Source organism: Trachypithecus francoisi, unplaced genomic scaffold (assembly GCF_009764315.1).
Source record: "Trachypithecus francoisi isolate TF-2019V2 unplaced genomic scaffold, Tfra_2.0 Contig00110, whole genome shotgun sequence".
NCBI classification, from domain to species: domain Eukaryota; kingdom Metazoa; phylum Chordata; class Mammalia; order Primates; family Cercopithecidae; genus Trachypithecus; species Trachypithecus francoisi.
Genome location: NW_022680476.1, coordinates 294,366 through 346,504, shown reverse-complemented (window position 1 = coordinate 346,504; position 52,139 = coordinate 294,366). Strand labels below are relative to the sequence as shown.

General features: G+C 46.5%; 2 protein-coding genes across 4 annotated transcripts; one reads left to right on the top strand and one right to left on the bottom strand.

The window, feature by feature from the left end:
* The first annotated feature begins 12,910 nt into the window (after positions 1-12,910).
* Positions 12,911-30,336, top strand: WDR61 (WD repeat domain 61). 3 transcript variants are annotated; one of them, XM_033238252.1, is made up of 11 exons: positions 12,911-13,138; positions 17,891-17,941; positions 18,653-18,680; positions 20,326-20,431; positions 20,808-20,980; positions 23,505-23,653; positions 23,892-23,985; positions 25,186-25,279; positions 27,423-27,515; positions 28,220-28,298; positions 30,052-30,334. In XM_033238252.1, exons 2-11 carry the CDS (start codon positions 17,930-17,932, stop codon positions 30,139-30,141), a joined length of 918 nt encoding a protein of 305 aa, XP_033094143.1. In that variant the 5' UTR covers positions 12,911-13,138; positions 17,891-17,929; the 3' UTR covers positions 30,142-30,334. The 3 variants fall into 3 exon arrangements, with proteins under 3 accessions (XP_033094143.1, XP_033094055.1, XP_033094231.1); XM_033238164.1 differs by having other exon boundaries at positions 13,045-13,138; positions 20,307-20,431; positions 30,052-30,336; XM_033238340.1 differs by having other exon boundaries at positions 13,096-13,244; positions 30,052-30,336.
* Positions 30,337-31,358: 1,022 nt separating this feature from the next.
* Positions 31,359-49,997, bottom strand: DNAJA4 (DnaJ heat shock protein family (Hsp40) member A4). Its single transcript, XM_033238036.1, has 8 exons — positions 49,701-49,997; positions 49,202-49,340; positions 43,153-43,333; positions 40,563-40,667; positions 39,437-39,664; positions 37,810-38,040; positions 33,407-33,507; positions 31,359-33,314 (listed from the first exon to the last, which is right to left on the bottom strand). Exons 1-8 carry the CDS (start codon positions 49,778-49,780, stop codon positions 33,099-33,101), a joined length of 1,281 nt encoding a protein of 426 aa, XP_033093927.1. The 5' UTR covers positions 49,781-49,997; the 3' UTR covers positions 31,359-33,098.
* Between the last annotated feature and the right edge of the window lie 2,142 nt (positions 49,998-52,139).

Here is a 52,139-nt window from a genome sequence, read left to right as displayed (position 1 = left end):
GTCTGGCTGTTAATGGTAGAGTCAAGACCAGCCCTTCCCTGAGTGTCAGGTCCAATGGACACTGTATTAGTGCATTTTGCATTGCTCTACAGGAATACCTGAGACTGGCTTATTTATTTATTTTTGAGATGAAGTCTAGCTCTGTCGCCCAGGCTGGAGTACAGTGGCATGATCTCAGGACACTGCAACCTCCACCTCCTGGGTTCAGGCTACTCTCCTGCCTCAGCCTCCTGAGTAGCTGGAATTATAGCCATGCACCACCATGCCCGGCTAACTTTTTGTATCTTTAGTAGAGACAGGGTTTTGAGATGAAGTTTCGCTCTTGTGGCCCGGGCTAGAGTGCAATGGTGTGACCTCAGCTTATTGCAGCCTCTGCCTCCCAGTTCAAGCAATGTTCATGCCTCAGCCTCCCAAGTAGCTTGGATTACAGGCATGCACCACCATGCCCACCTAATTTTGTATTTTTAGTAGACAGGGTTTCACCAGGTTGGCCAGGCTGGTCTTGAACTCCTGACCTCAAGTGATTCACCCACCTTGGCCTCCCAAAATGCTGGGATTACAGGCGTGAGCCACCACTCCTGGCCCTGAGACTGGGTAATTTATAAAAGAGGTTTATTTGCCTCACAGTTCTGCATGCTGTACAAGCATCTGCTAGGCTTCTGGTGAAGCCTCAGGAAGCTTTTACTCCTGGCGGGAGGCAAAGAGGGAGCAGGCATGTTGCATGGTGAGAGGGGAAGCAAGAGAGAGGAGGCATCAGGCTCTTTTAAACAACCAGCTCTCCTGTGAACTGATAGAAAACTCACTCACTGAATCACTTGAACCTGGGAGATGGAGGTTGCAGTGAGCTGAGATCGCACCACTGCACTCCAGCCTGGGCTGTGAGTGAACACTGTCTCAAAAAAAAAAGAAAAAAAAAAGAAAAACAAAAGAAGAAAACGCACTCATTACCATGGGGAGGGCACTAAGCCATTCAAGAGGGGTCCCCCACCATGACCCAAACACCTCACACTATAGGCCCCACCTCCAGCATTGGGGATCACATTTCAACATGAGATGTGGATGGGACAAGTATCCAAACTATGTCAGAGGCCTCCCCCTCCCTCTCATCAGAGTCTTCTGTCCTCAGTTCAGGTGCATGCTGTCCTCCATGCCTGGCTTCCTAGGAAGTCATCTTGGCCCCAAGGGGTCGGGCAGGGCCACTAGGCTGAGGGTTGGAGCCCTACCTCTCCTAGTCCCAGCCTGGGTCTCCATCACTGGCTAGCCCACTCTGCTTGCTGCATTCTCTCCACACCTGTTTTCCCTGCAGCTCAGGGGTCAGTCTGGGTGCAGGCCTGGGTAGAGTCCAGAAGCAGATTCTGCATCCCCCGAGCTCATACCTCCTGTGCACCATGGCAGCCAAAATGCACCAGCATGGCCAGGAGCGCTGGCTTGTCCCTGTAGTATCAGTGTTTTGGGAGGCTGAGGTGGAAAGCTCTTGAGACCAGCCTGGGCAACATAGCCAGACCCTGTCTCTACAAAAAATAAAATTAGGCATGGTGGCATACGCCTGTGGTCCCAGCTACTCAGGAGGCTGAGGTGGGAAGATCACATGAACCCAGGAGGTCAAGGCTGCAGTGAGCTATGATTGCACCACCGCACTCCAGCCTGGGCAACGGAGCAAGACCCTGTCTCTAAAACAAGAAACAAAGTGCACCAGTGTGTGGATACCAGCTTCTCCTGGTGTGTGGACCTGACCGCACTTGGCCCCATTGGTGAGTGGGAGGCTGCCTGCTGTCTTCCAGAACATTCCCAACTCTACACCTGTGACCCTCCTGCATGCTCTGGCAGGCTTTGTGAGGGGACCTGTCACCTACCTCTCTGACTGCCCTAAGGCCCAGCTCAAACCTTACCTGCACCTGAGAACCTTGTTCTGAAGAGTTTTTCCCCACCCATAGGTCCCCTCATTTCAGAGCTTTCGGTGGGGTGAGTACAAGGATCGACTCTCTGCTACCAGCCTGGGAGGAATCGTCCCCAGGGTTGGGTCTCTGGATGGCATATGAGGGTCTAGACCAGGACCCAGATGCCTGTAACCTGAAGGGCAGGACTTTGGCTGCCCCAGCTTCACAGAGCCCCTCGTCCAACCTGACCTTCCGGGACAGGCCCAATCCCTGCATCCTTTGGTCTTGGTCCCTACTGGGAACTCTGGTTACCCTGGCTTACCTACTTTGACTCCAGAGGTAATGCTGACATCCCCAGTGAGACACAGTAACAGACTGCAACTAATGTAGGGTTACCTGGCTCGGTGTCACCATGGCCAGGCAGAGCTCAGGTCCTAACCTTGTTCAACCTCTGCCTCCCAGGTTCAAGTGATTCTCCTGCCTCAGCCTCCCGAGTAGCTGGGACTACAGGTGCATGCCACCACGCCTGGCTAATTTTTTGTAGTTTTAGTAGAGGTGGGGTTTCACGGTGTTACTCAGGATGGTCTTGATCTCCTGACCTCATGATCTGCCCACCTCAGCCTTTCAAAGTGCTGAAATTACAGGTGTGAGCCACCGCGCCCAGCCTCGCCAATGCCCTTCTAGCTCTGGTGCCCTGCAGGGTCTGCCTTGGAGCACCTGGAGCCCAAGAAGCTGCCCCTCACCTTTGTGATCCCAGGGACCCCCTCCCTGATCATGAAGAATGCAGACCCAAACCCGCTGAGGTGCCTGAAGGAGCAGGGTCAGCCTCTGCCTCCCACGGCCTCTCTGATGGGGAGGATGTTATCCCCGCAGCGAGAGCTGGGGGCAGAATCGGGAGGATGGGGGTTTTTTCTCTGGGTAGCTCTGGGCTCCAGGGTGGAGCCCTCTTAACGTGGCCCTTCCCCTGTGACTCTCCTTAGCCCCAGCCAAAGAAAGCAGCTTGCCTGAGGTCACCTGTCAGATAGGGACAGAGTGGGACCTGTGTTCTTTCTCACCCAGCTGCAGCTCCCCCACCCCCGGCCCCTTCCCCCAGGTGATGGAGAACCTGGCATGCTGTGCCCCGTAGAAGAGTTCCCTTTCCTTCTGGTGAGGGATGGGAACTGGCTTGGGGCAGGGGGGATGAGGGGTCTGGGGGCTCTCCCATCCCTGCCTCGCATTTGAAGGTTGCCAAGGACTGAAGGTAACCACCAACTGCTGGTCAGCAGCTGGTGAATAGAATTGAAACCCCACCCTGAACAGTTGCTGGGTGCAAAGAACTGAGTCCCCCAGGCTATGCTCCCAGGCTGCAGCCCCTCAGTCAGGTATGTACAGAGGATGGGAGGCCTCAGCTGCCCCTGGGCAGGACGCTCTCTCCCCGGCTTCTTCCTTCTGCTGCAACTCCCTTGGGGATCTCACTTCCAGAACCTGTAAGTGTGGTCTGGGAACCACACTTTTGAAAACCACTAGAGATTAAGGCCATGGTGTTAGGAATTTTGCTTTCAAGGTGAGGAAGGTGAGGTCTAAGTTGCCTTTGCTAGGGGTCCCATAATGATTCAAGAGGAGGAGTTCACTGCCTCCGGAGTCCAGAGGAGCCCGGGAGGGCAGGTGCTTGCTCTCCATCAGCAGGTGCCAGCCAAGTGGCCATGCGTAGGCAGTGACTGCCACCCTCTGGCCAGCCGTGGTAAAGCCCCTGGCTAGTGGCTCCACTGCGGTGGTCTGTGTTCCCGACTGGGGACTGCCAAGGGACCCTGATTGCAGGGTAGGAAGCCAGTTCCAGGAGGTTCCCTGATTCAGTATAGGTAGACCAACTGAAGAAAGTAGTGATGTGTCCCTGTGGGTTCGGATTTGAATCCAGACTCCCACTTCTGGCCCCATGATTGTCCTGCCCTTACCTTCTCCATACCCCTTTCCTTCCTCTGAGCTCCTATTTCCCTGCTTTCCCTCCCCAGTACTGTGGAATTAGGAACAAAAAATCAGCTACACCCAGTTCAGCTTGGGTTTCCATCCTTACTCTGCCTTGTTGGCTGAATGACCCTGGAGAAGCCACTTCGCCTTTCTCAGGGTCAGTTTCCTTCTCTGTGTGAAATAGCGATATTTATTTCTCACGGTGTGGCCCAGTCCATACATCCACCATTGCAGCCCTCCCAGTGTTTGAAACTAAACTGAAACTAAAATATGAAGACAGTAGTGTCTCCAAAGTGGAATGTGTATGCCCCAGACGGTGAGCAAGACCGTATGGAGTATGGGAAGAAAATATTAGATCTTCTGATATTTATTTTTATCTTGTCCCTCTTCTATTTTTATATTTGTTTTATAATGTACATAAATATTATAGTATAAATACATACATATTTATAAATAATGTACACATAGAATGCATGGTGATAATTTTTTATTTTTATTTTATTTTATTTTATTTTGTGAGACAGGGTCTCGCTCTATCACCCAGGTTGGAGTGCAGTGGCACAATCTCAGCTCACTGCAGCTTCTGCCTCCGGGCTTAATAGATTCTCCTACCTTAGCCTCCTGAGTGGCTGGGACCAGGGGCATGTGCCACCACACCTAGCTAATCTTTTTGTACTTTTTTGTAGATAGGGGTTTCATCATGTTGCCCAGGCTGGTCTCAGACTCATCAGCTCAAGTGATCTACCTGCTTCCGCCTCCCAAAGTGCTGGCATTACAGACATGAGCCACTATGCCCAGCCAGTAACAAATTTTTTTTTTTTTTTTTTTTTTTTTTTTTTTTTTTCTGAGACGGAGTCTCGCTCTGTCGCCCAGGCTGGAGTGCAGTGGCGGATCTCAGCTCACTGCAAGCTCTGCCTCCCGGGTTTACGCCATTCTCCTGCCTCAGCCTCCCGAGTAGCTGGGACTACAGGCGCCCGCCACCTCGCCCGGCTAGTTTTTTGTATTTTTTTTTAGTAGAGACGGGGTTTCACCATGTTAGCCAGGATGGTCTCGATCTCCTGACCTCGTGACCCGCCCGTCTCGGCCTCCCAAAGTGCTGGGATTACAGGCTTGAGCCACCGCGCCCGGCCACAAATTTTTAATAATAGGTACATGGGGTCACTGCTTTAGAGAAGGGGAGGCATAACTTTCTAGAAGTTTCCTTGTGAAGAAATGCTCAGGGTGGCTGATTGCTGGGTGAAGTCTGGAAGTTGCCCTGGCTATAAGCTTCAGAGAGGTAAATACCCTTAGCCATCTGGCAAGCTAGTGAGGAAAAGAGACCTGGGGCCTTTCAGGGCCTTCCCTAACAGTGGACTGTATATTTGAGAAGTCCCAGAATGGCAATTGTAAGAGTAATCCTAGGTGGCATTTATTGAGTGTTTTCCTTGTGCCAGGCACTGTTTTAAGCATTTTACATATTTTAACTCTATTAATCCTCATATCAGCCCTAAAAGGAAAGTTCCAGTATTATCCCCATTTTAGAGATATCCCAGTGGGGTTACATAATTTACCAGAGCCTTAGATGGAGCAGCCAAGATTGAACCCAAGCATTCTGACTCTAGAGGCCAAGTTGTTTAACCTCTTTGTGCCAAAACTGGAAACAAAAGGGGTCTGGGGCCTGTCTGGTGGGGCATGGAGGAGAAGGAGGTGCTACTTGATGAAAGCAGGGAAGCTTGTGGGGCAGAGTGAGGGTGGCATCCGTAGAAGAAGAGGGACACCACATGAGACACTGTGGCCTGCAGGAGAGGAAAGAAGAGGGAGACCAGGAAAAAGGAGAGTCAGGTGTCAGCTGTGGGAACCAGAGAGGAAACCTGGGTTAAACATCAGAAAGTGTGGGTGGGGTCCCTGACATCAGACTTTGCCAGCTGGGGTTCTGAGGAGAACCGTCAGAACTCTACCCAGGGCAGATGTGGCCCTGGGCCTCCCTCTCCTTCTCCCTGTGCTGAGCAGAGAGCAGGACTTTTGCCTGCACCCCACTCCAGACCTGCTGATTCATGTCTTTCCCGGGAAGTCAAATAAGGCTTCCCGGAACTGAGGCAGAGGGAGCTGTACCTCCCAAGGAGGTAGTGAGCTCCCTGTCCCTGGAGGTATTCAAACAGAGGCTGGATGATCCCATGGTGGGGTTGTATAGAGGGAGAGAGGTATGCGATAGACCTGTGAGGTTCTTCTTCCTTCAGAAATGCTTGGACCTGGGACTCTGAGTGGAGAGAAGTACAGGGGTGAGTCCTGGGACACGGTGGCCTGGTATCATTCTGCCTGCTTCAGCCTCTCTCTGTGTCTGCCTTATGCAGGGCTACTTGAAAAGACAGTGAATGATTCTCAGGAACAACTATGTCCCTGTGGGGCTGCAGCCTTAGAGGGAGCCTCCCAACCTTAGCATCCTTATGAATTGTAGATCTTTTCAGGACAGGCCTTACATCTTGGAGCTACTTCACCATTAGCCTGGATGTTTACCTATCTTATTCTAAAATCTTTTCATTTCCTCCTGACCTGCAAGACCACAACTCTTATTATAGATGTTTAAATGGCATATACAGTGGCAAGTCTCTCCAGATTTTCTTTACAATGGGCATTCCGCAGATCTGTGAACTTTGATGGGAAAATAATTATATCTTTATTTCCCTTAACCTCTAACTGGAATTTAATAATCTTCTTTAATGATAAATGTATGCAATAAATCCAGGAGTATTAGTAGTACCTGTGACTTTGTCACCAATACAAATCACAAATATTTTCCTATCACATTGCAGCTGTTGCAAGTAATTCTAAATATTGTTTATGCTCATTGCTACTTTAAAATTACAGAACAGGCTGGGAGCCATGGTTCATGCCTGTAATCCCAGCACTTTGGGAGGCTGAAGTGGGCAGATCACTTGAGCCCAGGAATTTAAGACTAGCCTGGGCAACATGGCAAAACCTTTTCTCTACAAAAAAAAAAAAAAAATTACAAAAATTAGCCGGGCATGGTGGCACATGCCTGTAGTTCCAGCTACTTGGGAGGCTGAAGTGGGAGGACCACTTGAGCCTGGAAGACTGGGCTGCAGTGAGCAGTGATTGTGCCACTGCACTCCAGCCTGAGTGACAGAGCGAGACCCTCTCTCAAAAATAAAATAACAGAAGATATTAGACATGCTGCAGTAATAAAGCACATATACTACTGTTTCACAAATATTTTGGTAACTACTTTGATATAATTGGTTTCCTTTGTAATCCTATGTAGTTTTTTCTTATGTACTTAAAAACATTATTCTGCCCCACCTGGCTGTTCTGTGATCTCATGACCTTTCAGTGGGAAGTCAGACTCAGGAGGGCTGCAACCAGCACTGGCCCAAATGACTTCGGTGGTTTCTACAGCACGCTGGAGAGAATCTGAGAAGATTCCCAGCAGGAATTTGGGGATTCTCTGGGTGATGCATCAGTTATTACAACTTTATTTTTACCAGTTTTGCTAAGCAGCAGCAATAGCAGAGATGATTAAGAAAAATGAAAGAAAAAAATACAAAAAGAGAATAGGCATAGATGGTGGTAGCTGCTTTCTTAATGTTGATACTGAGGGCCAAGCTTTCCACTAACCTTTTGTAGTTGCAGAAAACCTCAGATGTAATGGTAGTGTTACAGGATCTTTGGAGGGGTATGGGGGCTATTGATTTTCTTCCTGGGAGCTCCTTTGCCTGAGTTCTTGTCCTGTGTCCAGGAATAATGAGGTACTCAAAGAACTTATTGAGTTTAGCTGTTAAGCAGCTCAGAGAAGACCCACAGTGGGTAGCTCCTCTGAGCAAGTCATCCCATGGAGTGTTCAGCTCTCAGCAGACAGGAGGCCTGGAGAGGGTAGCTCCCCTCTGCCCAATGGTCATCGCGTCGCCTGCTGCTCTCAGCGGAAAGAAGACCCAACCCTGAGGAGGGGAGCTGCTCTTAGCAGAAAAAAGACCTGCTCCTGGAGAAGGAGGCTGTTCTGGGGGATCCTCTCCTCAGGTCATTTGGAAGTCTCTACAGGAGGAAGCAGGCCTCCTCTCCGCAGGTCCTTTGAAAGTCTCCGCAGGTCTCTGCAGCTCTGGCAGACAGTAGCTCCTCTCTACAGCTGCTCTTCCTGCTGTCTCTCTGTCCTCTCCTGCAGTTTGGCTGAGCCCAGGGCTTTTATGGACCTCAGAAAGGAGGAAGTGTGTGCTGATTGGCCCATTGGCAGCCATGGGTGGGCCTGGAGGAGGCACTACAAGCTCCCACTCAGGTCTGTGGGACTGGCAGCCTGGTCCCCAGTCTTCAGTCCCTCCCTGACCTGAAGATGGGGCCTTACTGGAGACCTACCCACTTCTGCCCAGGAAACAATCTGCCTCCCACTGCCATTCATGGCCTCTGGGGCTTGGCCCCAAGCCCTGTTCCAAGATCAGAGCAGGGGTGGCAGCCGAGAGAGGCCAGGCAGCAGGAACAGACATCCCCAAGCGACGGCGGGGGCGGGGGGGTGGTGCAGTGGGGTCCTTTCTGGGGTCCACGAGGGTGCAGGCTGCAGAAACTCTCTGGGTCCTGCACCTAGGAGGGCAGATCTTGCCTGCTGCCAGCCCTCTCCAAGAGCACAGGGAGGCTCGGATCCACAGCCGCAGATTGGGCGGTTGTAGCCCCGCCCAGGAGGGTGGGGATCCTGCCTGCTCCCTAAAGCAGGAGGCCTGAGTCTGCAGCTGCGGTTTGGGCGGCCGGAGCAGCACCCGGGGAGCTCTCCCCAACTCAGAAGGGGCGAGACATCCACCGGCATGCAGCCCCAGCTGTGCCTCCCCGCCACAGCCCTGTGATGGCAGCAGCTACTGCATCAATAGTGTAAACGTTGGCCGGACACGGTGGCTCACGCCTGTAATCCCAACACTTTGGGAGGCCAAGGCGGGTGGATCATGAGGTCAGGAGATCGAGACCATCCTGGCTAACATGGTGAAACCCCGTCTCTACTAAAAGAAATACAAAAAATATTAGCCAGGCGTGGTGGCAGGCGCCTGTAGTCCGAGCTACTTGGGAAGCAGGAGAATGGCGTGAACCCGGTAGGCGGAGCTTGCAGTGAGCCGAGATTGCGCCACTGCACTCCAGCCTGGGAGACAGAGCGAGACTCCATCTACAAAAAAAAAAAAAAAAAAGTGTGAACATTTTGAACTGCATGTATTATTATATCAAGGAGTGGCATATCTTACATGAATGATCTCTTTTGTGTTTAGGTATTCTAAACACTCTTAATGTGAAAATGAAGTGCATGTAGCAAAAACCTTTTACTATATGAAACTTCACAACACTTGTAAAAAAATTAAATTTGGTTTGTGCACAGTGTAACGTTTCTCCTTATATTGTCCAAAATTACACCCACAAACACAAACCGTTCACCCTAATTAGGTGTTGGCCTCAACCTACGCATCTGGGACTGTTCTATTAAACTGCTGCCAGAATCTTATATCCAGTTACCTCCACTTTCTAGAAGGTATTCTGTAATAATGCTATCAAAACCAATTTCTACTCCATATGGATTTTATTTTGCAATAGCAATTAAAATTTTTTCTTCCAAAAAAAACCCCCATTGTTCTGAGACAGGATTCATAGACTTCATCAGATGCCTGAGACATCCACAGTGTAAAAAAGGCCAATTATTCTAGCTTTATAGTCCCAGTGCTAAGGTCATGCCAGCGACCTCATATGTCTGGCCCTCTGGGGGGGATGGGGTGAAAGTAGGTACTTATTACATCCTTTTTGAATGAATGGTTTGGAGTTCTTGTCGTAATTATAGAATTATAAAGCTAGAAAGTCTTTAGTACGATGATTTTCAAAGTGTTTGGCCATGACTCATAGCAAGAAATGTATTTTCATTTGTGACCCAGTAACCTCATGGGTGAAACAGTTTTTATAAAACATGATGTAACTTTACTATGTATGATGCACTCTTATATCTTCTATTCTACTTTTTTCTTAATGTATTCCATTTCTCTTTTTTGAGATGATTAATTGAATTTTTATCCAAAACAACTTGCTTCAATTGAAAATTAATAGTAGCAGATTTGGGAGCAAATAAACAGAAATGGAAAGTCTTAGTATTTGGCTTAATTATTCTACAAGCATGCTGATCACATTTATGCTTTTTTAATTTTAAATTTTAATTAAATTTTAAGTTAAAAGGCATAAATGTGATCAATGTGCTTTTAGAATAATTTGAAGGTGTGGTATTTATAGTTAATGTGTAGAAAAGAAAAAAACCTCACATAACCCCAGATCACACAAATTAAAATTCACTTAGTCATACAGTTGTGAGCACTTTTGATAGCCAAAATTTCACCATTCTTTTTTTTTTTTTTTTTTTTTTTTTTGAGACGGAGTCTCGCTCTGTCACCCAGGCTGGAGTGCAGTGGCCGGATCTCAGCTCACTGCAAGCTCCGCCTCCAGGTTTACGCCATTCTCTCGCCTCAGCCTCCCGAGTAGCTGGGACTACAGGCGCCCGCCATCTCGCCCGGCTAATTTTTTGTATTTTTTTAGTAGAGACGGGGTTTCACAGTGTTAGCCAGGATGGTCTCGATCTCCTGACCTCGTGATCCGCCCGTCTCGGCCTCCCAAAGTGCTGGGATTACAGGCTTGAGCCACCGCGCCCGGCCAATTTCACCATTCTTAAAGTGGGAGTCTTTCAAAAATACTTCTTCATATTCAAAAGCTAAAAGTTAGAGTGAAGATGGCCCAATTATCTTGGTGTGAGAGAGGTAACATAATAATCTATTTCCAAAACTCACAAAAACCCGTAAATGTCACCAACAAAAAACAAAGCAGCGGATTGGCCAAAACCAAGGCAACTGGTTATACTGGAAGGTGGCAGACCACTCATTTAACTGCTAAAAGCCATTGCTTTGTAGTACTAATGTTAATTCCTTCCCACACTTCGAGAACCCACGTCACAGCCAATGCAGGGTCAGTTTCTGTGTATTTAGCTCTGTGGAATGTGCCAGAACACCAGTCAGCACTTAAGTCAATCTAAAGGGAATTCTCTACGGTTTGAAAATCATCTCACTGGCTTTATGATATAATTTGTACATTCTTCCTTAGCTTCAGGGGCACATGCCTGCCCCCTGGTCCAATAGATCCAGAACGGTTACAAGGATATCTTGACTTATAGGAGATGCCACATAAGAATTTTGACAATTCAGTCTTGAAGTCTGCTCACTTTGACCCAAACTTTCTAAGCCAGTGACATGCAGAGGGTCCACCTGGAGCAGATGAAATTTCTGTGGATAGAGATGTCACAGAGCTGGGAAGGAGAGAAATAGCTCTCCAGTCAATATGAGTGAGAAAAATTAGTCATATCACTTTGAAACATGTGAACTTGAGGGTTAAGGATGCTGGCATGCAGGGAAGTCACCTGCGCAGCAGAAGAGTTGCAGGATGTCTTCTCTTTTGTGTTAATGTGAGATTACTGAGGACAAGAGAATAGGTCCTGGGAGATGTGGTGTGTTAGCCAATTTCTGGTCACACACAGCCTCCTCAAAAAGCCCCTAAAGATGGCCAGGCGCAGTGGCTTACGCCTGTAATCCCAGCAACTTGGGAGGCCGAGGGAGTGGAGCACCTGAGGTCAGGACTTTGAGACCAGCCTAGCCAACATGGTGAAACCCTGTCTGTACTACAAACACAAAAAATTAGCTGGGCATGGTGGTGCCTGCCTGTAATCCCAGCTACTGGGGAGGCTGAGGCAAGAGAATCACTTGAACCCAGGAGGCAGGGCTTGCAGTGAGCCAAGATCGTGCCACTGCACTCCAGCCTGGGCAACACAGCGAGACTCTGTCTTAAAAGAAAAAAAAGCCCCCAAAGATGAACTTCACCTACTTGTAAGTGGTCTAATAGTCCTTCATCTCTCTTTATATTTATATTTTTGAACTTTAAAACTAGTTTTTTTGAAAAATATTTTTTAGAACCAGGGTCTCACTCTGTTACCCAGGCTAGAGTGCAGTGGCCCAATCATAGCTCACTGCAGTCTCAAACTCCTGGGCTCAAGTGATCCTTACCCCTGCCTCCCGAGTAGCTAGGTCTACAAGTGCACACCACTGCGTCTGCAATTTTAAAATTTTTTGTAGAGATTGGGTCTCACCATGTTGCCCATACTGGTCTTGAAATCATGGCCAGAAGCAATTCTCCCACCTTGGTCTCCCAAAGTGCTGGGATTACAGGAGTGAGCCACCACATCTGAGCCACAGGGCGGCCTCCAAAATGGGGCATGAGACTCTTCCCATCTCTTTTTTTGTTGTTGCTGTTCAAGACAGAGTCTCACTCTTTTGCCCAGGCTGGAGTGCAGTCGTGTGATCTAGGCTCACTGCAACTTCCGCCTCAGGGGTTCAAGCGATTCTCCTGCCTCAGCCTCCCAAGTAGCTGGGACTACAGGCATGTGCCACCACACCCGGCTAATTTTGTTTTTGTTTCTATTTTTTCACTTGAGATGGGGTTTCACCACGTTGGCCAGGTTGGTTTCAAACTCCTGACCTCAAGTAATCCACCCACCTCCGACTCCCAAAATCCTGGGATCACAGGCATGAACCACCACACCCAGCCCCATCTCTGTTTTTTTTTTTTTCTGTTTTTGAGACGGGGTCTAGCTCTGCCCCCCAGGCTGGAGTGCAGTGGTGTGATCACGGCTCAATGTAGACTCAACCTCTAGGGCTTAAGCGATCCTCCTGCCTCAGCCTCCCAAGTAACTGGAACTACAGGCGTGTGCTAATTTTTTTGAATTTTAGTGGACACGAGGTCTCTCGCTATGTTGCCCAAGCTGGTCTGGAAATCAGGAGCTCAAGCGATCCTCTCACCTCGGCTCCCAAAGTGCTGGGATTACAGGCGTGAGCCACTCTGCCTGGCCCTCCAAAAAAAAAAAAAATTGCCAGTGACAACCTATTAAACTGATATCTGTCACGCTAATGGGTCATGACTAGCAGTTTGAAAGACAAACCTCGATTTCACTGAATTTATTTTAGCAACAAATTTATTTTGCAATGAAATTGCAACACAAGCCCCTAAACCTGCAGTTGCCGGAAGCTAAACGTCTGCGCTTCCAGGAACAAATTTCCAGCTACCACGGCTCTGGAAGCAGGGCGTGGCTTCCTCCCTCCTCTCTCCGCCCACCCCTCTCGGCATCTGCCCGGCACACGGCGTAGCGGCGGCAGGGGGCGCTGCGGCGTGCTCCGCGCCGTGAGGGCGGGGCCGGCGCGATGCCCCGCCCCCTCGTTAGCTCATCTTTGCGCGTCGCAGTCGCGCTGACCCCGGCTTCCGACGTGCGGCCTGGCAGTGCAGTGGTGAGTTGGAGTGCAGGGCCGTTGGGGATGGCGGTCATTAGGGCAGTTGACGGTGCAGGCCAGAGGGCGGGTGAGCGAGGTTGGGCCCGAGGCTGCCTGTAAGCAGGTCCGTTCAGGGATGCTGTAGGCCCTGGGACCTGAGGGTGGCTTCCGTGACTCCATTTGCCTTGGCTGTCCCTCGGTGTACGGGGCCTGAAGGGAGAGAGGGAGGCCCGTAGGTGGCCTCCTTTTGCGTCCTGAGAATGTTCTGGGCAGCAGCGAGATTAGGGCTGGTTTCTCTGCGGAGGAGATCAGTTATCCGTAGGGGGGAGAACGGTATTAACCGAAGTTTTCCAGTAGTGGACCACGCTTGTCTTCTTAGGTAGCGTGCTGGACAGATACAGACATCACTGGACGAGTACAGAGGCTGGGTGCGCTTTACGCCAAGTACCGTGCAATACTGTGAGCTGTTGACTTGTCTGAGTAGTTTCATCGAGGCATCTGTAGTGTTCCTTGGAAACACTGAGCCAGTGATGAATTCTGCCTGGGAAAATTAGGGAAAAGTTTCCCAAAGAGAGAAGATGGCAAGAGAGGGCTAAGGTCTAAAGTCTCTTAGCTCTGACCTTCATAAGACCCTGAAGTAAGAGGTAGTGTATCTTGGTAGCATATACTGTAGATTGTATCCACCTTATAGTGTCCCTTGGGGGCTTCCTTAACCGCTTCTAAGCCTCCATTTTCTTATTAGAAAAGTGGAACTGATAATAAGAAAATAGTGCGAGGTGTACGTTCCAGTGGATGTTTGAAATCTTGGATAGTGAAGGACCCTGACTGACTGACCGTGGACCCTGACCACTTACCGTGGTTTACCTATGTAAAATTTTTCAACTTTACATAGGTTTATTGGGAAGTAGCCCCATTGTAAGTTGAGAAGCATCTATACTGTGTTTTTTCTCATACAGGTTACACATGCATACCTGTGATTACTTAGTTTAATTCGTAAATTAGGCACAGTAAGAGATTGACAACAACAATAAAATAGAATTATAACAGTGTAATAAAATGTATGTGAATGTGATCTCTCTCAAAATCTTACTGCACACTACTCACCTATTTTTGGACTATGGTTGACCTCTGGAACTGTGGAAATCAAAACCTCAGCTAAAAAACTACTGTACCTAGTAAATGGGGTTATGAGGTTTCAGTGAGCTAATCTTTGTGTGTTACTTAAAATAGGACCGGATTCATTGTACATCCTCAAATGTGCACTCATTGATAGAATCACACCCTTGTCTTTTGGAACCCGGGTTTTTGGAGGTTGACTTACCGCAAGCCTTACTTCTTTTTTTGTTTCTATCCATTGCCAAATGTGAGGCCCAGAATGACAGGGAAGAGGACAAGCCTGTGCTTCAGCAGGCAGAAGGCTGTGCTCAAGCAGAGGTTGAATACCATTCCCTTTAGCCAAACTGGCTCTAGCGCTTTCCTGTCTTTCCTACCCTGGGCAGAAAGAACCCTGTTCATGGGTCACAAATGAATAAAACACTACCAACCTGTCTGTAATCCCAGCACTTTGGAAGGCCGGGACAAGAGGATCGCTTGAGGCCAGGAGTTTAATACCAGCCTGGGCAACATAATAAGACCTTGTCTTTACAAAACCAAAACAAAACACTACCAATTTGAGATCTTCATAGGCAAGGATTAGTTATAAATTGTTTGTTTGATTTTCTGTTATTGGAAAACCTTCGGCAGCTTTTTGGGCTGGCAGATTTAAAGAAAGTAACCTGAACCTGGATGCCTTAACTGTACGGTCCCTTAAATTGACAGTGGGTAGAACTGCGAGGGCCGTGAACTTGGATGAGAGGAAAAATTGCATCTTTGTTTCCTAACCTCCAACTGAAATTTAGCATTTTCTTCCACTATGAATGTAGGCAATAAATCACATTAGCAGTGTGACTTTGTTACGAATATAAATTACAGATATTTTCATATCACGGTATTGTGTAAGCTCATTTACAACTTTGAAATTATGGTAGTTATTAAATTTGCTTCTAGATTGCATATATAATGAGCCAATAAAGAAGCACATATGTTTTTGTATTTTAATAAAATTTTAGCATATAGTCTATCCTCATTATTTGTGGATTCTGTATTTATGAATTCACCTACTCACTAAAATTTATCTGTAGCCCCCAAATTAATACTTAAAATGCTTTTGTGGTCTTTGGAAGACATGACTTTTTTTCACATAAAAATTTTAGTCGCTTGATGCACATGTTCTCAGCTGAAGTCAAACAAGGTGACACTGCCTTCTTGTCAGCTCTCATATTGTAAACAAATGTCATTTTTGCAGTCTTTGGTGCTACGTTTTTCTCTGTGCTTTTTGTCGGTGATTCCACTGTTTGAGATAGCCCCCAAGCATAGTGCTGAAGTGTTTCTAAATGCAAGAAGTCTGTGATTTGTCTTACGGAGAAAATATGTGTGTTAGATAAGCTTTGTTTAGGTATGAGTTCAATATTAATGAATTACTGATGTATATTCAGTAAGTGCCTCTAAACATAAACACACATAAAACATGATTATGTATTGATTGGTTGACAAGAATGTGCCCAGAGGCTCTCAGGAACCGGTTTCCCAAGGAACAGTGGTTCTCTATTGGATAATTTAGTGTCTGTAGCGACTTCTTAGAACATAATTGTTGCCGGGCGCGGTGGCTCAAGCCTGTAATCCCAGCACTTTGGGAGGCCGAGACGGGCGGATCACGAGGTCAGGAGATCCAGACCATCCTGGCTAACACGGTGAAACCCCGTCTCTACTAAAAAATACGGAAAACTAGCCGGGCGAGGTGGCGGGCGCCTGTAGTCCCAGCTACTCGGGAGGCTGAGGCAGGAGAATGGCGTAAACCCGGGAGGCGGAGCTTGCAGTGAGCTGAGATCCGGCCACTGCACTCCAGCCTGGGCGACAGAGCGAAACTCCGTCTCAAAAAAAAAAAAAAAAAAAAAAAAAAAAAAAAAAAAGAACATAATTGTTGTGAATAATGAGAACCTACTGTAATTGGTTTCATTTCTAAACCTGTGTATTTTCTGTAAAGACATCCTGAGCCAGAGTCTGGTGGCTCACTCCTGTAATCCCAGCACTTTGGGAGGCCAAGACAGGAGGATTGCTTGAGCCCAGGAGTTCAAGACCAGCCTAGACAACATAGGGAGACCCCCATCTCTATAAAAAATTAAAATATCCAGGCATGGCACACACCTGTAGTCCCAGCCACTCAGGGGGCTGAGGTGAGAGAAGACTTGGCCTGGGAGGTTGAAGCTGCAATGAGCCATGATTGCACCACTGCACTCCAGTCTGGGTGATGGAGCGAGACCCTATCTTGGGAAAAAAAAAAAAAAAGGCCACTAAAGGGGGTCTGTGGCACACACAAAGAAATAAGAACCATTAGCCCTTAATGTAGCCTGAGAAATTAGATCTATTCTTTTTTTTTTTTTTTTTGAGACAGAGTCTTGCTCTGTCGCCCAGGCTGGAGTGCAGTGGCACGATCTCGGCTCACTGCAAGCTCCGCCTCCTGGGTTCACACCATTCTCCTGCCTCAGCCTCCCGAGTAGCTGGGACTATAGGCGCCACTACCACGCCTGGCTAATTTTTTTTTTTTTTTCTGTATTTTTAGTAGAGATGGGGTTTCATTGTGTTAGCCAGGATGGTCTTGATCTCCTGACCTCGTGATCCGCCCACCTCGGCCTCCCAAAGTGCTGGGATTACAAATGTGAGCCACCATGCCCGGCTTTTTTTTTTTTGAGACGGAGTCTCGCTCTGTCACCCAGGCTGGAGTGCAGTGGCACGATCTCGGCTCACTGCAAGCTCCGCCTCCTGGGTTCACACCATTCTCCTGCCTCAGCCTCCCGAGTAGCTGGGACTATAGGCGCCCACTACCACGCCTGGCTAATTTTTTTTTTTTTTTTCTGTATTTTTAGTAGAGATGGGGTTTCACTGTGTTAGCCAGGATGGTCTTGATCTCCTGACCTCGTGATCCGCCCACCTCGGCCTCCTAAAGTGCTGGGATTACAAACGTGAGCCACCATGCCCGGCTTTTTTTTTTTTTTGAGACGGAGTCTCGCTCTGTCACCCAGGCTGGAAAGTGCAGTGGCACGATCTTGGCTCACTGCAACCTCCGCCTCCTAGGTTCAAGTGATTCTCCTGCCTCAGCCTCCCAAGTAGCTGGGACTACAGGTGCGCGCCACTACGCCCAGCTAATTTTTGTATTTTTAGTAGAGTCATGGTTTCACCATGTCAGCCAGGATGGTCTCAATCTCTTGACACCGTGTCTCCCTCCAGCCTCTGCCCTTATTTACCTGACTATTGGCTCTTAAAGGCATTTTTGGTTGAGACCTTTGCGTGTAACATAAGAACTTTACCATCTTTGGATTTCCCCTTGTTTGTTTGTTTTTAATAAATAATATTTCGTATTAAAAGGAGAAGTGGTTTTCTTCTCTCTAAAAAGCAGCAAAGGACAGAGACTGGTTACTCTCTGTAGTCACACTTGAGGTGAAGAAACCGTGGGATGGGATTAGCTGTTAGTTGAGTCCCTAGGTTCAGAGGAAGAAAAAAGACCATACCACCTGGTAGGGAGTGTGAAGGGGGTTCCAGGGACTGATCCATAGAAGGGCATCAGAACAACTTCATAATAAGGAGTTGCCTTATTTTCTTGGTCAAGGGGAACTTCCTGTGTGCCCTTCTATCCTAATAACACCCCTCACTGAAATCCTGGTGTTGTTTCCACAGAACTGTCTGGCCTTTTGCCCTTGATCCTTGGTTAAGGAAATGACCAACCAGGTAAGGCCCATGTTGAAGGGAAGAATATCAGTTGGTCTCTTTGCCAAGTTCAAGTCCAGTAGGTTTTCTGGATGTGTAGTCAAGAAAGTAGCATCTCATTCTTGCCGTGCTCCTAAAAAGCTGGATGACCCTGGGTACCTAGTCGCCTAGTTACCACAGTGTTAGGTGGGACTAGTAAAATGCAAATACTAAGAGGAGGACTGGTTCCCTCTAAGTCTTTACCACAGTTTAGTGAGTAATAGAAGAAGCTTAAAAGATGTTGTACAAAAGAAAAAGCAGCAAGATCAGGATAGAAGATAGAACGGGAGAAACAGATCTTTGTAATAAGATTAGGGACGAAGTTAATAGACTATTATGCATGCTGTGTGCTCTTATGCAGCTGCAAAATTTAACCTGCAAACTGGACTCTGAGCTTCCTTGGTGATCAGAACAGAAAAAGAAAACATAATTTATTGGTCTCTTCTTGGGTGAGTGTGGGTAGTAGGAAGGGGGAGAGAGTGTCAGTTTCTTTAAGAATTTTTTTTCTGATAGGACTGTACAAATCTTGCATGAGTGGGAATCAAGGAGCTTGTAGGATGGCCAGGTTGACAGCAGAGGAAGTAACTAACACGGTAGTGACTCTATCTACTTGGGGAGGAATGCTTTCTGGAGGCAATGTGAGACATCTGAAATCTGACCATGGGTTTAATGTGGCTTCTGTTCTTTTTTTAGTATGGTATTCTCTTCAAACAAGAGCAAGGTAAGTAGCCTGCCTGTTTAAGCAATTCATCTGTGAAAAAAACTGTTGTCCCTGGTTTCTTTAAGACTTGTCATGCTGACCAGATATGCAGTTTTCAAGTATACTCACTTTGCAGAAGAATTGGCAGCTGAAAACAAATACTCTTAAAAAACAAACAACAGCAACAACAACCACAAAAACCTGAACAACCAACTAAAAAAAAAAAGCAGTCATCATGATAGGTTGGAGGCTTCCAGGCTGAGGAAAATTTTCCCACCTGAGGAAGACATGACCGAGCTTCCCAGCTGGCGAGGTGGAAGAAGGAAATGCTTTGAGCCTCAAAACTCTGTTAACGCCGGCTCATCCGGGGAGGTGAACGTGAGCCTTTTTGTGAACTCAGAACTTGCTTTGGCCCTTAATGAAAGTGATGCCTATAATAGTGAGATGAATTTCTTTTGAGGCCACTGAGTGCATGGGGAGGGCTGGGAGCTGTGCAACAGTGGCAGTGGCAGGGATGGGAGAGCAGGCCGCAGGTCAGAGTGGGCTGGGATTGTAGCTGACCAGTGGTCCAGAGCTTTGTATCCAAAAAGGAGTCATGTCTGTGCATGGGCTGCTCACCCATCTCATTTCTTCACTATAGCCTCCATGAGTTTGGGAAAGCCTAAGGAATTTGTGGAATGCCTAATCAAAGCTCTTCCTCTCTAAGTAGTGACATGTAGGTAGTTTGACATTTAAGCCAAAAGCATCATCCAGGTTAGCTAGTGTAAGTAACTAATAGGCTAATTGGGCATGCCAGTCAACTACCTTATATGTAGCTATTGTCATCCAGGTGGCAAGTTAGCAGGCTTGAGTTAGATGGGGTTTGAAATGGAAGCCACAACTCTGTCTGTAATGCATAGCTGTTTAAGTTTAATGCCTTTATATTCATATTTTGGGAAGGTATCGCTGGAGAATTGTTGCCAGGCAGGGGTAAAGCCTCCATGTGCACTTGTCACATTTTTACATCCACACCGGGTCTGCACATACAACGGTGTGGCCTACAGCTTACAGACTTAGATTTAAGGTAGACTTTAATTAATAGAGATTGGATTTGAATGCTAGCACCTCTCATTCCTTGTCTATACAATGAGGATATTAATAGTACCCACTTCATAGGATTGTTGTAATAATTGGCCCATTAACCATAATAAAGATACTTGTGGGGAAAGGCAACTTATTATATGGAGGCTATATTAGGTATTTTCTTTTAGATCTATACTGTTTAGAATTGAACTGCCTACTCGTTTCCAAAGATCTTTACGGAGTATCTGTTACCTGGTTTAGGTCTTTTCTTGGTAGAAGGGGGTCTTCCCCACTGGTTTTACTTGTTTTAGCCAAGTGATAGCCATTGTAGACTCCTATATACCAGATAGCATGCTAAAAGAAAGGGCACTGGATTTAGAGTCCAAAGTACTACCATCCCATCCGATAAGCATGAGATTTAGGGCAAGTAGCTTCTTCAGAACCTCCAATTTTCATATGTGGCCCCAAAATTTCAGTAAAAGCTGTATAGGAAAGCACTTTGTAAAATAGTAAAGCAAATACGAATAAACGTTACCTTACAATTGTTGAACAGTATTTCAGCTTCATTAAGTCATATGCAAGAAGACTTTACTTTCCATTCTAGCCCATGATGATGCCATTTGGTCAGTTGCTTGGGGGACAAACAAGAAGGAAAACTCTGAGACAGTGGTCACAGGCTCCCTGGATGACCTGGTGAAGGTCTGGAAATGGTGAGTACCTCTCCCCTAACATACAGCTTTGGAAAATTGGGGGCTGAGGTTTTGCTTCTGAACTCTCCAGTTGCAGTCTGGGAAATACTTTTTTCTAGGCAAGAAATCTATAGCAATATGGTGGTATAAAACAGCAGCTTCTTTTTCCAACTTGTTTTCCTGTTACTCTGTATTAAAGCCCTAAAGTTTAAAAAAAAATCTTAAAGTCCTACATTGAAAACCTGGCAGCATTTGGTGTTCTGTAGCTCATTAACTCTTCTCTGATTCTGTATTTCATAGACCATTGGTATTGCATAGTCACAGGGACCCAGAATTTCAGATGCCAGGTAAAGTGTGTTCTGTGTGAAGAAATCCATTTCTCTGTCCCCTGTTGAAGGCGTGATGAGAGGCTGGACCTACAGTGGAGTCTGGAGGGACATCAGCTGGGAGTGGTGTCTGTGGACATCAGCCACACCCTGCCCATTGCTGCATCCAGCTCTCTTGATGCTCATATTCGTCTTTGGGACTTGGAAAATGGCAAACAGATAAAGTCCATAGATGCAGGACCTGGTAAGAGTTTTACTTGTAGGGGAGATAATGGAGGCTCATGATTTCTTTTCCAAAATCTTTAGGGATAGATGTGTTTTACAGCTCAGAATTTTTTGGATTTGAGAGGGATGATAATGGATGCATGAACTGTATTTCACATAATATCTTCAGTGGGGCTGGAAACAGCACTCTAATGAAACACTCTGCAACTAAACGTGAGTATTTACACTAAGTGAGATAAATAAAAGCTATAAATAGCCCTGTGTCAATTCAGCTTAGATTTTGCTGCCAAATGAATTTTGGTAGTAAACCTGTGGAAAAAGCTAGTAGTTTCCAGAGCTTTTTGGATTTCAGAACTGCTGGTCTGGGGTTTTTGACCTGTATTTTGTGTTTTCGAGAGTTTCTCTATTTACCATGTTCTGAACTGCTTCATTCACTGCCTTATGGAAGCCTAGAATGTAAAGCGTGGGGTCCTTATATATGTGTATCATGGTCAGCCCTACTCATTTTGATTAAAGGGTGTGATTCCTGGTATGTGATACATTTGAAACTTTTAAGAAACATCGATTTTTTTGTTTTAAGTACTGTAGAACAGCATAATCTTGTCCATCAGCCTTGGTAAACATCATCTGAGATGACGGAAGTTAATGATGTCATAGGCTGACTGATGTGGAGCACAGAGGACATTTCAGGATTCTTTTGAGCTTCACATTTACTTATAAATGGCTGCACAACTTTCCCCAGCAGAACCTGCTCTGCCAGAACGGGTGGTAACCGCTAGAGGGTGCGAATAGCCTGGCATTCTGTGGCACACCCCTTTGTGGGCTGATGATAGAAGAGCTGCTTAGGTGTTCCATGAACACAGTTTCCTGATTGATGCCCTGGATGGATTCACCTCCCACGAGTTATGCTCAGTAGCCACTCTAGGCTGTTCCTGTATTAGAAATAATGATGGTTCCAGAGTTTTTAAAGAGGCTGGGTTGTCTGGAAACTGAGTGTATTTTCCCTCAGAAGCAATATTTCTTGTCTGTAATTCTTACCACTGGAGCTCTTTTAAGAATATGCATACCCAGTCCATATTTTGGATCCACTGAATCATAGTGTTCGGAGTACGTGGGGTGGGATATATATTTGGAAAAAGCTACCCAGATGCACCCTGACTCCCCAGATGGTTGTCTTTACATGTGCCCTTACTCTGCTTACGTTACTTACAGAGGACTTGGGTCCCCAAACTATCCTGCAAAGTCCATTAAAACTCTAATATATAAGTATGGTCTTAAGAAAAGAGGAAGAGGCAGAACTGTTTCTACCTTTTCATCTTGGGCACCTAAGCTTTCCTAGGGGTCATAATGCTGGTGTCATTGCATGCTGGTTGCAGCCCTGGGCACGAGGCAGCTGAAGAAATCATTGCTGGATTGGTTCCAAGTAAAAGGATGGCGTATGTATCCAGCTCACTTTCCCTGATAAAACAGTACCTTTTACTGGGTGTTGTCCAAGTGTGGCAAGGTTTTAAAGGTTACTGTTATGAATGAAAAAGACAGAAGAGGCCAGGCGTGGTGGTGGTGGCTCATGCCTGTAATCTCAACACTTTGGGGAGCTGTGGCGGGTGGATCACTTGAGATCAGCAATTCAAGATCAGCCTGGCCAACATGGTGAAACCCCATTTCTACTAAAACATACAAAAAATTAGCTGGACATCTGGATGTGGTCGTGTGCGCCTGTAGTCCCAGCTACTCGGGAAGCTGAGGCAGGAGAATAGCTTGAACGCAAGATTATACCACTGCATTCTGGCCTGGGTGACAGAGCGAGACTCAATCTCAAAAAAAAAAAAAGATAGAAGAATGGAGTCTGAAAGTTGGGTTTATATTCTTTTTGGATAGGAGTCTGCATAAAACTAGATAAGGCCATTAAACAGCCAACAGTTATTTGGTCCAGTAACAAAAGCAAGCATTGCTATTGACAGCTAAAGAGCAGCTAAATTCATCTGAAGGTAAAACTCCTCAGATGAGTTTGGGTCTGATAAATGTAGGGAAAATGAACACTTAGTTTCTACCTATCTTGAAAATATGCATGGAGAATCTGAACCACCACAAAGGAAGATAAAAAAAGAAGAGAGACAATCCCCAGTCATGGAGAAGTGAGGAAGTAGGAGGAAGCGAAGACCACGAGTGTACCAGTCTTTGTGTGGACATATGTTTTCATTAGGAGTAGAATTACTGGGTATTGTGGTGTTTGTTTTCACTTAAACTGTCAAACTGGTTTTCAAAGTGGCTGTGCCATTTTACATTCCCACCAGTGTATGAAGGTTCTGGTTTCTCCACATCCTTGCTAACACTTGATGTTGTCCTATTTTTATTAAAAATTTAAGAAACCCTTAAACTAAATTTAAACTTGATAAAGAATTAGCGTCTTTACAACATAATTTTCTGAATCAGGACACTGCTACTCCAATTTAAAAAGATGTGTCTTTTGGTAAAACTTTAGTTTTTAAAATTAAGGCCAAGTCTTTTCACACTGTATTTTTGTCCTTCTTTTTTCTGTTCAGTGGATGCCTGGACTTTGGCCTTTTCTCCTGATTCCCAGTATCTGGCCACAGGAACTCATGTTGGGAAAGTGAACATTTTTGGTGTGGAAAGTGGGAAAAAGGAGTATTCTTTGGACACGAGAGGAAAATTCATTCTTAGTATTGCATATGTAAGGAAACATTGCTCTCTTTTCTCCTTCTGATTCTTTCAGTTTGCCCTTCCAGCCTGTTGCAGTCCTTGGCACAGATTCTGCCTTGGTCTGGTCAGGCAGCTGCTATCTCACTGGTGTGGTTTGCCAGGTTGCTGGTTAGACCTGTAGACAGCAGGAGGTTTGCTTGAGTTTGGTAGGGATAGCTTAACAACATGGGGTCTGAAAGTGCTAATTTTTCCATATGTTCTCTGAACAGAGTCCTGATGGGAAATACCTAGCCAGTGGAGCCATAGATGGAATCATCAATATTTTTGATATTGCAACTGGAAAACTTCTGCATACGCTGGAAGGTATATATCATCATCTTATTTTTATAAACTTGGTTATCAAATCACAAAGGAAGAATTATTCTTTCATTAAAATGCCATTAAATGGCAAACGGGCATTAGATTGACAAGATATCAATCTCAGTTGGAAAACTGAAATGCCTCCAGGTTTTAATCTTGTCACTATAGGTTTTTTTTTTTTTTCTTTTAGAGACAGGGTCTTGCTACCAGACCGGAGTGCATGGGTGTGATCATAGCTCACTGTAGCCTTGAACTCCTGGGCTCAAGGGATCGTCCCACCTCAGCCTCCTGGGTAGCTGGGACTACAGGTGCACACCATGATGTCTGGCTAGTTTTTAAATTTTTTGAGGAGATGGGGTCTTGTTATGTTTCCCAGACTGGTCTCCAACTCCTGGCTTCAAGAGATCATCCCGCTTTGGCCTCCCAAAATGCTGGGATTACAGACATGAGCCACCATACCTGGCCTGTCACTGTAGTTTTAACCTAGACATACTAGTTCTTGTAACAGTGTTAAATGCTTGTTTGGGTGAACAGACTTACTTTTTATTGATTATATCATCTATCACATTATATATATGTGTGTGCTAATATTTATTTTGCCTATTTCTGTCATTTTGGATTCTGACGAACTTTGTGATTGAAAACAACTTTTTGTTGATAATTTGAAGGTGGATGAAAGTATTGTGCCCACTGTCCACACTGGTGGCCTCTGGAAAGGAGGACTGGGTAGCTAAAGAACAGGGGTAGATTGGAGGGAGACCTTATTACACATACTTTCGTGCGGTTTTGAATTCTAATCAAGTGACTTTATTACCTCCTCACATTGCTATAGTTTATCCTTTACACTGTAATAAAGGATTTGGTAGGGAAATAACATCTTAATTTGTTCAACCTTACAAATCAGGAGCAATGTATATTTCCTTGTGTGGCCATATTTGTAGTAGAGAAGTTCTTTAAAACAATGCATGCTGAGGGCAGGGAAGGGAACTAAAGAGAAATGGCTCCAGGAGGAGAGACTGGGGTTATGTGGATGTTTCGAGAACATTAAGAGGAAAGGCCCAGTCAGAACTCTTGCTTTTCTGCCTGAAGCACCTGAGTATTTCAACTCAGTGGCTTGTAATCATTAAAAGGGGCATTGTCAGTGGGAAGCTGAGTGAGGAGGCAGTGGTTCACCAGATTAACAAGGGCCTTTATGAATTTCAGGCCATGCCATGCCCATTCGCTCTTTGACCTTTTCCCCGGATTCCCAGCTCCTTGTCACTGCTTCAGATGATGGCTACATCAAGATCTATGATGTGTAAGTTACCTGTCGAGATTCAAGGTGTCTCCCTTACTACTGATGTCCATCTTGTCCCCTTATTGTTACAAGGAGCCCTAGGGAGCAGCCCTAGTAAAGACCTGTGCTCAAGTCACATCAGACACCTTGACTCCCCAGGCGGTCCTCCCCCATTCAGCGCCCATTTTTAGTGTGTGTCCTCAAGGGCTGCTTGGAGGAGGATGTGCATGGGTTCCCTGGTAGGATCAGATACTTGCTACTTTTTCTTAGGCAGCCTGATTTTTGTGAGCTTACTGATTTCAAATTCTTTCGGATAGGTAAGTAATATACAGATGAGGAAATGGAGCCGTGGGCTGTAGCTGGCCCCTGGGGACAGGAAAAAATTAGAGCATCCATTTTCAAGGGTAGGGCTCTTCTGGCAGACATGCCTCTGCCCTAGTTAGGGAGCAGTCAGTTTATAAGCCGCCCTGCTACAGGTCTAGATGGGAGTGTTTTTGGTTTTGGCCTTTGTGAGTATAGAAGCAAGTTAATCATCCTCTTTCATTCACAGCCATCATTGTAAACCTGTGCAGACCCCCTTGTCTTCTTGTTTTCCCCCATCAGTTTTAGCCCTGACTCCTATTCCCTACTGAGGTACCCCCTGTAATGTGCTGGATCTGTGTTCTTCATACTGTGACTCAGTGCTATGGTCAGCTCTCCCTGCCAGGCGTGCCTCTGGCTCATTGCTCCTGAACATGGCATTCTAATCCACTGCAGGGTGCCAAGACCTCCTCCACCTGCACGTACTGCAACCCTGACCATCCGTGTGTGTTCTTTCAGGGGCCTGTGATAATTGCTTTCGAGTTTAAACCTCACAGTAGGAACACTGCTCCCTCTAGCCCACTTCTGGTTAAAATGCAGTTTTTTATGGCAAAAGATTATCAGCTAGACGTAGAATTCTAACTGCAGTTTTTGGAATTAGAACTGAATGAGGGTGCTACAGCCGAGAGGAGAAGATGTCTCTGTAGAGTTGTACTTGCCTGATAGTGGCAGAGGCAGTATAAATGCAGCAGGTCCTTACATTTGTGACTTTATGATTTCCATTGCCACTGTTTTATTGATCCTCCCAGCAACCAATGAGGTAGCAGCACAGATTAGTGTCCCCATTTTGCACATGAGAAACCCAAGCTGAGGTGGTGATTTGCCCAAGGAGGTGGTACTGAATGAAGACCCAAGACTGTTTTTTTTCACCCAATATTGATGCATTATTATTTATTAAAGTCCATATTTTACATTAGGGTTTACTCTTTGTGTTGTACATTCCATGAGTTTTAACAAATATATAATGACGTGTAGCCACCACTAACTACAGTATCATGCAGAATAGTTTCACTGCCCTGAAAATCCCATGCTCTACCAGATCATCCCTTCCTCCCACCTTGAGCCCCTAGCAACTACTGATCTTTTTACTAAGGCCCAGGACTTTTTACCCTCCCATGGTCCCACTGTATCCCACTGAGACTGCCTCCTGGCCCCTAACTGAGGTCTGCTCCACTCTGTTGGGTTCTGTGTTCAGGGGTAAAATTGCTGACCTCAGTTAGGCCTTATGGTGGTTCTCCTGCCAGAGGTGATTGGGTTTCATTTTTATTAAAAAAGTGAAAATAGCTGTTGTAATTAGACCTGTCTTGTTCTTGATTAGGTTTAAAATAGTCTCTCCAAGCTGCATCTGTCATAATGAATACATCTTGATGCTTTCCTTGGACTAGGAGCACTGGCTCCATATGGAAAGGCTGCCGGTGCAGGCCAGAGTCTGAACCTGCCCTTCTCCTGAGATGGCTTCCTTGCCCCGTTGGTTCTCAATTTCCTCATCTTAGGGGTTGGCTTGCGAAGCCTCTATAGTGTAGTTCTTTGTTCATTTTGAGCTTCAGCTCTTTGCTTGTTAAGGATTTTATTCTTGGCTCTTGGTGGCATCAACACATTATGGGTTAATGCTGCTATTAAAATTTGTCTCTAATGCATGATGCTACTTCATTGAAAGGGGAATTTGTGATACAGTATTCATGGTCATTATAAGGATAGCAGATTTGGTCCAGTTTATGGGCAGAGTTAATAATAAACTTTCCACTTCGGTGATTATACTCTAGAAATTAACATCTCAATTTTGTTTGAACCTTTCCCATTTCAGACAACATGCCAATTTAGCTGGTACGCTGAGTGGCCATGCCTCCTGGGTGTTGAACGTTGCGTTCTGTCCTGATGACACTCACTTTGTTTCCAGGTACTTAATGATTCTTAGCAGTTTCTAAAATGCTGGGGAGATGAGGGCAGTCTTCCTGTATAGATTGCCTTAACATTTAAAGATGTTTGACTCTTTTTTATTCAGTTAGCCTTTGTTTTCTGCAGTTCTTAAAATTTTTATTTAGTGAAGTTAGTTGACCTTAGCTGGAACAAAAGTCAACAAGGAATCCTTTTAAACAGTTAAACTCTTAGTTTTTTCATTATAAATTGAGGCTTCTACCAAAGTGACTCTAAGGTAGACTTGTGTTCCAATGGTAACTTCAAATATGTAAATGTTTGTAAAATGTTGTTTATAGATCTCAGTGTTGGTCAGCCCTGGGATGGTCAAGACAGTTGGAAAGCAGGAGATGGACAACTTGAAGGCATTGCACAGTGCTTTAGAGGCCTCCTGCGAGCCTTGGTTTTGAAGTTTTAACAGGCCTCCCTCCCATCTGGAAATAGGTAGCTGTGTCTGAGACTCCTGGAGAACAATTAAAATGAGGGCCAGGCAGATCAGAATTTCAGGAAAACGGCTACCCTGTGAGGAGGGAAAGCCACCCAGTGATGATGCAATACCTGTCCATTTCCTGTACTGAGGCATGGGGGTTGGGGGTTCTGAAGTTAGAAGAATGTAAGTCATCAAAGGATTTTTGGTCGAAGGCCTTCCAACTTCAAACCGATACTAATGTTCACTTTTTAAAATAGTTCGTCTGACAAAAGTGTAAAAGTTTGGGATGTTGGAACGAGGACGTGTGTTCACACCTTCTTTGATCACCAGGATCAGGTATGGCATTACTATTTCATCTTTAGATAGCTGGGGTTGTTTGACCATTGTACCAAAGAGGTTCTTTTCCTAACCTTGTTGCTTGAGCTGTAGATGCCAGTAGATGCCTGGGCCTGAGCTGTTGTGTCTGCTCAGTCATCCATGTAGCCAGAGTTCCTGTGCACAGTCTGGGGTGCAGAGGCTGGGATGTGCTGTCAGCCTAGCAACTCACGAGGCATATCCCCACACAGGCCGGAAGACATCGTGTTAGCCCCTCAGCCTTTAAATGCCGTCTTTGGAAATTGCTGCAGCTGGTGTCTGGGGCCCTCTCCTGGGGGCTGCTGGGCCATGGCAGGCTGCTGGGCCATGGCAGGCTCACCAACGACCTTCCTCTTCAGGAGATTCCATTGCTTATCACTTGTCATTTTTGGAACTGTCCAAAGAAGAGATGTGATTTTTTTTTTTTTTTAATATAGTAGAAGCTGGAAATTCTTACAAGTTTTTTGGCTTTAGTGGTATTGATAACTTTTGTTTCAGTCTTTAAAAGGAAACTGTTCTCACAAGCCTCTTTGTCTTTGCCACGGTGACTATGTGAAATAGTAAAGGTGTTCTAGTGCAATACTGCTCAGTCTTGCATGTGTGCTTGTATCCCCTGGGAACCTAGTCAAAATGCAGATGCTGCTTCACTAGGTCTGGCATAGGGCCTGGGATTCTGCATTTCTAACAGGCTCCCAGGTGAGGCCAAGGCTGCTGGTCCTAACCACACTGTAAGGTCTTGGGGAACTAAGCATAGAAAATAAAACGTCCATGGCAGTATAAAATTGGCTTTTAATACATTTTAAATATTTTTAGATGGTCCTATAGATTTCTTCTCTTTGAAATGAAACTTAAAGTTAACTAATATTGTTCATGCTTTTTACTTTTCACCTTAAATTGTTTCCAACAAAATTGAGGGGGTTGAATCTTGATATTCCACTCCTGGATTTAAACATCTTACTCAAGGAGTAAGTCCTGGCTAGCTGTGTTGCCTTGTATGCATGGATCATTGCAGTGCTGTTTCAGAGGCTGGAGTGAAAGGCCATCATGCAGCCCAATCCCAACACTAAAATCAGAATAGGGTGACAGGCTTACCACCCAAAATCACCTCCTAATAATCAGGAAGTTATTCCTGACTAGAGAAACTCCAACCACATCAATTCTGTCTGGGAAGGAGGTGTGAATCAGTTAATTCAACACATAGCAAATAAAAATCTATGGTCCACAGTATCATGTTGTCTAGCTCCTGGGGACAAGCAGGCTCCATAGGCCACTCATAACAGAGTGAGAATTATTGACCGTGGGGGGTGGACAAAAGGGGCCAGCTGAGGAGCAGTTTGTGATTTTCCCTATAGGCAGTGATCTCGGGGTAGTTGTCGGGCCTCTTTCTTCCTGGAAGCATAAATGTTGGTATCTTACGACTTCCATCTTTCTGGCATTAGGTTACCTCAGGATTCTGACTCTTTGAAAGGGTTATAGATAATCTTGATTAGTACTGTATTTAAAAATGATTTTTTTTTTTTTTTTTTTTTTTTTGGAGTATGGGAAGGGACAGGAATGCTAATTAAATAGCAATACTGGAAGGTGCTTGGTTAAAGCCTCCATGCTCACTGATTTAGAAAGTACAATATCCTCATCTCAGTTTTTGTAGATTCAGAATAATGAGAAAATAAGGCTGTTCATTTCATAAATATTATAAATAAAGGCATTTGTAGAACTTTTTTTTTTTAATTTACAGGTCTGGGGAGTAAAATACAATGGAAATGGTTCAAAAATTGTGTCTGTTGGAGATGACCAGGAAATTCACATCTATGATTGTCCAATTTAAACATCAAAGTCTCCAGGCTTATGCTGCAAAGAGAATGTACGGATTGATCATGACATTCCTTACCTTTTTAGGCTTAAAAGAAATATAGCATTTATTGTAGCAAAGACTTGAATTTTGTAGATACAATATAAACCTTTTCATGTTTTATTGGGAATGCTGTTCATACTTTAACATAAAGCTTTCTTAATGCAAACACCAGTGTCCTTGAACATGCTTCTTTTTTCAGTTACCCTATTACCAGTGAAACAGTGAGAGGGATTGGCATTAAGAGCAAATCTCTGCCTTAGCCATCAAGACATCCAGGCACTTCTTTAACTTTCCGGCTTAGAAATACAGGCTTTTCCAGGGAATTGACTCATGCAGTGAGATACAGCAGCGAGCTCCCCAGAGCTGTGATAAAGAAGCTAATCTATTTTAGAATGGAGTCCTGAAGGAAAGAGTATATTTGACTGCATAGGAACATTATGTACTCCTGTCTTTCTGGGCGTCCTTCTACTTGATGTGTTAAAGATGTCCCCTGCCAAGCCCTCCTTCCCCTTATTAATTTCAGAGAGGTCTCTAACTCACTAGGTAGGTATTGGAAGGCAGGCTGCTAATTCTTGCTGCCTTAATAATGCCTAGGCTCAAGCCTGTGCCTCTAAGGTAGAACAGTAGCTCTGCCTTAGTTATTTCAGAGTATCTGTACCTCACAGTTTCCTCCTCATCGGCCCCCTTGAGACTCACGTTAATGAGAAAGATGCAAGTAGCTAAACACTTGGAAGAGTGTTGCTTTTTATTGATCATAACTTAATATGCTTATGAGTCAGATCATGTGCTTTTCCCCAAACGACTCACTGCCCTCAGAATAAAGCTCACCCTTTTTATCATAGCCCCCTGCTTCTTCCTCCTGCTTGCCTTGCTCACCCTCCTGTAACCACATCATCCTTGCCATTCCTCTGCCTGGAATGTTTTCCCTCCAGACCTTCGGACATCTGCTCCCCAACTGCATCCAGGATTCTGCCTAGATGCCAGCTCCTGGTAGAGGCCTTCTTCCCTTTCCCTTCTACTTACTCCCATTCCTCTTATTCTTCATACAGTTACCACTTTTTGTTTGCATTCACCCCCATCCCCAAAATAAAGCTCCATGAGGGTGGAAACTTCATTCCATTATATCAACCAATGAGAGGCAAGCTGGCACTTAACACTGAGCTCTCAAAAAAATGAAAAAGCAAAGCCACTTGTCTCTCATACCAGCTCAGTTTTAATTTTAAAGTGACAAATGTACAGGTGGAATAAAATTTTAAGCAACACCCTCCAAATTCCTCTTACATGACAAGAAGGAGCTGAATGTAGTTTTACTCCATCACCAACGAAACAGTAGTTCTTTAGCAATAATTAGGAAGTCACAGCACAGAAACAACACCCCGGAGTTGTGGTCCATTTACAAATAGATTTTTCACTTAGGCTTCGTTGGAAGAAGTGATTTTATATCTATCCTGACCCATGGTCAAAGTGGGCATAGGTGGGCTGTTTCTATACTTTGAGCAAATTATGCCTCACTAGCTAACAATGTTCTGCGGGAACCTGGTCCGTGCAGCTGGTTCACCCTACTTCTGCATGGTCTGATCTGCTTTTTGCCCCTCCTAAGGAAGATCCCTGGTCTGAGTGAAACTCTAAGGTGCCATGTAACCAAATAAGGGTAGGGCAGATCTGACAGGTGGCCTCTGCTTTAACCCAGCAGCTTACAAGTTTTTTGTGACTTGGGGGCAAGAAATAAGCAGTAATGGCTAAAGACTGAGGTAACCCTAAGTTCGAATTGTAGTCTACCTGTCAGGAATAAAATAATGACTGATATCCCTCCAAACAAACTATAATTTACAGTAGTAGTCCACACAAACTGTAATCCACAGTGCAACTCAGAGCAGTTCTTACCAAAACATCACTTGAGCAGGAAGCCCTTTGTAATATGACTGTGCAATGAGAGGAACAATCCTTTGGAAGGGAGCTGAATCTGGGAGAATGAGGTGGAAAACACTGGGGAGTTCTATGTCTTTGCAGACCCTCAAGTCACCCCAGATTACTGGTCAGAGAAGCTGGCTGTGCCATGGGCCAAACCAGCAACATTCTCCCTCAGCTTCCGTTGCTGCACTGAGGCTGCCGAGGACACAGAAGGATTTAGTTTTCTTTACAAGTAAGCACTTTGGTGGGAAAGCATTGCAAAAGTTGTCAACAGAAAATCATTAAAACCATGAAGAACAAGGTGTGAGGGTCACAGGCAAACAGTTATCAGCATATGATTCAAAACACTGGTTTGTCCTCACCACAGAGCTTGGAAGGTTCAGAAAACTTCCAAGAGAGATGATCAGACACACTCACATTCCATCCACTGAAGGGCACAGAACAGTAGGAACTAAGTTGGCCCTGTTAAGCAGGCACAGGCAGCCATGTCCGATCCATGGATGTGCTTTTGTTCTTTAAGAGGATCATCTCGAATCCTCAGAAATGTTATCTTAGCAGCCCTGAGATCATGCCCTCAATAACTCTGCCAAGGGAGGGGGGAGAAACCACAGACCTAGAGATGGGCCAGGATGCCCACTTTGTGCCTTGGGGTTTGCTAGGGGGCTGAGCTGCTAACTGGGCTGTGCTTTATTGGTGACATTGAATTAAGGCAAAGCCACTAGAAGCACAAAGTGTTGGTGCAATTACTGACATCTCAAAAAGTATATCCTGAAAATAGAAATGAACAGATTCCATAAACAGACTAGAGGTGATTAACACTTAAAACATTTAAATATAAATTAAGCTATAACTTAAGTTACAACCAAAATAAAAACCAAAAAGACACTCAGCAATTAAGAATGCTGAACACGTACACAGGACATCCCAAACATGAGGCCATTGAAGCGATCCATTTTCATTGTGCCAACTTTACATTCATCATGTGCTAGTCCTGCAGGGCCACGCAGCCCCGCACCACGTCATGCTGTCTGGCACTGCACTCCAGCCCGGGGCCCGTCTTCGTCCTCCTCGTAGGCCTCCCTGTGCTGACGCCAGTTCTGCTCATTGGGACAAAACTCCTTCAGCTCCACTTGATCCATGTCATCTGTAATCCTCACTTTCTGTCGAGGAGGCAGTAAAGCTTCCAGCTGAGGAAGCTTTTCCAGAGAAAGCCAGTGTTTTTCAGGAAAGATTACCTGTAAAGGGTGAGGTGGGAAAGAAAGGTGGCTGTTTATTCCCCTTCCGATTAAGGCATTTAATATGTCCACGACAAACACAGTGAACTTACTAAAAATTGTATGATCAGAATCCCTTTTTCCAGGGGTGCTTTGTAGATGGGCATTCCTTCATCACGCACACATTTCAGGTCCCCGTGCTTTATCACCTCACCTGCCAGAGAAAGGGTCAATTATGAGGCAGAAAGGCAGAGGGGCCTGCAGAGGTCGTTCTCCCTCACGGGAGAGCCTGAGGCAGGTCCTAGCACCCCGTGGCACTGGGCAAAAGAAGTGTGGCATCTGACTGGAAAGCTGGCCCCAATCCCAGGTATCCTTGTCAGGTACTGCCTGGGGCTGGGGCTCAGGCTGGGACTCTGGCCCGTGCTCCCCCGGCCCGTGCTCTGGGCTCCAGCAGTGTGTCAAGGGGGCAGCATCCCAGGTAGGTTTGAAACAAGTGAACCAGAAGTCATGACACCCAAGTCTGCATAAAATGGGGCCAACAACCATCACTCTGCCCCTTCGTGGGGTGACAGGTATCCCTACCACAAGGGGAACAGGAATGCTCCTCACAGACAGGAAGAAGCCTCAAGAGTCCAACCACTCCCCTGCCTGGCATAAAAACTGGCTCCTGGCCACCTGTAGGTGACACCCAGGTTCCTTGGTAGGGAGCTCACTAGGTGGCTTGGCCACAGGCAATCTCCTTCATGGTCAAAATGCACTTCCATACACGCTGCTGAGCTGGAGTCACCCTCCCGGCTGGCACCCGCTGGGTCTTACAGCTACGTGACTTTGCAAGGCATCAGGGGAGTTCAGACCCCAAGAACTCTGAGGCATTCTCCCAAGTCAGAAACTTCCCTCTAAGCATGGAAAAGGAAAGGGACAAAAGGGTTTCTGATAAAAGTATACTCTTCAGCTCGGCGATGAATATGGACAAAGACAAAGAAATGTTTGGAAAAAATGGGAGAGACGGTAGAGGGGAATCAAAACAATTTATTCAGCAGTCCACTTCCATATGGAACTATCTAGAAAGTGAGCTCTCTCTTCAAGAGGAAATCTTTAAACAGCAGGTTTTAAAAATAAAGTAAGCCAATGACTATCCTTGAGGTTCATTCATGGGCAGGGCTGTGGCTCAGACATGGCCTTCAGAGCCTACTGACTGTGCAGGACAGCAACCCCTTAGCTAAACTGCTCCGGATTGCTGGCTTTTTGTGTTCCTGTTTATTCTTTTTCTGAAATACAGTCATGGCCAGGCGCGGTGGCTCACGCCTGTAATCCTAGCACTTTGGGAGGCCGAGGCGGGCGGATCACGAGGTCAGGAGTTCGAGACCAGCCTGACTAACATAGTGAAACCCCCATCTCTACTAAAAAAAAATAGAAAAATTAGCTGGGCATGATGGGGTGTGCCTGTAATCCCAGCTACTCAGGAGGCTGAGGCAGGAGAATGGCGTGAACCCGGAAGGCAGAGCTTACAGTGAACCAAGATTGTGCCACTGCACTCCAGCCTGGACAATAGAGCAAAACTCCGTCTCGAAAAAAAAAAGAAAAAAGAAATACAGTCATGCACAGCATAGTGTGACCTTTCAGTCAACAACATTTATGAAGATGGTTGCAAAGGTTACACCAAACTTTTACTGTACCTTTCCTACGTTCAGGTATCCACATAGTCAGCATCGTATTACAACTGCCAACAGTATTCAGTACAGCAACCTGCTATGCAGGTTTTGGCCCAGGAGCAACAGGCTATGCCACACAGCCTAGGGTGTAGCAGCCTACACCATCTAGGTCTGTGCGAGTATATTCTATGATGTTCACACCACGACAACATCACCAAACAATGCATTTCTCAGAACGTAGCCCCATCATTAAGTGACATATGACTGGTTTTTCTGTCTCCCCATTCCTATCAGGTGTCACTTCTTGCTGCTCTCAAGCTCTACTCCCCATGCTTCTGCTTCTAGCTTACTGGGAGGTGGGAAACTGACCAAGCATGGAAAACTACAGGTAGAAGACCACCACAATTTCGGCTCTCCCGGCAGGTAAATACCCGCCTGCAGGCAGGGCCATCACACCCTTGTGTGGCTCCAAAATCACTTTTTTAGTTAATCCAATCCTCAGCAATGCTCGTAACAGGCTAAAGGGCTCTAGGGAAGAAGGCATTTCAACAACAGAAGAGAGGAGGAAGAGGGAGGAGAGAAGATGGAGAAACAAGAAATAAGCCAACACAAAAGAGGGGAGAAGAAAAAAGGAGAGGGTGCAAAAGGGAACAAAGTAAAAGCAAAAAGAAAACAAAAAGGAAAACAAATCCCCAAAGAACTCTCCAACGGCAGGTTTCCTGGATGCTCCACCCTTCCTTATAATAAAGAAGGAAATAGGTTTCTTAGGATTTGCCACTTCCTTCCCTCTGGGGCTTTTTCTCCGCCACACTCCATTTGGCTCCCGGTTCCCTAGACTGGGGTCAACGGAGGCAGCAAGGAACACTGGGCTCTGACCCCTGGCAGGGCCCAAGCCTCAAACAGTCCACCCCTGGACAGGATGGTCTTTCCCAAAGAAGTTACATACAGATGCCGCCCAGCCCCAGCTCAGGAGGGCTAGGATCTGGGCTGTGACCATGTAAGGGCGTCTTGGACACAATGCCAGGGTGTTGAGCTCACAACCAGTGGTCTGGGGCTTCATGTAAACTGTGATCTTCAAACTCCTTCTCGAGGGAAGAAATGGGTGCCTTGGGAGGTCTATGGAAGCCTAAGGATAGGTGTTTTATTTTAAATCTTCATGCAAATTTTGCATTATACTGCAGTGCTTCCCCCAATCCTTGATTATGTATTAAAACACACGCAAGTCTGGGCAACATGGCAAAACCCCATCTCTACAAAAAATATAAAAATTAGATGGGCGTGGTAGCATGTGGCTGTAGCACCAGCTACTTGGGAGGCTGAGGTGGAGGTTACAGTGAGCTGAGATCACGCCACTGCACTTCAGTCTGTATAACAGAGCGAGACCCTTGTCTCAAAAAATAAATGAACAAATTTTAAAAATAAATAAAAACAGACACAGAGCAAATGACAAACCAAATGGGGTAAAATGTTGACATCAGACAAATCATATATGGGTGGACCTCGGACTATTTTTGTATTTACAACTTTTTGTAAGCTTGAAATTGTTTCCAAATAAGTTTATTTTAAAATCCCAAAAACTGATCAAGGCTTGGATATATAATTCTGCTTCCTATTATCCCCAGGAAAGGAGGAACCTGAAAGAATCCAAGAGAGGAAAGAGAAAAAGAGCACAAGGCTGGGAAGAGGAAAGCAGGCAAGGAAGGGAAGGGGGAGAGGGACAGGGAGGGAACAGAAGCCCAGGCCTCAGTCACCCCACTGGATTTGAGTCTTATCTCCAGCTGCCACTGCCCTGGGGGCAGGCTTATTGGCTGGTTACCTCCCTGCCTGCCCTGAACCTACCCCTTTTGCCCCAAACCTCAAATGGCCATAGGAAAAGGTAATCCCAGCCCCACGACCAGTGAGGGGACTACAGCAACACTGCAAATGGCTGGTGCTGGGGCCCAGGCTGCTTCAGTGGCGTAGCCACCACCACACCCATCCAGACATTCTTTGCTATGCACAGCTGACCTTAGTGCTATTCAGAAGCAGCTTCAAGTCAAGGTCTCTGGCCTGGCCTCTCTCCTTTCTCATCCCCTTCTAGGCAGGTGCTCTGGTGCCCACACAGACCCTCACTGCAGCGAACACAGAAGCCCTCCTGGGAGATGAGTCCCCTAGTGTCTACAAGGGATTTGGGGGCTGAGCTCAGGCCCTCAGGAACCCTTTCAGCCCAGAGGCATCTCCCTCTGGCTCCCATGGGTGTGTGCAGACCAGCAATTCCTGTGGAAACCTCCAAGGATAAGCTGATAGGCAAAGTCTTACTTACAGGAAAATTCTACTTTAAAATGTAACTCATGTAATGCACCACAGAGGCTACAGGAACATGTGGATGAATCAGCACAAATCACCACTTGATAGAAAAACACCACCTATTAAGCTGTTTTCTTATACAAAAATAAATTTTTAAAAATTTAAGTTTAATTGGCAGACTTCATCTAAAATTTCAGAGCCCCAAGATTCTTATTTGAGACTTTTCCCCTCAACTGAATATTTTTCTAGGAGAATATAAAAGGACTTTATAAATTATCCAGAGTCATCAGGGATAACTTTAAATTTAGAGAAAATCACGTCATACTAATTTGTGTAACAGAATTTGACTTTAAATGTGAAATCAGGTGAACTATTCCCAACACAAATAAGAAATACTCAAAGCAACAGATGCCCTAAACACCTGGCTTGATCATTACGCATTTTATGCATGGGACAAAGTATTACATGCACCCCATCAATATGTAAAATATTATGTAGCAATAAAAAAATCAGGCTAACTTGCCAGAATTATGCCAAACATACAGAACGTCAATGGAAACACACATTTGAAACTTTACCTGATTTGGATGTAATGACAAGAATTCGACTGTCCAATGTTTTTATCGTCTTCTTGAAGCCACAAAGAGCTTCAGAAAGCTGAATTTTCATTTTCATGATCAAGTCATGGCCTCGTCTCTGAAAGACACTATGATCCTTCTGATCAAGCACAATTATGACATCACCAGGCTCCAGCTCAGGCTCCTGATCTCCTTCTCCATGAAATAGTATCTTTTGCCCATCTTTCATACCTATGAAACATCATCCCTTTCTGATTAGCCATTTCTCATACAAACCATGCTTCCCTAAAGCTTTTGAAGAAGGAACAGAGTCCTTCAGGGGTTCTTTATTCATCAAGCCTCCTAACCTCATGCAGGCACAAGGCAGGGAGGGGTGGCTAGGACGGCCAATGAGAAAAGAGGTCCCATTGCCGGGCGCGGTGGCTCAAGCCTGTAATCCCAGCACTTTGGGAGGCCGAGGCGGGCGGATCACGAGGTCAGGAGATCGAGACCATCCTGGCGAACACGGTGAAACCCCATCTCTACTAAAAAATACAAAAAACTAGCCGGGCGAGGTGGCAGGCGCCTGTAGTCCCAGCTACTCAGGAGGCTGAGGCAGGAGAATGGCATCAACCCGGGAGGCGGAGCTTGCAGTGAGCTGAGATCCGGCCACTGCACTCCAGCCTGGGCGACAGAGCGAGACTCCGTCTCAAAAAAAAAAAAAAAAAAAAAAAAAGAGAAAAGAGGTCCCACTTCCCTTGGCATGATGTGGGGCCAACCCCAGCATGCACAGGGAGGGGGGTGCGGCTCTACATCCCAGGTCTCCACAGCACTCCCTTCCCCGGGCCTGTGATGCCACATGCCAGCATGGGGTCACCACCCACTTCCCGGGGCACAGGGTGCATGACTCAGGACTGATGGGGGTCAGCCAGCCCTGTCCTTTTCTAATAAGTCATTATGCACACTCAAGGCACAGGGTTCAGGCATGTTTAAACAGTAAGTCCTTTAATAACACCTGTGTCGGTTTGGGTGTTAATTCTTTTACTTTTGGTCTCGTATCTGATCTAGGATATATTCACTGGATTGGAAAGCCAAAGAATCATCAGAGAATACTTGGAGGACAGCTAAAATGGAAAAAGGCCTTAAAATGATAGCATCAGGCAAAATGAATAGCAGGAGAAGGTGCTGTATTTGGGGGAATCTGATGCACCAGATGGGGAAATGTGGAGAGAAAGAGAACATGCAGCCACAAACACTTACACAAGCCCTTACGGCCAATGAGCATTGGAAGCGACCAGGAAGGCACTCCTAAAGATTCTAGAGGAATGGCTTGAGAATGTCAGGAAATGGCAACTAACCAAAACCAAGGCCAAGTAAGACTTTCAGAGCATTAGAAAATCTCATAAAGAGGCTGTCTGTGATCTCAAGGAAGTAAACCTCGGCAAGAACACTTTGGCAGGTGACATGGAAAGGAAATAAGGCCAGGAAGGGTGGAGAGAAGATGACTGGGAAACAAGAGGAATTCATGGCACACCCAATACATGTTGTGATACAGCTCACTTCCCTGACATCCAGCCTGTGTATCCCACGATTAGCATCCAGTCAGCATTTCCAGCCAGTGTGGAGCACCAGCTCTGCGCAGCCTCACCTTTTTCAACATGTACCTCGATAATCTTCTTCTCACGGATCACCTTGGCACCGCTGCAGCTCTCGCAGCGGTCCTTGGGGTTGATGCGCTCGCCCTGGCCCTTGCACTCAACGCACACGGTCTGGATCTGCTGCACCATGCCCGGCCCGATCTGCTGGATGTGGATCTGCATCCCCCGCCCCTTGCACAGCGGGCACTTCTCCACCGATCCCTTCTTCCCGCCAACACCTGCAGGGTCGGGGGAGGCAGGAGTGAGGGCCATGCTCTGCCCTTACCAGTGTCCCTGCTGGGCGCCACAGCAGAAGGGTAGAGAACCCTCACATCGGACATTGGGCTTAGAATTCTATTTACAATCAAAAAACAATGCGGAAGAGCCTGGAGGAGTCCAGCCAAGCAGATAACATCCAGATGTTAACATCTGACCTCAAATATGTGTGATTTTGGCTGCATCAATCCAAATTTATTACTTTAGCTTCATCAAATGTGTTTTCTTCCACCCCAGGTGGAACCTGCATAGGCCCACAGATGAATGAAGAGGCTGGGGCTGTGGAGATCTAGAGAACAAAAGCTCTGTCAACAGCAGCAGCTACCCAGCTCAGCCAATTCTCTCTGTGGGACAATGTGAGGCTGGAGTAACCAGACATGGCTTTTCTTGAAAACTCAGATTTTTAAAAAATTACAATAATTATATGTACATTTAAGTCAGGGGTCAAGAAACCATGGCCGGACTGCTTGGGTTTGTAAATAAAGCTTTACTGGAACACAGGCATGTCCATTCATTTATGTAATATGATGGCAGAGTGAACTAGTTACAAAAGACTCCATGGCCCGGAAAGCCTAAAATCTGGCTCTTTACAGAAAAAGTCTGCCAGCCAAACCCCCCAGATGAGGTCAAGTGTCTGATTTTTAATTTTTAGAAATAGTTGTCAACATGTCAAACAGAGGTGCAGCCTGAAGAAAGCATTCATTCAGGCAAAGAGATGTGGTCCTCAGGCCACCTGGTTGTAATCTCTGCTTTATCCTTGCATTTGAAATAAGATAACTTATTTTCCCTGAACTAAAACAAGCATTGTTTCTGAATCTAAGGGATCAGAACTGTGAGGTTCAGTCAAAAATTAATTTTTACCTTCACATTTCTCACAAATTACATTTTTCTGGAGGGCCAATTTCTTCGTGACTCCATTATATAAATCTTCAAGAGTTACAGATAACTGGTGTACAACATTCTTGCCTTAGCAAGGGAGAAAAAAAATTAGTGGCGTTGAATGAAATATACCACTGTATTAAATACCACCCATATGACCCTTAGTCGTATGAAATCTCCAGAGATTCAAGACTGTGGCTGGGTCATGCACTCCCTTCCCTGCAGGAAGCAATGCTTCTATTACCCCAGCCCATCCTTCTGGCCCTCAGCCAATAACAAGAGCTAATACCCTCTCTAGCTATGAGCTAATTAATCATTTATAGAGGCCAACAAAAAGACTTTCCACCTTTATTTTTGGAGAACAAATCTGAGGACAGGGAGAGCACTAATTGAGAAACCGAAAGCAGTATGAACCCACGAAGTTGGTTAAGTTTCCCCATGAAAGGAGTTCTTTCTATACATAAATCTGTGACAGCCAAAGTCTCTGGATCTTTCACTGAAACTCTTCCTTGGGCATAAAGCACTTTACTTTCTGAGCCCTTCTGTAACTGGTGGCCAAATGGGAATTATTTCCTCTGCCAAAATCTTGCTTCTGCACTCAGGACGGTGGGTGTTTGGTCCTCAGGGTGGGGGTGTGCTCCAGCACCTGCCAGCCTGTCAAGACTGACAGCATCAAGACCCTCCCTGCTGCCCATGGAGCTCCTGCAGTCACTGAGACGAGCTGTCCTGGTTTACTGGCTGCCAACTTTGAGAGATGACTTAATTAAGGGCATGAAGTTTTTCATCTCAAGACAGTGAGGGAGCTGGACAAGAGAATATCCAAAGTTTTAATCACATCCACACCATCAATTATATGAGCAGGCAATATGCTCAAAGGACAGGGGAAAGATTTTTCCCTAATAAACACTTTGTGATTTTCAGCACTCTGTGTTCACAGAATTGACACCCAAGCTTTTTAAAGCTCAAAGTCAATTACAATGTGATAACAGGTGCTGCTTCACTTATCTAGGGGTCTCTCAAAAACCACACTTCTTAAACCCCAAGGCAGAGCTCATCTCTTCTGACTTTATCCAGAATTATAATAAGCCTGCTTAATTTTCTGGTTTCAAGATTCAAAGCAGCCTGACAACAGTAAACTAAACAGGGGGAATGGGAACTAGTCTATTAGCAACTACTAACATTAGCAACTACTAACAACAGAGGTAACAGCCTGTGTAGCCTGGCAGAAGGTGAGATGCAGAAAAATTAGGAAGAGCAAACCTCGAAAGTCAAAACAGTGGCCTGGGGGCACTGAGCTAAGGGCTAAGTTCCTCATTCACCTGGGGATGAAGTTGCTACTACTCATAATGCATTCTGAAAAGAAAGGCAGGTCATTTACAAAGATTTCAAAACACAAAGAGGTAAAATTTGTTACCTAAAAAATCCCCTGAGCAGGCTGGGAAATGAGGCCATACTGAACATGGCAAGGGTACCCACCTAGAATTAGAGAGCCTGCAGCCCAGGCCCAGGTCAGGGAAAATGGAAGGCCACAAAGGGAGGGTGGGCAAGAGGGGAGAGGAACACTCTCGGTAAAGGATCCCTGACAACCACAGGAGGCGTCATTTACATCCCTCAACACACTCTGGTGCCTGACCCCAACAACAGAGGAAAAGAAGGCACGATGAACTTGACCTTCCTCTTTTCTATCCACCACTCCATTCGCTCCTTCATACAGCACTGGAGGATGTCAGATAATTACTAAATTTACCAGGAGTTTCCAGGTAGCCTGAGCACTAGACAAGTGATAAACTCTTTAAAGTTAATGATCCCAAAACATGGCAACTGTACCTTGTTTTTTTTTTTTTTTTTTTTGTCTGTCTGGTTTTTTTTTGTTTGTTTTGTTTGTTTGTTTTTTTTTGAGACGGAGTCTTGCTCTGTCGCCCAGGCTGGAGTGCAGTGGCCGGATCTCAGCTCACTGCAAGCTCTGCCTCCCGGGTTTTATGCCATTCTCCTGCCTCAGCCTCCGGAGTAGCTGGGACTACAGGCGCCCGCCACCTCGCCCAGCTAGTTTTTTTGTATTTTTTAGTAGAGACGGGGTTTCACCATGTTAGCCAGGATGGTCTCGATCTCCTGACCTCATGATCCGCCTGTCTCGGCCTCCCAAAGTGCTGGGATTACAGGCGTGAGCCACCGCGCCTGGCCTTGTCTGTCTGTTTTTTTAAGACAGGGCCCCACCCTGTCATGCAGGCTGGATTGCTCACTGCAGCCTTGACTTCCTGGGCTCAAGTCATCCTCCTGCCTCAGCCTCTCAAGAAGTAGCTGAGACTACAGGCATGAGTCACCAGGCCTGGCTAATTTTTTTATTTTTATTTTTTTGAGATGGGGGGGTCTCACTATGTTGCCCCGGTTGGTCTTGAAATCCTGGCCTAAAACGATCCTCCCACCTTGGCCTCCCAAAGTGCTGAGATTACAGACATGAACCACTGCACCTGGTCCAATCATATCCTTTTAAAGCACGATCTATCCTGATTCCAAAAACACGTACAATTGTGGAAACCATACAACTTATTTATGTTTCTTTAAAAGCATTTACCTCTTCTCTCTCTAGCCATCCGTCCACCACCACCAAAGAACATGTCAAAGATGTCCATGGGTGAAGAGAAGCTGGGGCTGCCTGAGCCTCCTTCTTTAATTGCCTGCTCTCCGCCTTGGTCATAAATATCCCTTTTCTTTGGATCTGAAAGCACTTCATATGCCTGGGATATGAGTTTAAACTTTAAAAGAAAAGAGAGAGAGAGATTTTTAAAAAGAGAGAGGTTTCAGTTGTTTTGTTAAGCAAACCCGCCATATAAACATACAAAGTAATAGAGGTATTCTGCCCCCAAACCCTTGAACTAGCCAGTCTATACATCCTCTACCTGGAACCTGACTTACCTGTCTACTTACTCCTTTGGTAAAGTGGGAAACACAGGGCAAACATATTAAGGGACTGGTGAAAGGGACATGACAAGAATAAGGAAGAGAAGGCAGTAGAGAAGGAAAGTTTCTCCCTAACCTGGCTGCACCAGACAGGAAGTCGAGTCCAGCTAGGATACCATGAGATAGTGCCAGGGCTGAATCTCTAACCAGATAAAGCTAGGACTCTGGGCACTACCACTGGCTCACCTCGTCATGGGAATGATTTCATTAGTTTACTAGCATGAATTCAACTACAGGCATCTGTGAGCACCTAACCACGTACCAGACATTGTATACAAACCTATACTCCTGATCCTCCCCCAAAAGCCCCATCCTGCCCATAGTCTTCCCCATATCACAGTTATTGGCAATGCCAATCTCACCTGTCAACAAATTCCACTGACGCTACCTTCACATTTGCATCTCCAGTACCCTAAGACACACACAATATCCCATGTGTAGCATTCCTGCCAAAGAGTTACCACTGGAACCCAATTGTATGAAAGAATCAGAAAAGCCAAATTGAGAGATACTCTAAAATTAAAAGATAGGAATGCATACAATGTGTGATCCTGGATTAGATCCTGCACTGGGGGGAAAAAAATGGCTACAAAGGACATTATTGGAACAATGGGAGAAATGTGAATCTTTGTTCTCAACTTCTTGAATTTGATAACTGCACTATGGTTATGTACAAGGATGTCCTTGTGCCTAAGAGAAACATGCAGCACTTAGGGCTGAAAGGTTACGCTACAGGTAGCTTCCTCCCAAAATCTTTAGCCAACAGTAATAATAATAATAATAGATAAAACAAATGTGACAATTTACTTACAACTGGTAAAGCTAGGTGAAGAATACATAGGTGTTCATTGTACCACTCATGTTTTCTGCAGGTATACGGAAATTTTAAAAATAAAATCGGAATGCTAAAACATGCAAGATCTGTTCTTTCTCACCACACCACATCCACTCTGGCAGAAGGCACCATCTCAGGCCTGGACTACTGAAGTGGCCTCCTCCCTGGTCTTCCATGTTCCCTTCTTGCCCCAGCTTTCAGTGTGTTCTCCATTTGAGCCTACTAACTGGGTCAATCCTCTGCTCAAACCTCTACAAGGCGGCCCATGTCACTGGGAGTAAAAGCCAGTCCTAACTTTCATCTATAAGCCCAACCTGGCACCTCTACTTTCCTCTCCTCCTGTGCGTCCCCACCCCAATTCTGTGCCAGCTTCACCAGGCTCCCTGCTGTTCCTCAATTCTGCAGCCTGAGCCTCAGAGGCACCTCGGCCTGGTGTGGCCTCCCCACTCACCTCTTTCCAGCCTTAGCTCACAGACCACCTTCTCAGGGATGCCTCCTGGTGATCCAGCTTTAACACTGCAAACCCACCTCAGACCCTCCCACCCCCCACCCCTGCTGCATATTTCTCCATAGCATTAACCACCTTCCAACAAGCTGTATCATCTATTGCTTAGCTTATGTAGCCCCCACTGCAACATAAGCTCCGTGAAGATGGGGGGTTTTGTCCACTGCTGTCTAACTGAGCCTGGAACCATGCCTGGCATGTAGAAGGCACTTGGTAAATACCTGTTAGATGAATGGTTCGATTCTGGGAACGCAGACATAAATAAATGAGGTACGGTCTTGGCCCTCCAGAGGCTACAGTTTAGTCAGAGAGACATATATGGATATATAGATATACAGATCTTACAATGCAGCTGGCTTCACAAAATACTCAGGGAAAAAAAGTGCCATGAAATAAGGAATCTGAGAGACAGAACAAGGGAATTTGAGGCATTAATTCCTTTGTTCTACAAATCCCTGATTGAAATCTAATAAGTAACTAATAATAATAATAGCTAATAAAGAATAGCTAAAAAACTGTACAATTTAGAAAAGTATTAAAAAGACGTCAGCATCATATATAAGTCAGCTAGATCTTTCGATATGTTAATTCTCATACCATTTCTGCGAAGAAGTAAGTACCATTCACTACTACCCTTTTCCTCAGCAGAAAACCTGAGATACGGTGTAAGGATTGGGTGCCTGGTACAGATCAGAAAGCATCTAGGCCAGGTTGCCCCTAGAGAGTTTCTGCATCTATCTGCAGGTCAGGACTAGGTAAATAAGCTTCATGGGAATGTCCACTGGAAACACTCACCAAATACCCTGGATACTCACATGACATTTATACTTAGAATTATCTAAGAACGGAAAAGGAGTACCCAGTTGCTTGGGACATTCAGTCAGAGGCCAGACCTCACATGGGATGGGGGTTCCAACTACCAGTAGGGAGTCCATCCTCTAGGGTCCCAGGACTCCAAAGTCTAATTCAGTTCCCAGCCTGGACCCCCTTCTCCCAGTGGGAGACAAGTGCTATGACCAGCTTGCCTTTCAGTCCATGATCATTTGTCACAGAATCTTAACAGGATTACTATACAGCTGAGGGGAAAATGGCTTTGAAGACTATGTAACAACTTGAGAAAAGTAATTATAATAAAATATTAAGTGGAAACAAGAAAACAAAATGTCTATGTATCAGGATGGCCATGTATGATCATCCTGGGGAAAGCCTGGAAAGAAGCAGAGTGGTTAGGATAATGTGTACTTGGTAGGTTTTCCTCTGTGTTCTAAAATTTTCTGCACCGTTTACTATCTTTTGATTTTTTTTTTTTTTTTTTTTTTTGAGACGGAGTCTTGCTCTGTCGCCCAGGCTGGAGTGCAGTGGCCGGATCTCAGCTCACTGCAAGCTCCGCCTCCCGGGTTGACGCCATTCTCCTGCCTTAGCCTCCGAGTAGCTGGGACTACAGGCGCCCGCCACCTCGCCCGGCTAGTTTTTTGTATTTTTTTTAGTAGAGACGGGGTTTCACCGTGTTAGCCAGGATGGTCTCGATCTCCTGACTTCGTGATCCACCCGTCTCGGCCTCCCAAAGTGCTGGGATTACAGGCTTGAGCCACCGCGCCCGGCCTATCTTTTGATTTTTGAACTTGAAAATCTATCATTCAAACTAAAAGTTACAATGAAATTGACCAAAAGATCAAACTCATCTCAACAGGGTAGTAGCCAAGAATATACCCCACATCATTGCCCCTGAAAGGAACTATCTTGGTGACCCACTACCTACCACCCATGCGTCTTGCAAAAAAAAACCAGCCGCAGATAAGTACAGACTCCATACAGAGTGCCCGACAAACACAAGCTGCCCCAACGCTTAGCAACAGGGGACAACAGGGCAAAAAACAAAGACCAACACCCCGACGGCCTTCTCAGTTGTCCCAGCAAGGGCTAAAGAACTGGCATAGTCTATTTTTGAAGACACATTAATAATACAGTGACAAACTTAGGAGGAAAAAAAATTTTAATGTTCTGCCTGTGATAAAGTGGAAAAGAACTGCACAGACTCACATACACACTCACAAAAGGCCTGCACAGTACACCCAGCACACAGTGGGGACCAGAAGAGAAGGTATTTGTTGAATGAATGAACAAATGCACGAATGAGCTCTCCCTGGGGAACTTTACAGCAGTTTCTATAAATTGTGTCCCCAGTCTCCTCATCCTCTTTGATTCCCAATCTAAATTGCCACTCTCCTTCCAATATTCCTTCACTGCAATTTCCCTTCCAATTTGTGCCTTTATAGAGCCCTCTTCTCCTACACACAATTTTTTAAAGTGCATTTACTCAGCCAGCTAACAAACATTTTAGCACCTACCCTGCACAGCTAGCTACTCACCCCGTAAGTGGCCATGGGGGCACAGTCACTGCCCTGCTTATATTATGGCAGAGAATACAGTTATCAAACAAGTAATCACCTTTAAAGGAATACAGTTAATCAAACAAGTAATCACCATTAAAGTAGGATGCATGTTGGGCCTGTGGTTCAGTCTACGAGGCAGAGGCAGCCTCCTGGAAGATGTTTTAGCTGAGAACTAAGGAGTTTTATCCCCTTCCGTGAAGGCAAGGGAAGGAAAGTATTCCTGGCAACAGGCACATCACAGAATCCCTCCCTCCAAGCTGAGATGGGCTTGCCAGACCTCACTGCCAAGGGCCTCATTTATGCGACACTAACTCAGTGCCTGGCTATAAATAAATATTAGTTTAAAACAAACCAAACAACCTGCCCAGACAGGTATTGACAGGGTGAAACCTACATATATGTAGTACAGGTCAAGTCTAATGTTTTAAAAATAAAAGCTTCAGAACAACAAAAGCACATTCAGCTCTAACTGTACACACAGAGGCATGAACTTACTCTTCTAAGTGCTGAGATTTGACCTGAAACCAGGGTCAGAAGGCTTTCCCACATGTCTTTAGCCAGCCTGCTGAAATGTGAAATTAGAAGCCTAGAAGCTCTCCTTAAACAAGACTATCAGAAGCAGACTACAATGAATGTAGGGAGCAGGTGGATGAATCACTAGCACCATGTAAAACGCCAGTGCCTTTAAAAGCTACAGTAAGCCATCTAAATATAGATGAGAAAGAACGCAAGTGAGGAACAGACAAATGGTCTTACACGAAAGCATTTTAAACTTGTGACAGCCACATTCAGCACATGTGGCTAAATATAAATATTCCATCACTGTTGCCATTCAGCCAAACCGTCCTGAAGTAGCTTTCTCCAGTTTGGAATAACTAATGCAGACAGGTATTTTGATTCCAGTGTCGTTTCCAAAGGTCTTAAATGCTACATGGGTGATCAGTGTGGCTTCAAAAGTGGCCCAGGCGACACTGCTATCAGCTACTATAAAGGCCCCACCTCTCAAGACCCATGCGGGACAACCAAAGTTTTATAAGAAAATGGCAAGAAGTGAAAGGAGGAATGGGAGGGCCAGCAGCCTTTCCTTGCAACGCCTCATGCCTTCAATTCACCTATTCAGGTGGGTCATGAGCCTCTTTAGAGATAAAAAGCAAACTTTCTGTAAACAGGATGGAAAAGCTTTTAACTTCTGTCTCTAAAATGCACAGCATTTTCAGTCTATGATTGGTACTTATGATCAACTGTGTGTCACTTGTCACCGAAAACCCAGAATATGACTACAAGCTAATGTCAGGCTGCACATGTCCATGTTCCTGTTGAATAAAGAAAATGGAATTATTCACTATCTGACACTTTTATCAGGTAGGAAGCAGGTGCACAGAACAAATCCAGCTAGTCATTCTCAAGAGAGGCACGGCGTTTGTCCAAGGTACCGGCTCAGATCAAAGACACTCATCCCTAGGGTTTATGCATCAACAGAGAACATGAGCCAGTCCTTCCCAGCAAGTACACAACTGTTTGTGCGTGCCTCAGTTTCCCGATTTCCAGGCCGCCTCTCCCACAGGAACGCCAACACACCCTATGAGAACTGGGTTCAGCCCCTGCGCCTCCCTGACGCCCGAGTCCAGCGCGCACTGCAGGGGCTACCCAAACACTTGTGGAGCTAATGGAGGAATGAATGGGTTCGGCAGGGACTCGCGAGAGGCCCCAGTGCCGAACCACATGCCTCCTCCGCGGGCGAAGCGCCCTCCACCGACCGCGCCACAGGGCGCCCAGGTCTCGCGCCACCTCTGCGCCGGCCTGGCCCCGAGGCGCCTGGCGACGGCCTCCCCAACAAACGCGGCTCAAGTTTCCCACCGCCTTCAGTGTTCCTGGCTTAATAACCCTCGGCCCCTCGGGAGCCCGACCCGCGCCCCGCGCCGCCCCGCACCTTTTCGCCCTCATCCGGGTTCTTGTCCGGGTGGTACTTGAGAGCCAGCTTCCGATAGGCCTTCTTGATCTCCTCCGGGGACGCGCTGGGCTTCACGCCCAGGATGTCATAGTACTGGGTCTCCTTCACCATCTTGTCTCTGCGGGCGGGCGGGCGAGGCCGGTCAGAGTGCCCCGGACGCCCCTGCCGGGACCCTGGCCCGCGCCCCCGCCGCCCGCCCGCGCGTCACGGTCACGGTCACCGCTGCCACCGCCCTCGCCGCCGCCGCCGCCTGTGGCTCCCGCCCGCTCCCCGCGCTCGGCAGACTTTCACGCTCGGCACCGCCGCACTAGAGCCACCGGCTCCTCCGCGGCGGGTTTTATTCGGCGCCGGCGGAAGCTTCCGCAAGGAGACAGTGACGCCACAAAGGCCTAGAACCTTCGCGGAGGTTCCGGGCAGCGCCGCGGCAGGTTCGCGGACCAGACCCCCGACGCCCGTCCAGCGCGGCCCAGCAGCTCACCCGGGCTTCTCGGGCGTTTGCTCCTTTGGCTGCCCGTCCGACTCCTCGGAGCTCCAGCTCTGACTGCCGCCCCGGGCCATGGCGGGGGCCGGAGAAGGCGGCTTGGGCCTGGAGGGCGCCCTCCGACGACCGTCCCGCCGCCCCGACGCCGCCCCCTTGCCCTTCTGTGGGTCCGTGGAGCCGGCTGGCTGGAGAGTAGGCGGCCTGGAGGGCTGTGTCGGCAGGAGCCCTGCGCCAAAGGGTGGGACTGGCAGAGCTGCGCCCTGTGGTCCCAACCCGGCCTCTCCCCTGGGGTGTGGTCGCTCTCTGTTCGGTCACAGCCAGGCTGCGGCCTAAGGTGTGCCTGGGATTGTTGCATTTTTAGGGGGTTGGAGTGGGTAGGGGCCCTCTGCCTCCTCATGACCGCAAGGCTGAGGTGAACCTCTGGCCATCCAGTTGAGGTACAGGGGTCCTTTGCTGGCCCCAGATGTGGACAATATCCTCTCGACTGCCCACCACTGGGAACCCATAAGTCCCCCAAGGGTGAGCAGTGACGTCCCCAACATGTGGGCAGTGACGCCCCCCAAGTCTACCAAGGTGCCCTTTTCTCCCAGAGGTGGGAAACCGCCCTCTCCCCTCTGCACATTATCAGTGAGCAAACATCAGGGCCGGAACAGGCTGGGTGGGCCCAGGGTTATGCACAGGGGGTCCCGTGGCCTGGACCCTGACAAGGCTAGGTGGCCAGGGACGCTTGCCTGGAAGAGTACAGGAATAGATCCCAACTTCCCTAGGCTGCCCCCAGCTCCCAACGGGTGCTCAGGGAGTCCAGATCACAAACTGTTGCAGAAAAGTGGGCGTGGAAAACAGGCCGCAGCGCTATCACAGAATTGCAGGCCCCTGTCCCCAGGCTTCCCTTGGCTTCTGCCAGGGGAACACTTTGTCAGGAAGGGGGGTCACTGCTCACCTCCCAGAGATCCCCTGGCCTTGTTTTGGGTACTATGGCTGAAGCAGGCACTACCTCTCCTCCATGTGTTCAATGGGGGCGAGAAATGACTTTTACTGCACAAGAGAAATTAAGCTGCTGTTCTTGGAGATGTTGCTTTTTTTTCTTCTTAATTGTGCCTCATAGAGCAGAACCTTTAGGCAGAGAACTCAGAGCTAGACGTCAGGAATGTTGCTTTCTGTCCAGATATTACTCTCTGAGCCTTAGCCTCTCAACAGTTTTCTTCGTCAGCAGGACATGGGCATTGCCACTTGCCTGCCTTTCTCAGAGGGCTCTTGTAGGGACCATATGGGATGATAACTGTGAAGGCATCTAGCACAGTGGGTCTCAAACCTAGCTCCTGACAGAAATCACCTGGAATCTTCTAAAAGTCCCTGTGGGTTGCACTCCACACCTGTTACTTTAGAGCTTCTAGGGGTGAGGTCCAGGCATCAGTATTTTGAAAGCTCCCCAGGTGGTGCAGCCAGAGCCAAGATCCACAGGGCCACATACTTGTCCAGACTCAATCCTCGGGACCAGTGGCATTCATAAAATGGGCATGTGCAAGAGAGGGATGGCTTATAGAGCCTAGAAACATAGAATGGAGCTCTGCACTTTGGACGACAGTGAATTCTGGAACCAGTGAGACCTAGACCTAGGTTCAAATCCCAGCACTGCTACTTCTGGTTGCGGAACCTTGGGCAGGCAACCTTTCTGAGCCTCTCAGTTTTCTCAACCTTTTAATGAGGATATTAATTATAACTACTGCATAACTTTGTGAAACACCTGGTACGTAGTCACAATGTTGATGCTTTTATTGGGAGAGGTGGGGGCTAAGGTAAAGAAGCTGATAGTGATTCTTTTCTTGATGGAACCTAGCCATGCTTGTCTGAGTCCTCTTCTCAACTAGGCTTCAATCTTGGCCTATAAAGACTGAACAGAACACAGTTTCTAATAACAGCGTCACATCCTTAAGATCACCAGTTCCCAGGCTTTTAGGCACCAGAGACAAGTTTCATGGTGTCACAGACAGGGTGGTGGGGATGGGCAATAATTCTATGATGAAGGCCTGGCGTGGTGGCTCACACCTGTAATCCCAGCACTTTGGGAGGCCGAGGTGAGCAGATCACTTGAGGCCAGGAGTTCAAGACCAGCCTGGCCAACTTGATGAAACTCCATCTCTACTAAAAATACAAAAGTTAGCTGGGCATGGTGGTGCTAGCCTGTAATCTCAGCTACTCAGGAGGCTGAGGCACAAGAATTGCTCAAACCCGGGAGGCGGAGGCTGCAGTGAGCCGAGATCACACCACTGCACTCCAGCCTGGGTGACAGAGCAAGACTCTGTCTCAAAAAATAAATAAATAACAATAGGATTGCCTAGTAAAATCAGCCATTTTTGGCCAGGTGCGGTGGGTCAGGCGTGTAATCCCAGCACTTTGGGAGGTCGAGGTGGGCAGATCACTTGAGCTCAGGAGTTT

Coding starts and splice junctions, on each gene's coding strand:
- WDR61 (XM_033238164.1), top strand. CDS start 18,654: ATGGTATTCTCTTCAAACAAGAGCAAG. Junction 23,654..23,891: donor TCATTCTTAGTATTGCATAT/GTAAGGAAACAT, acceptor TTCTCTGAACAG/AGTCCTGATGGGAAATACCT. Junction 23,986..25,185: donor ACTTCTGCATACGCTGGAAG/GTATATATCATC, acceptor TATGAATTTCAG/GCCATGCCATGCCCATTCGC.
- DNAJA4 (XM_033238036.1), bottom strand. CDS start 49,780: ATGGCCCGGGGCGGCAGTCAGAGCTGGAGCTCCGAGGAGTCGGACGGG. Junction 39,665..40,562: donor AATTTGTGAGAAATGTGAAG/GTAAAAATTAAT, acceptor CCGACCCTGCAG/GTGTTGGCGGGAAGAAGGGA. Junction 33,315..33,406: donor TTCTGATCATACAATTTTTA/GTAAGTTCACTG, acceptor CACCCTTTACAG/GTAATCTTTCCTGAAAAACA.